This window comes from Giraffa tippelskirchi, chromosome 6, assembly GCF_054371585.1.
Source record: "Giraffa tippelskirchi isolate mGirTip1 chromosome 6, T2T-mGirTip1v1.2.pri, whole genome shotgun sequence".
Classification (NCBI taxonomy): Eukaryota; Metazoa; Chordata; class Mammalia; order Artiodactyla; family Giraffidae; genus Giraffa; species Giraffa tippelskirchi.
In genome coordinates, this window is record NC_137280.1 from 89992626 (window position 1) to 90064714 (window position 72089).

At 45.8% G+C, this 72089-nt stretch overlaps 1 protein-coding gene across 2 annotated transcripts; it reads right to left on the reverse strand.

Moving 5' to 3' along the window:
• Positions 1–8241: 8241 nt before the first annotated feature.
• LOC145511359 (mucin-16-like) lies at positions 8242–31133 on the reverse strand. 2 transcript variants are annotated; one of them, XM_081504410.1, is made up of 4 exons: positions 30944–31133; positions 13934–16549; positions 9110–9208; positions 8243–8322 (listed from the first exon to the last, which is right to left on the reverse strand). In XM_081504410.1, the coding sequence occupies exons 1-4, from the start codon at positions 31032–31034 to the stop codon at positions 8315–8317; spliced, it is 2814 nt and encodes a 937-aa protein (XP_081360536.1). In that variant the 5' UTR covers positions 31035–31133; the 3' UTR covers positions 8243–8314. The 2 variants fall into 2 exon arrangements, with proteins under 2 accessions (XP_081360535.1, XP_081360536.1); XM_081504409.1 differs by having other exon boundaries at positions 8242–9208; positions 30944–31132.
• Between the last annotated feature and the right edge of the window lie 40956 nt (positions 31134–72089).

Genomic DNA, 72089 nt, shown 5'->3' on the forward strand with positions numbered 1-72089 from the left:
CTGTCCAGGTGGAAACACTTGCCTCCACTGTAGAAGTCTTTATTTCATTCTCCAGGGGAGTTGGAGAAGGCGTTCTTACTGTATGTGGGATTAAATCCAAAGTTGTTGCTTCTGGTATAGACACATGTCCTGAATCGGCAGCAACTGTGGTGGAAAGCTGGGTAGAACTCTTTGCTTCTTTGCTAGCAAGATCTGGCCTCCCCGATAAAGTGACTTTAGGGCTACTTACTATTGTAGCAGAAGTGACCCTACTTGTAATGTCCCCTATGGAGGTTGCTGGCTGAGAAGTAGTTGTGCTGATCATGTTCTCCAAAGGGAGTTTGGGAGGAGTTGTGACCCCTTGATGAGCTGAGGTAGTGGTTATGGCTGATGACACAGAACTCCTGGTGACCCAGTCAAGGGTGGACAGAGAATCAGGCAGAGGAGTGGATGGGAGGAGCTTGGGGATAATCTTTGTATCCGAATGGTCCATAGAAGCCATTGAGACATGCATGGCTTCCATTTGTCTTCTACTGGGAGTCCAGCTGGTGCTTAAAATGTCAGCAAATGAGGTGCCCATCCTCTCAACAACAGAAGTTGAGATGGGCACAGATGCAGTTTCATCTAAAGGACTCGATGTTCTTACACTTGTCCTGGCCTCTGTCTTTTCAGCTGAAGCATTGGAGGATGGGATGGTTAGGCTGGTTCTGACAACAGTCACAAGGTCAGGGGGGGTAGACTCAGAGCCTGACTCAGTGCTTGATGCTAACGATGAAGTTGTACCCATTGCAGAAATTGCTGTAGGAGAACCTGTGGCTTCCAAGCTTGAAGTCATGTTTGTGATGGTCCAGGGACCAAATGCTGGGGCTGGTGAAGCTGTGGATGACCACGTGAGTGGGTGCTCAAGAGCAGATGTGCTGGTCTTTGTGGCCATGGTGCTATCCATGGTGCTCACACTCTCCTTTGGGTTAGGCATGGTAGTCAGGACTGAGCTGGTTGCCATGGTGGTGATGGTACTTGGAGTGGGGGCTGTGGTTACATCCATGGTGCTCACTGCTGCAGGAGATGAGGTCTGTGATAGTTGCCCAAGATTAGAGGCAACATCACTGGTCACTACACTTGTGATGGCCGCCAGCATCTTAGACCCCATTGAGGGGAATGTGACAGATGGTGAAGAGGTCGTTTTTCCTTCTGAGGCATTAGTGAGGCTGGTCATGGCTTGGCTTTCAGAGGTCAGAATTGCTAATATGGTTGGTTCTATGGAGGTTTTAGGCAATGTGTCTGTGGTCCCAGGAGATCCACCAAGAGTCAGGTCCCTCCCAGTCTGCTCTGACCTTGGGCTAGCAGATGTATAAGCTTCACTCATGGATATGCTCAACTGCTGTTCATCTGTTATTGTCTTTTTACTCAGGACAGTGGAAGGAATGACTGTGGGGCCGACCTTTGTCTTGGTTATAAATTCAGTTTTATCTGTCTCTGAGCTCATGGTTACTGTCTGGGTTGTCACAGAGTCTGGGATGGCTGCAAAGTCTTTAGGACTAGTGGAAGATGTGTTCAGAGAGACACGTGTGTCCACTGTGGTCCCTCTAGTGGAGCCAAGCCACGTAGAGAAACTCATTCCAGTTGTCCTTGGAATCTGAGTTGGGCTGCTTTGTGGGCTAGTCCCTGTAGTGACTTTAGGAACTGATCCTAGGGGGATAGAGGACACTGTGCTTGGTGACCTGTTGGTCCCTTCTGGAGTCCCAAGGTGGGTGTTGGTCCAGTCCTCAGATGGGGAGGGTGAAACCCATTGTGTAGTTGTTGTCCCTCTTGCTGGCAGCTTGGCTGCTGCTGTGGGTGAGTGAGGGAGGTTGATGCGGCCACTCCCTGTGGCCATGGACTGAAGGGTGCCTGGTTCCACAGTGGTCACCATAGGGACAGCTGCTGTTGAAATCTTCTGAGAATTTTCCAGAGTGTACCTGGTCTCTGGGCTGATGCTGGCCTCCTGGGAGCTTATGATTTTCAAGGCTGTAGCCATTTCTGGGCTTCTTGTGGACATACCTGTGATTAGAAAGTGAGTTGGTAGGAGATATGCAAACGGTACAGAAATGGTGTCCTCCTGGTTAACAGTATAATTTGTTCCTTCCTATGATTTTAATTCAAAATATTTCCTTCTTCGCCACAAAAGAAAATGTGAACCCTTCCTATCACACTTCCAGAGTCTGGACACCAGCGAACATACTGACCATCCCAAAGATGGATCAAAGTGGTTTGGGGTTAGGGTGAGTGGGGTGAGGGCTTTGACCCATGTTGTTTGCTCAGGAGAAACTGTTACCTGGAACCCAGTGTCCTGCCTACCCTACAAAGAAAGACTCTGTACAAGGAAGGGCGTGATGAATCTGGACTCTACTCATGCTAGAGACTTTCCCTACTCTGTTTTTACTTTTCTCCTTGGTGCCTGCTCTTGCTGAACCAGTTTCAACTTACAAGTTGCAGGCTCTTCTAGATGTCCTAAATCTTAGTTCACTGAAAGGCCACATAAGGATTTCTATTTGAGAAGCAAGAGACTAGAAGGGCGGCAGAATTCTTTTCCTTTACCTTCAACCTCTTTCAAATTCATCTGTCTCCCTGAATCCTTTTCCCATCCTTGAGGAGAAGGACATGTAACTGCCACAGGGGAGAGAAAAGCTCAACCTTCTAAGAGCACTCTTCCTGGGGACCACTTTTTCAGATTGTTCTCACTATGTTGGCGTGACCAAGGACCATGATCCCTTCTTCTACTGCAACAAAAGAAATATATATTTCCTTAAGTCTGTCTGTGTCCTTCCTGTCAACACAAGATTCCAGTAATGATCTCTGATTTAGAAACAGAAAGTGTGCAGAGAACTGGCCCTGTGACATTTTCTGCTGAATTGATTGGCTACTATTAAGAATAATACAAATAACTAGGGTGAAGCAATAAACGTATTCCATGAATACAATCTCTAGGAAAAAAAGCAATCAACATCCTCAGAGGGGCAAAAAGCCAAAGAAATTGATTTCAAACCTTGTTATTTTACTTCCTTAAACAATCCAACTTTTGACCCCAGAGATGAGGGGAAAGAACCCAAATGGGATAGCCTTGAAGGAAATAGAGATGATGGGCTTCCCTGGTAGCTCAGTGGATAAAAATCCATCTGCCAGTGCAAGAGACATGGGTTCGATCCCTGGTCTGGGAGGATCCCACGCTCCTTGGAGTAACTAAGCCTGTGAGCCACAACTACTGAAGCCCTCACTCTCCAGAGCCCATACTCTGCAACAAGAGAAGCCACCTCAGTGAGAATCCCGTGTATCGCAAGTAGAGAGTAGCTCCTGCTTGCCACAACTAGAGAAAAGCCTGTGTATCAACAAAGACCCAGCACATCCAAATGTAAATAAATAAAATTATAAAAAAAGAGATAGAGATGGTGCTCCTACTTACCCACACTGATAGTAGTCATAAGAGATTCAGGATTACTGGATGCCCGAGTGGTACCTCCATGTTCTCCTTGACTTGGCTTCCTGGTGATAGTGGTCACAGACTCATTTGGCCCTGAAGTAGAAGACAGTGGTGTTACCTTTGAATTTCCTAAGAATATGGATCTGTGAGGACCATTCTCACTAGACACTGGACTAGCAATGCCTTCATTTGTCTCTCAGAGGAGAAGGCAATGGCAACCCACTCCAGTATCTTGCCTGGAAAATCCCATGGATGCAGGAGCCTGGTAGGCTACAGTCCATGGGGTCGTGAAGAGTTGGACACAACTGAGCGACTTCACTTTCACTTTTCACTTTCATGCATTGGAGAAGGACATGGCAACTCACTCCAGTGTTCTTGCCTGGAGAATCCCAGGGAGTGCGGAGCCTGGTGGGCTGCTGTCTATGGAGTCGCACAGAATTGGACAAGACTGAAGTGACTTAGCAGAAGCAGCAGCAGCATTTATCTCTCAGAAGGGATTTAAAGAATAGCTGTCTCTTTTACATTAAGTTTTATATTAAATCAAACCCTCAAGATGGTCATAAGGGATGAAAAGCTTTTTGTTAATTGAGGGGACTTCTCATCTGACTGCTTTCAAAAAAATAATTTTCTGACCAAAAAAAGAACATAATTTTTTCCTTTTTTAAAAAAAACCATTGAAGTATGTTTGATTTACAATGTTGTATTAATTTCTGTTATACAGCAGTTATTCAGTTATGCATATTATATATTCCTTTTCATATTCTTTTCCATTATGCTTTATCACAGAGTATTGAATATAGTTTCCTGTGCTGTACAGTAGAACCTTGTTGTTTATCCATTCTATATATAGTAGTTTGTACATGCTAATCCCAAACTCTCAATCCTTCCCTCCCCACCCCTGGCCCACTGGCAACCACAGTCTGTTCTCTATGTCTGTAAGTCTGATTCTGTTTCATAGGTATGCTCATTTGTGTTGTATTTTAGATTCCACATATGAGTGATATTATATGGTATTTGATAGCAAGTCTGTGCGCTGAAATGAAAAATCCCGCATGACTCAATGAAGATCCCACACACTGCTACTAAGACCCAACACAGCTAAATACATAAATATTTTTTAAATAGATTCTGCCTATAGTAGTAGGCAGATTTAAATAGTAGATTCTGCCTAGGAGGTATTAAAGCAGATCACTGACAGCCATCTTCTCCCATTCAGTCACATCCACAAAAGCTTAGAATTCCAATGCAAAGGAATTCAAGGTTCTTACTTGTAAATGGGGTGGAATTGTCAGAGACTGGAGCAGATCTGATCTCTGCACCAGAGGAGCTCTCCTTGGTAAGTGTAGTCTCAGCTATGCCAGATATGGGGAACTTTCGTGGTTCATCCTCAGCCACTGAAGTGATGATGTCCACAGCAGTCATCCCAGGGGTCCTGTCCTCTCCTGTAGCAGTGCTCAGGGACCAGAAGGAATCTTCTGGGGATCCAGTGCCTGGGAAAGTGTTGGTTTTCTGAGATTGAATGTTTGTGGATAATGTGACTGGTGTCAGTTCTGAAGCAGGAGGAAGTGACGTGAGGACTGTGGGTTCCCGTGCTTCAGAGGAACTGGAGGAAGGTAAGATGAAGCTGGGGAAAGAGACCGGGGAAAAGAGAAACCTGGTTTCTTCTTTAGAGAAAAAGCTTCTCCATGATAGTGTCCCTGGACCTCTGCTCACAGGAGCAGTCATCTTAGTCATATCCAAGTGTATCCCTTCCCAGAAATCTGTGATTGTTTTGTCCAGAACAACTGCATCCCCAGGCTTCATCCTAGTGGGACCTGTTGGTGTTGTAAAGGTAATATGTAAAGATTCCATTGTAGAACTGTTGGAAGAGGAGGTAGAACTGTTGGCATTGGTTCCTTTGAAGATATTGGATATCCCCAAGGACTGAATAGGGCCTGGGCTACATATTCTGTCCAGAGATGTGAACTCAGTCCTGGTGACATCAGTAGTAGCAGCACCATACACTTGAGAAGGGATCGAGCTTCTCTCTATAGCTGAGCAGGTCTCCCTTGGCCCAGAGGTTTCAGTGGAAACAGGGTCCCCCTGAGTCCTGGTCGACACAGGATAAGTGGAAAATGTCTGAGACAGGTTGGTGGTCTCCACAGTGGATGTAGTAATCACTGAAGAAATGGTCCTGTGAGACACTGAGTGTGAAAGCGCAGAGGAACATGGCTCAGAACCAGAACTGATAGCCTGATGAGTGGTCACTGCTGCTTCTGTCAAACGATTCATCTCTGTGTCTGGGGTGGTCTTGGAAATGGCCAGTCTATCATGTGAACTACTGATCAAAATTGGAGATTTCTTGACCCCAGATTCCATGCTTGTGCCCACAAACTCTGTGGTCTTCAGCGGTCCAGGAAAGTGAGAGAACTCCTTGATTGTCTCCAGGGAGATGGAAGAGATTGATGCTATTTCTGTGGTCAGTTGTGTGGTCAAAGTTGTCTGTACTTCACTTCTAGAAATGGATGGATCTGTCATCTCCAATATAGAGGCCCCTAGGCTCTGTCCCTGGGCACTTGAATTGAGGGTTAGGGTTCTCATTGGAGATGTGATCTCTCCAGGAAGAGTCACTGAAACTGTGGACTTCTGTCTCGAAGATATAGAGGTCATGATAGGAGAGAGTACGGAGCTCTGCTCTGGCTCTCCACTGGTGAGCACAAGATCTCCGGTGATGGACACTTCAGTGCTACTGTCTGTCTGAGGCAATGTGACCACATCTGTCATGGTCCTTGGAGGGAATGGCAGCAATGAGATAGATGAGTTATCACTGGACCCTGAGGTGACTCCTTGAGATCTTGTGGTTCCAACATGAAGTGAACCTATTATAGACGCTGAAGACACAGATCTTCTAGGGGCCAAGTCCAAAGTGGAGACAACAGGCATAAAGGCTGGAAGGGAGCCATTATGTCAGTCTGTGTACTTGGCAGCTCAAGAGAAGTAAAGAAAACAGGGAGGGCTGTTATTTCAGATCCTTGGGGAGTTGAGTTTGTACCTGAAATCTCAGAGTGCTCACCTCCTGGTCATCAGGAAAAATTGCAGTGGGAGCAGATGTGCTTATGTTCCTTGGACTTAAGGCTTCTAGTCTTGTGCTGAGGCCAGTGATTTTATCCGAACAAGGGGACTATAGAGCATCCAGAATCATTCCAGCAAAAATTGAAGAATGATGTTGCCGTGGCCGTTGCTAAGGACGATGATGTTCTTCTTGTATTATTGACCTCAAGAAAATCATGTAGGTGGCCAGCTGTGTCTATGGAAGTCCATGGAGAAGTCCCTGGTGCTTGGGTGCTGTGTGTGGTTTTGAAGCCTACTCTGTGGGGTAGGCATTAAAGGTGAAACTGACCTCGCTCTCTTGGGGCTGGAGGTGATAACCTCCTGAGTGAGGTCCACACCCTCGATTGTTAGCTCTTCAGGAAATGATGTCACAGAAAGGGGCCCAGGTGGAGATGTAGTTTCAACGGTCTCCTGTCCTGTGACGGACTCAGACTTTGGCCCCATTGAAGAGAAGGTAGCCAGTAGTCTTTTTTGCAACACTGATAAGGCTGATAGTGGTTGAGTCTTCTGGTCTACCAGAAGTCCAAGGCTGAAATAATGTAGGCTCTGGAGGTGATAATAGCTATGTCTGTATTCATAGAGGAGACTCTCTGTGTCAGGTCACTTCCAGCTGTCTGCTCTGACGTTGGGCTAGTACAGGACTAAGCATCACCCACAGGTCTATGTATTATAGCTGCTATTTAGCTATCATTGTCTTTTTACTCAGGGCAATGGAAGGAATGACTATAGAGCTGACCCATATCATGGTTCTGAGTTCAGATTTATCTGTCACTGAACCTCTGGTTACTTTTTTTTTTTGGCCACACTGCTCAGCATGTGGGATCTTAATTCCCTGACCAGGGACCAAACCCATGACCCTTGCAGTGAAAGTGTGGAGTCTTAACCACTGGACTGCCAGGGAAGGCCCAACCTGGGGTTACTTTTGTGATCATAACAAAGCTAGTTGCAGAGTCTTGAAGGCTGGTGGGGCATGTGCTCAAAAGGGCATACATGTTCATTATGGTCCTTCCTATGCAGCCAAACCATGTGGATAAGTCCATTTTAATTGTCTTAAGAATCAGAATTGAGCTGACTCACTGAATATCCCCTATGGAACAAGGGAGGATATTGATCCTCTTTTTTAAAATTTTATTTCCCTCCTTATACTTTGAGTTTTTTCTGTTCTTTTTCTTTATTTATTTAAATATTTTTTGGCTACGGTGGGTCTTCATAGCTGAATGTAAGCATTCTCCAGTTGCAGCAAGCAGGGGCTACTCTCTAGTTATGGTGCCTGGGCTTCTCATTGCAGTGACTTCTTTTGTGGAGCATGAGCTGTAGGGTGTGTGGGCTTCAGCAGCTGTGGTGCATAGGCTTAATTGCCCCACGGTATGTGACATTTTCCTGGACCAGGGATTGAACTCGTGTCCCCTGCCTTAGCAGATTGATTCTTAAACACTGTGCCCCCAAGGAAGTCCCCTTCTTCCTATATATTTTTATATGCTTTCACTTCTCTCATCAAAAAAGAACAGAAACCTTTTATCTTCTAGCACAGAGGGACATGTCAAATTATTATCATATATTTATACTTTTATTGGAATTCTTCAGAACTGTAAACAATTGGACAACATACCAGGAAAAAAACATGGAACATCAACATCCTTCAAATTTGTACCACTTATATATTTACATACAAAGTTACTGTATATATAAAAAATATTTTCAAAGACTCATGGGCTTGTGGATATTTAAAAGACACTATTGCCACATTTGAATATTTACTAAAAAAATTCCACAAAATAATTTCAAACATTAAGCTACTGCAAAGAAACAGCAGATGTAAAAAAAATGATAAAAGTATAAACTTTCAAGGATGTCCCAGACAAATGCTCAGTGAAGTTTTGCATCATTCTAAGCATTTTAAGTGAGTACCTCCTCTCCTCTCAACTACAAGCCATGTATTGAAAGCTGTAATAGTGACAAGAATTCTTTCACCTTCTGTTATAAATCATCTTAGCAATGAATTGTCCTATAAAATAAACCTATGGCATCTCACTTTTATATTTCCTGTTCATGGCAACCCCTGATCTATCTTAATGATAGTGCCTATTTTAGGAAAGCCCTTCATACTTGTCCGCTGACTTGTAGAGTCATTCCTAAGTGGAAGCAATTGGCTCTTGCGGATATAAATTATCGAACAGAAGCAATTCATGTTAGAAGTCAGATTAGAAATCTCCCTAAAAATGAGTATCAATAGCCTCTGAGTACAAAAGTAGAAAGTTGTGATTATCTACCAGAATCTGGAACATAAAAAATCAATTATCTTATTTCAAAGTGAAAGTGTTAGTCACTCAGTCATGTCTGACTCTTTGCGACCTCATGGACTGTAGACCACCAGGCTCCTCTCTCCACGGAATTCTCCAGGCAAGAATACTGGAGTGGGTTGCCATTTCCTCCTCCAGAGGATCTTCCTGACTTAGGGATCAAACCTGCATCTCCTACATTGGCAGGCAGATTCTTTACTGCTCAGCCACCAGGGAAGCCTCTTACTCCAAAGACCAGGAGAAAAGACTCAAGCTTTATGTACCAAAATATGATCATACATACCCAGACTGATGGTCTCCAGAGATGTGAAGCTACCCATTGGCTGTGTGGTGCCTCCAGGTTCCTTGTCACTCGGATCCATGGTGGTGGTTGCCACTGACCCTGAGGGAGAAGGGGACAGAAGTGTCAGTCTCCCATTCCCTTAAGACGCACATTCACAAGAAATGCTCTTACTAGATCCTGGCTCAGTATCTGAGCCTCATCTGCCTCTGAGAAGGCACTCTGGAAGGAATAATTCTCTTATTGGCATGAAATCAAACCCACAATATGACCTGGGTCTTAATTGCGGAAAATCATGGGACTGCTGAATGTATTGGCCTCAAGCAAAAACATTTGGTATATTTCCATCACTTAAAAAAATATGTTGAGGGCTTCCCTGGTGGTGCAGTGGTTAAGAGTCTGCAATGCAATGCAGGGGACACAAGTTTGATCCCTGGTCTGGGAATTTCCCACATGCCATGGAGCAGCTAAGTCCATGCATCACAACTACTGAGCCTGTGCTCTAAAGCCTGGGAGCTGCAACTACTGAAGGCTGCATGCCTAGAGCCTGTGCTTCACAACAAGAGAAGCCACATGAGAAGCCCATATACTGCAACTAGAGACTTGCAACTTGCTGCAACTAGAGAAAGCCAGCACACAGCATTGAAGACCCAGAGCAGCCAAAAATAAATAACTGAATAAGTAAAATTAAAAAACACCTGATTATCCTTTATTTATTTATTTATGGCCACACTGTGGCATGTGGGATCCTAGTATCCCAACCAGAGATTGAACCTGCACCCTTGGCTCAACTACTGGACAATCAGGGAAGTCCCTCCATCACTTATAATGTGTGAATTCACCATTGTTTAATTTTTCACTCCTATGGTTTGGACTCCACATGAGTAAAATCAGAATAATATCTGGAGTTATTATATCTGGTTAGTTAACATATAAAAATATTTCTTGATTACTCATTTTGTCATTTTCTTTTATCATTCTTTTATAATTATTATCACACACACTCTACCGCTGGGGAGGGAAAAGCTAGGCTCTGGCTGGAAGGACCTGAATCTGGGCTCAAGGATGCTAAAAGTGTCACTAGTTGCATATAGATAGTAGAATGACCCTATGAGATAAGTAGAAACTGAAAGGGGAGGTGAAGGATACTGCAGAGACTTTGTAAGTGACAGCAGAAGGAGTTGAGGACAAACATGGAGCTGGCTGCTTCTAGCAGAGCCGGGTGCAGGAGATGAGGTTGGTGGTTCTGGCATTCTCAGAACTGTGAGAGGCTGAAGGTGGTATGTGAAGGTATGTGAAGGCTGAAGCTGGATTTGTTAGTTGATTAAAGGTGAGGTTCTAGGGGTGGGGATCTCTCTGGTGGCCCAGTGGCTAAGACTCAGAGCTCCCAATGCACGGGTGCATGGGTTCGATCCCTGCTCAGGGAACTAGATCCCACATGCTGCAACTAAGAGTTTGCATGCTGTAACCAGGAGTTTGCATGCTGCAACTAAGACACAGCTCAGCCAAATAAATAAATAAAATAAAAATAAGGTAGATGCTAGGGACAGAGACTCTCCCTTCTGACAACTCCATTGAGGGAATGAGGTGAAATACCCAGGGGGACCAGAGGTGTGCTTTCATATATCAACACTTGTGGGGATATGCCTTGGTGATAAGGAAGTCATAGAAGGTAACGTGAGCTGTTTCCATTTACTAGTTTCAGTTTTATCCCTTAACATGCTTGTGGTGGCTCTCCTACTGAAAAATGTGGTCACTGTGACTTTGTAAATGAGAACAGAAGGAGATGAGGATAAAATACAGAGCCAGTTGCTTCTGGCAGAGCCAGGCGCAGGAGATGAGTGAATTGCAATTGTTTGTGGAGTCAGAGATGGGCTGGTTCCATCCTCAGAAAGTGTAATCCCACCAGGGGTCAAATGATAGAGAAAATGTGCATCAGAAAATGTACCAACTGGAAATTCGCTGGTGGTCCAGTGGTTAGGATTTTTGCTTTCACTGACAGGGGTGCAGGCTGGATCCTTGGTTGGGGAACTAAGATCCTACAAGCCAGACCCGTGGCAAAAAAAGGAAAGAAAGAAAAGAAAGAAAAAGGTGCTACATATATAAAATGGAATATTACTCAGTCATTAAAAAGAATTAAATAATGCCATTTGAAATATCATATGGCATCCCTTATATGTGGAATCTAAAAAGAAATTATTCAAATGAACTTACAAAACAGAAAGAGACTCACAGACTTAGAAAATGAACTTATGGTTGCCAGGGGGAAGGGATAGTTAGGAACGTTGGGAAGGTCATGTACACACTGCTATATTTAAAATTGATAACCAACAAAGAGCTATTGTATAGCATATGGAACTCTGTTCAATGTTATGTGGCAGCCTGGATGGGAGGGGAGTTTGGGGGAGAATGGACACATGTATATGTGTGGCTGAGTCCCTTTGCTGTTCACCTGAAACTATCACAACATTGTTAATCCAGCTATATCCCAATACAAAATGTTTTTGGTGTTAAAAAAATAAAAATTAAAAGTAAGTTAACAAAATGGATAGCTAACAAGGACCTACGGCATAGCACAGGAAACTCTGCCCATTGTTACATGGCAGCCTGGAGGGGAGGATAGTTTAGGAGAGAATGGACACAAGTATATGTATGGCTGAGTCCCTTCACTGTTTACCTGAAACTATCACAACATTTTAGTTGGCTATATACCGATACAAAATGGGCTTCCCTGGTAACTCAGCTGGTAAAGAATCTGCCTGCAATGCAGAAGGCCGTGGTATGATTCCTGGGTCGGGAAGATCCTCTGGAAAAGGGATAGGCTACCCACTCCAGTATTCTTGGGTTTCCCTGGTGGCTCAGCTGGTAAAGAATCCACCTGCAATGCGGGAGACCTGGGTTCGATCTCTGGGTTGGGAAGATCCCCTGGAGAAAGGAATGGCTACTCACTCCAGTATTCTGGCGTGGAGAATTCCATGGATTATTCCTTAGGGTCACAAAGAGTCGGACATGACTGAGTGACTTTCACTTTCAATACAAAATAAAAAGTTCAAAAAACAAAAAAAAAAAAAAAAGAAAGAAAATGTGCCAACCAATTGGCTTGAGGGCTGGAGCTAGAAGCACCCACTGACTGAAATGGAGACAATGAGTTTAGGACAGTGCTCTTGGCCAAGAAAAATCTGTAGATGTCTCAGAGGGAGATGTGGTTCCAATGGACAAGTGGCTTGTTCCCATCTTTCTTTCACACTCAGAGCCCCTTGTGGATTTTACATTGGTGGGAGCTAGAGAATGAACAATTGGGATCTTGTGTCTCTGCTGTGAGTGTGGCTATGGGTGCTTCCCTAAGAGAAGTCCTTTCCATGGAGGTCATTGTTGGAGAAGCAAGTCTAGGGACCACTACAGAAGCAAGGAGAGAAAAGGCAGAGGCTGAAATAGTCGTTGGTGTGAAACGTCATCTTGAAAGTGTTGAAATGAAATTGTTAGTCGCTCAGTCATGCCTGACTCTTTGCGACACCATGGACTGTAGCCTGCTAGGCTCCTCCACGGAATTCTCCAGGCAAGAATACTGGAGTGGGTTGCCATTCCCTTCTCCAGGGGATCATCCCAACTCAGGGATTAAATCTGGGTCTCCCACATTGCAGATGGAGTCTTTACCATCTGAATCAGCAGGGAAGCCCAAACGTTATCTTGTCTGAAGTTTAAAACTTGGTCTCTGGGGCTTCCCTGGTGGCATAGTGATTAAGAATCTGCCTGACAATGCAGGCAACACAGGTTTGATCTCTGATCCAGGAAGATCCCACGTGCGGAGCAACTAAGCCCTTGCAACACAATGGTTGAGCCTGTGCTCCAGAGCCCAGGAACTGCAAATACTGAGCCAGATACTGCAACTCGCACACACTAGAGTCTGTGCTCCGCAAAGAGAGAAGCCACAGCAACAAGAAGCCCAAGCACTGCTACTAGAGAGTAGTGTCTGCTCTTGCAGCAACAAAGACTTGGCACAGTCAAAAATAAATAAGTAAATTATTAAATAAAAAATTAAACTGGTCTCTGGCCAGATTCTGTTTAGACATACAGTGAAATAAATAAAAGTGCCATGGTTGGATATCACTGCTGCAGAAGCAAAGCAGAAGTCCTAGATGGGTGAGAAGGGCTGTCCTGGTGGAGTCTGTAACTGAGGCGCTGCTTGTGTCTCTGAGCTAACTCCCTAGGTGGGATGAAGAAACCTGAGTTGAATGTGTGCTGTGTTTTTCCATGGTGAGGAAGCTGTGGGTAGGCAGCAAAGGTGATGACCTAGGTGGTCATTAAACTGAAAGTAGAGGTGTCAGGTTGACACATGGATAGATTCAAAATTTTCCTTGGTTTCCTTTCCAGGAGGTGGGGCTTCCCAGGTGGCTCAGTGGTAAAGAATCCGCCTGCCAATGCAGGAGACACAGGTTCAATCCCTGGGTCAGAAAGATCATCTGAAGAAGGAACTGGCAACCCATTCCAGTGCTCTTGCCTGGAGAATCCCATGGACAGAGGAGCCTGGTGGATACAGTCCATGGGATCACAAAAGAGTCAGACACGACTTGGCGACTAAACAGTGTTAATAATAAATAGGTGGCTGTTGGTCTCTGCTGAGGAGGAACGCGTGAAGAGAGAAAAGTGGATTTCATTTGAGAAATATTGACAAGGTTGAGGGGACAAGGATCAGCTGACCCCTCTGAAGCCAAGGGGGTGAGTGTGGGGAGGGTGGGTGAACCTGTGATATCAAGAGAGATGCCAAGCCTGAGGACACATTTGTCCCTTTGCCTGATAGAGATGAGAGAAACAGAGTGGAAGTCATACCTCTGATTCTTTCAGTACTTGTTTCTGCATTACTGAGTGTACTGGAGAGAGGGGAGGCCGAGCTGGGCTCTGTCTTTGCTGTGGTCTCAGGGGTCTCGGTGTGCACAGAGGAGGTGAACTTCAGATCTGAGGATGTGCCGAACCCTGATGCTGTATCATCAGGAATTGAAGTGGACATCAACAGAGGAGGGCTGGTGCTTTTCATGATATCTTCTGCAGGGCTGGTTTCAAGAGAGGAAAAATGATGTCTGGAGGTTGATGGAGTCAGACCCCAGCTGCTTGGCTCCCCAGAATCAGGATACCCCATAGATAAGACTTCTGGAATTGTTGAAGAAACCTTGCTTGATGTTGGTGTTGTCCCTGTTGGAGCACTTGAGCCAGGAGCCACTGTGATCACTGTCGTAGCCACGGACACTGGGGCACTGCTGACGGCCGAGGTCAAACGTGTAGTTGTTTCAGAGGAAGCCGTGTCTCTGCTAGTTAGGTAGGTTGTATCCTGGCTGGTCCTTGTGTCACTGTCACCTGTCCATGAGATCTCAGTGGGAGACGTAAACTCCTTAGTGGTTTGTCTGGTTGTGGCTTCTGGGATGGGAGTGTCTGAAGATGTTTCTCTGGGTGATGCTGTTTCAGTGGAGCTTGACCTTGGGGTGGTGGAGCCAACAACCCCCCAGGTAACAGGGGAAATGGTGACAGGATCAGTTTCACTGGTCAATATCTTTATTCCAGGACTTGTCTCTGTCCACCTGGTGAGCTGGGATCCAGGTAAGTGTTGACCTGTACCTGCACTGCTCCATGATGCTTCTGTTGAGGTGCTGGAAACAGGAGTCCTGGAGAAGTCAGAGCTCTTAGGGGGAGCTGCACTGGGGATATATCTTTCAGAAATGGTGTGGGGGCTTCTGAGCTCCCTCCCTAGGTGTGATGGAGAGACCTGAGTTGTACTTGTCTCTCTGCTGTCAGTGGTGCTCAAATTTGGGGAAGGGGCAGAGGTGGTCATCCAATTACTCTCCCTTCCAGGAACAGAGACCTCAGGTGGAGCTGTAGATCCACTGACGGTTTCCTTGGTCTCATTTCCAATTAATGATGGATGGATACTGGTCTCCTCTGAGACAGAGGTGGTGGAAGGGAATGTGGTTTTCACTCTTGGAACCTGGGTGATGTTGAAGGTGCCTGGTCCAGATGACCCTTCCCAAGCCAAGGTGCTGGCTGTGGAGATGCTGGGTGAGTCTGTGGCATCAGGGGATGTGCTAAGTGTGAAGACACTCCTTGTTGTCCCTTCCCCTGAGGGCAATGGGTGGCCCAGAGGGGAAGTAGTACCTCTGACTCTTTCAGCACTGGTTTCTGTATGACTTGATGTTCTGGAAAGAGGAAAAGCTGGGTTTGGCTCTGTCTTTTCTGTGCTCCCAGGGGTCTCAGTGTCCTTGGAGGAGGTGACCATGTGGTCTGAAGATGGGCTGGACCATGATCCTGTAGGATCAGTAATGGAGGTGGACAAGAACAGAGGAACGCTGGTGGGGGTCATGAGGTCTCCTGGTGGGCTGGTGTCAGGAGAGGAGAAGTGATGCTCAGTGTTGGATACAGTCAGAACCACGCTGGTTCCCTCCTTAGAATCTGGCTTCCCAGGCATTTTGGAAGAAGTCTTGCTTGATATTGGGGTTGTCCCTCCTGGAGCACTTGAGCCAGGATCCAGCATGATCACTGCTGTCAACATGGACACAGGGGCAGAACTGAAGGCTGAAGTCAAACCTGTAGCTGTTTCAGATGGAGCTGTGGCTCCTGTTGGTAGGGGTGTTGTATCCTGCCTGATACTTGTGTCACTGTCACCTGTCTGTGTGATCTCAGTGGAAGGCGTAATCTCCTCAGGGGCTGGGCCAGCTGTGGCTTCTAGGGTGGGTGTGTCTGAAGGTGTTTCTCCAGGTGATGCTGTTTCAGTGAAGCCTGTGCTTGGCTCAGTGGACTCAGAATCCATCCAGTTATTAAGGGAGGTGTGAATAGGGTCTGTCTCAGTGGTCAATGTTCCCTCTGTAGCACTTGTCTCTGTCCCCCAGGTGGACTGGAGCTCACTCGAGGGTTCACTTGTACCTGCGCTGGTCCACATTTCTTCTGATGAGGTGCTGGAATCTAGTGTCCTGGAGACATCAGAGTTCCCAGGGGCAGTTGTGCTGGGGCTATACCCATCTGCAGTGGTGTCAGGACTTCTGAGCTCCCCTGCTGTGTGTGATGGAGAGACCTGAATAGAACTTTCTTGCTGGCTGTCAACAGTGCTCAAATCTGAGGTGTTAGAGGTGGTACCCCAACTGTTTCTTCTTTCAGTAACAGAGGTCTCTGGTGGAGCTATAGAGGCACTCAAAGTTCCCTTGGTCTCATTTTTGGCCATTGTTGGATGGCTGATGGTGCTCTCTGGGACAAAGATGGTAGAAGGAGATGTGGTTGTCACTCCTGAAACACTGGTAAGGTTGATGTTCTCAGGACTCCTTTGTTCTCCAGAAGTTAAAGTACTGGTTGTGCTGATGCTGGTTGAATCTGTGGTTCCTGTGGGTCTAGAATTCTCCAGCATGCTGTGGGTGTTGCTGCCTGATCCTGTCAAGGACTGGGTAGATGTCGTTGATGCAGTGGGGCCTGTGGGTTCAATTAGGGATGAGTCATTGTTATCTCTTGGTGTTCAAGTTTAAGACTAGTCCTCTGGAACTTCCCTGGTGGCTCAGTGGTAAAGAATCCACCTGCCAATGCAGGGGGGTTCGATCCTCGGTTCTGGGAGGATCACACATGCCGAGGGGCACCTAAGCCCGTGTGCTACAACTACTGAGCCTGTGCTCTGGAACCCATGTTCCACAATGAGAAGCCTGAGCCCAGCAAAGAAGAGTAGCCCTACTCCCTGCAACTAGAGAAAGCCCTCGGACAGCAACAAAGATCCAGCGCAGCCAAAAATAAATAAATAAAATTTTAAAAGAAAAAAAAATAGTCCTCTGAGTGGAGTTGGCTGCTACAGACCTACTTTGCTTTGCTTTGCATGTGTGCTCCGTCATATGCGACTCTTTGTGACCCCATGGACTGTAGCCCTCCAGGCTCCTCTATCCATGGGATCTTCCAGGCAAGAATACTGGAATGAGTTGCCATTTCCTCCTCCAAGGAATTTTCCTGACCCAGGGATGGAACCGAGGTCTCCCACACTGCAGGTGGATTCTTTACCACTGTACCATCTGGGAAGCCCACTACTGAGCTCGTGCAGTTTTATTTTGTGGTGTGAGATTTAGGTAGAATCTCTGGGCTCTGTTAGACAAAGCTGGGTCTGTATGAACTGTAATATATTGGAGCTTGGAGGAAACATGGGCAACTCTTCTGATCAAGAATACATAAATTTGGGGGGAATGAACTGGGAGGTTGGGATTGACATATATACACTGCTGCTGCTGCTGCTGCTGCTAAGTTGCGTCAGTCGTGTCTGACTCTGTGCGACCCCATAGATGGCAGCCCACCAGGCTCCTCCGTCCTTGGGATTCTCCAGGCAAGAATACTGGAGTGGGTTGCCATTTCCTCCTCCAGTGCATGAAAGGGAAAAGTGAAAGTGAAGTCGCTCAGTCGTGTCCGACTCTTCGCGACCCCATGGGCTGCAGCATACAGGCTCCTCCGTCCATGGGGTTTCCCAGGCAAGTTTCCACCCCACTGGAGTGGGGTGCCATTGCTTTCTCCATATATACACTACTATGTATAAAACAGATGATTAGCGAGAACCTACATATAGGTAGGAACCTATAGGTAGGGAACCCTACTCAGTGCTCTGTGGTGACCTAAATGGGAAGGAAATTCAAAAAAGAGGGGCTATATACATGATTTGTAGCCTCCGATCTGTCCTGGACTATCTTTGATTGGTTTGTTTGCTGTTATGTGAAAAATATCTGATGATATGGTTAGATCTGGACTTCCCTGGTGGCACAGTGGTAAAGAACCCACATACCAATGCAGGAGACACAGGTTTGATCCCTAGATCGGGAAGATCCCCTGGAGGAGGAAATGGCAACCCATTCCAGGATTCTTGGCTGGGAGAATCCCCATGGACAGAGGAGCCTGGTGGGCTACGTAGTCCATGGGGGTCTTGAAAAGGTCGGACATGACTGAGCGACAACATGACAAATGTATGTATGTATTTGCACAGCCGATTCACTTTGCTATAGAGAAGAAACTAACATAAATTGTAAAGCAGATATACTGCAATAAAAATTTTTTAAAGAAAAGATAAATTTGGGCAAGAGAAACAGGAGGGTGTTGCAACCACAGAAAGTTCTTGAAGATGAAAAGCTAACCATTTTTCAGTTCCCTTTCTGAAATCTTTCAATGAATCCTCATTGCCTACAGGATAGAGTTCTTTAGTGTGTCATGGTCCTTAATGATCCATCCCCTTGTGTCTCTAACATGGTGCTTCTCAACCCGGTGTGATTGTTCTTCCAGAGAATAGGTATTATCTATGCACTTTTAGTTGTCACAGCTAGTGATCTCCTACTTCCATCTAGTGATCAGAAGCTAGGGATGCTCCTAACAACTGTAATGCATAGCATAGTCCCCACTGTAAAGAATTACCTGGCCTCAATCTCAACAGTGGGGTCCCTGTTGGCTTAGAGGTAAAGAATCTGCCTGCCAATGCAGGAGATGTAGGAGACATGGATTCAACCCCTGGATCGTTAAGATACTCTGGACAAGGGCATGGCAATCCATTCCAGTATTCGTGCCTGGAAAATTTCATGGGCAGAGGAGCCTGGTGGGCTACAGTCCATGGGGTCACAAAGAGTTGGACACAACTGAGCGACTAAATGACAACAACATCAATAGTGCTGAGGGTGAGACTTTCTGCTGTCCTTATATCCCACAAAATCCATCCTCTCATCTGCTTTAAGCCATGGCTACGTTCTCACAGTTCCCCAGCCCAACAGCATAATTCTTCACTCATCTTTCCAATGATCACCATGCCCTTTACACAAATGAACACCTATTCATTATTTAAGATACATCTTCTGTTATTGTATTCACTCTTCTCTCTTTACTGAATTGTCTTTTTTCTTTCTTTTTTTTTTATTGACCTCACCTGCAGCTTGTGAGATCTCAGTTCCCCAACTAGGAACGAAACCCGTGGCCCCTGCATGGAGGGGAGTTGGAAGTGTGGAGTCTTAACCACTATTGTTATTGCTGTGTTTTGACTCTTTTGTGACCCTATGGACTGTAGCTCACGAGGCTCCTCTGTCCATGGGATTTCCCAGACAAGAATACTATAACTGATTTAACTTATACGCAGAGTACATCATGCGAAATGCTGGGCTGTTTGACTTACAAGGTAGAATCAAGATTCCTGGGAGAAATATCAACAACCTCAGATATGCAGATGATACCACTCTAATGGAAGAAAACTAAGAGGAACTAAAGAGCCTCTTGATGAGGGTGAAAGAGGAGAGTGAAAAAGCTGGCTTAAAACTCAACATTCAAAAAACTAAGATCATGGCATCTGGTCCCTCACTTCATGGCAAATAGATGGGGAAAAAATGGAAACAGTGACAGACTTTATTTTCTTGGGCTCCAAAATCACTGTGGATGGTGACTGCAGCCAAGAAATTAAAATATGCTTGTTTCTTGGAAGAAAAGCTATGACAAACGTAGATAACATATTAAAAAGCAGAGACATCACTTTGCTAACAGAGGTCCATATAGTCAAAGCTATGGTTTTTCCCATAGACATGTATGGGTTTGAGAGTTGGATCATAAAGAAGGCTGAGTTGGATCATAAAGAAATGATGCTTTTGAACCATGGTGCTGGAGAAGTCTTGAGAGTTCCTCAGACAGCAAAGAGATCAAACCAGTCAATCCTAAAGGAAAACCAGCCCTGAATATTCACTGAAAGGACTGATGCTGAAGCTGAAGCTCCAATACTTTGGCCACCTGATGTGAAGAGTGGACTCATCGGAAAAGACCTTGATGCTGAGAAAGATAGAGGGCAAGAGGAGAAGGGGGTAACAGAGGATGAGACGTTTGGATGGTATCACCGACTCAACAGACATGAGTTTGAGTAAACTTGGGGAGATGGTGACGGACAGGGAAGCCTGGTGTGCTTCCCAGTTCATGGGTTTGCAAAGAGTTGGACACGACTTTGCGACTGAACAACAGATAACTGATTCACTTTGCTGTACACCTGAAACTAACACAACATTGTACAGGGTTGGCCAAAAAGTTCATCTGGTTTTTCGGTAATATCTCATGGAAAAATCTTTACAAACTTTTAGGGCAACCCAATAAATCAACTATGTGAGTGCTTAGTCACTCGGTTGTGTCTGATTCTTTTTGACCCCATGGACTGGAGCCCACCAGGTTCCTCTGTCCATGGGTTTTTCCAGGCAAGAATACTGGAGTGGGTTGCCATGCATCAACTATACTACAATAAAAGAAAAATTTTTTTTTTAAAGAAACAGTTCTTTGTCTCTGAAGCATCCTCCAAAGTTCATGTCCCAGATGAGACATGCTTTCAGAGACACAACTGTGAAGAAAACAGGGACTCAAAAAAATAGGTTGAACATTGTCCCCAAGAATGTCCCCAAAGCAGGACTCATGACAGGACTGGGGACCGAACCCTGGCTGAAGAAGAGGTATCTGTGGTTACCACTTGACACAAACCCAGAGGCTTCTTCAGAAGGCCCTGCGGCAATAGAGAAAGGGGTGCAGAGGGAGAGGTGGCAAGCTGGAGGCTTCTGTAAGAGCCTGGGGAGAGCTCAGCACTGAACTCATCCTGGGGCTCTCAGAGGGGCTGCAACTTTCGGAAAAGATGCTTTGCTTGTCTTCCTGTCAGTGCTGCAGCACCTGAGCTTGGGTTCTGCTTTGAACAGGGAAGATGAACTAGCATCCCCTCAGGCTATCAGAGCAGCTGTCATGACTGGGGAATGAGGCTGCAGAACAGTAAGTCTCATCAAGTGAGATTATTTTGCCTTTTTTATTCATGCAACAAATATTTCCTGCATACCTACTATTTCCAGGTACTATGACAGGCTACATTTGGCAATGTCTGGAGACACTTTGGGGATTCCCAGGTGGCTTCCCAGAGCAACTCAGTGGTACAGAATCTGCCTGCCAGTACAGGAGATGCAGGAGACTTGGCTTCCATCCCTGGGTCAGGAAGATCCCTGGGAGAAGGTAATGGCAGCCCACTTCAGTATTCTTGCCTGGGAAATCCCATGGACAGAGGAGCCTGGCGGGCTACAGTCCATGGGGTCGCAAAGCATCAGACATGACTGAGAATGTACTGGTGGAGACATTTTTGGTTGTCATAACTTGAGGGTTGGTTGCTATTGGTATCTTGTGGGTAGAGACCAGGGATGATGCTTAATACCTTCCAACACACAGGACAGTGCTCCCACGACAAAGAATGATCCAGACCCAGATATACTGACCTCTGTGCCCAATTGAGAGACTGTTCTAGTGCACTTGGCCCAAGCTTATAGCTGTTCCACAGAAAAAGCAGATAGGAACCCAATTTAGTGGGTTGTCAACAGCACCAAAAATGTAAGAGGATAACAGAATAAGGCATCAGGGCACATTGGGTTCAGCAGGGGTAAATGATTTTACAAAAGTATTTTTAGATATACACACACCTAAGCACATAGCTGGTCACAGTGTACAATGTATTTCTTTTTTATTCCCTCATAGCTCAGTTGGTAAAGAATCTGCCTGCAATGCAGGCGTGAAAGTGTCACTCAGTCATGTCTGACTCTTTGTGATCCTGTGGATTATACAGTCCATGGAATTCTCCAGGCCAGAATACTGCAGTGGGTAGCTGGGATCTTCCCAACCCAGGGATCGAACCCAGGTCTCCCGCATTGCAGGTGGATTCTTTACCAGCTGAACCACAAGGAAAGCAATGCAGGAGACCCTGGTTTGATTCCTGGGTTGGGAAGATCCGCTGGAGAAGGGATTAGGCTACCCACTCCAGTATTCTTGGGCTTCCCTTGTGGCTCAGCTGGTAAAGAATCCGCCTGCAATGCAAGAGACCTGGGTTTGATCCCTGGGTTGGGAAGATCCCCTGGAGAAGGGAAAGGCTACCCACTCCTGTATTCTGGCCTGGAGAATTTCATGGGCTGTATAGTCCACAGGGTTGCAAAGAGTTGGATAGGACTGAGCGACTGTCACCTTCATAATAGTTTTACACTATTGTTTTAGTTTCTGCTATAGAACAAGTGAATCTGCCATGTGTATACATATATCCTCTCTCTCTTACATATATCCTCTCCCTCTTGGGCTTCCCTGGTGGTTCAGATGGTAAAGCATCTGCCTGCAATGCAGGAGATCCGGGTTCAATCCCTGGGTGGGGAAGACCCCTTGGAGAAGGGAATGGCAACCCACTCCAGTATTCTTGCCTGGAGGATTCCATGGGCAGAGGAGCCTGGTGGGCTATAGTCCATATACTTGCAAAGAGTCAGACACAACAGAGCAACACACACACACACACGCACACACATACTCTCCCTCTTAGACTTCCCTCCCACCCCACCTCCCATCCACCTTTCTAGGTCATCCCAGAGCACCGAGCTGAACCTCCTATGCTATACAGCAGCTTCCTACTAGCTATCTATTTACATATGGTAGTATATATGTGGGTGCAGGTGTGCATGCTAAGTCGCTTCAGTATTGTCCGACTCTTTGAGACCCCATGGACTGTAGCCTGCCAAGCTCCTCTGTCCATGGGGATTCTCCAGGCAAAACTACTGGAGTGGGTTGCCATGCCCTTCTCCAGAAGATCTTCCTGATCCAGGGATCAAACCCAGGTCTCATGTCTTCTGCATTGGCAGGCAGGTTCTTTACCACTAGTGCTACCTGGGAAGCCCTAGTGTATATATGTCAGTTCTAATCTCTCAATTCATCCCCCTTCCCCCCCCCAATGTCCATATGTCTGATCTCTATGTCCGCGTCTCTATTCCTGTCCTGCAAATAGGGTCCTCATTTTTTTTTTTTTTAGATTCCACATATACACATTAATATACAATATTTGTTTTTCTCTCTGACAGTTCACTCTGTCCTGCAGACTCTAGGTCCATCCACATCTCTACAGACGTATTTCTTATTGTGGATCCCAGTCAAAAAATCTGCCAGATGTTCCTGCATCAGCTCATCCTCTGCTATCTAGCTCCGCCTGGCTTCCTTCTCCATCCCATCTCTTCTCTCACACTGGTGTCCCTGTGAAGGGAGCTGGTGTCAGCATCACTGGGCATTTACAGAGCCAGGCTGTCTGGAACAGAGGCCCAGCTCTCCCACGGACCAGTGGCATGACCTTGGGCAAGTCATATAAACTAACAGTGCCTCCATTTCAGTTTCCTTATCTGCAATGTGGAGGTGACAAGGGTATGTACTTCATCAGGCCACTAAGAGGATTAAATGAATTAATCTATGTAAAGGGCTTAAAATAGTGTCTGGGACTTCCCTGGTGGTCCAGTGGTTAAGAGTCTGCCTGCCAATGCCAGGGACACGGGTTCGATCCCTGGTCAGGGAAGATTCCATATGCCGTTGGTCAACTAAATCCCTGTGCCAGGCTACTGAGCCCAAACATCCTAGAGCTCGTGCTCCACGACAAGAGAAGCCACTGCAATGAGAAGCCCATGCACCACAACTAGAGCGTTGCTTGCCGCAACTAGAGAAAGCTTGTGCCCAGCTTTAAATAAATACATTTATTAAATACATAAAATAAAAAATCCCATTGTCTGACATATATTGCTTTTGATTGTTGTATGAGTATAATTTGTCAAAATTCACCAAAGACAGTGGACTGGATGTGAATTAAAATTTAAAAACATAAAATAAAATAGAATAATAAAAATAATCAAAAAATATTATTATTACCATGACTCATTTTAGCATAGCTCTTATCAGAATGTTGTTATTATTATTATTGTTGTTAGAAGGAGGATGTAAATGGGGTCAGAGTACCATCAGGGAGTGGGTCAGAACCAGAGAAAGTGGGAATCAGAATAAGAATCAGTGATGGGGGGCTTCCCTGGTTGTCTGGTGATTAGGAATCCACCTGCCAATGCAGGGGACACAGGCAAGGAAGTTCCCACATGCCTCAGAGCAACTAAGCCCATGTGTCACAACTACTGAAGCCTGCACATTTAGAGCCCACACTCTGCAACAAGAGAAGACACTGCGATGAGAAGCCTGAGCACCCCAACTAGAGAAAGCCCTTGAGCAGCAACAAAGACCCAGTGCAGCCAAAAATAAATAAATAAAATTTAAAAAAAGAATCAGTGATGGGGAGCAGGTGTCAGATTCACTGTATCTTGTTGCTTAGTTGCTAAGTCACGTCTGACTCTGGGACCCCATGGACTGCAGCTCGCCAGGCTTCCCTGTTCTTCAACATCTCCTGGAGCTTGCTCAAACTTATGTCCATTGAGCTGGAGATGCCATCTCATCTCCTCTGTCACCCTCTTTTCCTCCTGCCCTCAATCCTTCCCAGCATCAAGGTCTTTTCCAATGAAATGGCTCTTTGCATCAGATGGCCAAAGCATTGGAACTTCAGCTTCAGCACCAGTCTTTCCAATGAATATTCAGGACTGATTTCCTTTAGGATGGACTGGTTTGATCTCCTTGCTGTCGAAGGGACTCTCAAGGGTCTTTTCTGGCACCACATTTCAAAAGCATCCATTCTTTGGCGCTCAGCCTTTTTTATGGCCCAGCTCTCTTGGGAAGTCCCCAAACTGGGTGCCCAAAGGACAGCTGTCCCAGAACAGATGTTGCAAGCAGTTGGCTGGTCCAATGGAGGTGAACGAGACAGGTCAGGATGGGTAGGGGACAGCCAGGCAGAATGTCCTTCTCAACTTCAGTGTCTGTTCCCTTGACTGTTGTGAGGTCTGGCTCCACGCATGTATGGGGCCACAACAGCCAGGGAAGCTCCTGGGATGTCTCCTCCCAGGCAAGGACCCAAGGTGGGGGCACAAGGAGGTGAAGCCCAGCCCGGACAGCAGAGGAAATGCCAAGCCCAGCTCTACCCTCAGGAGGGGCCTCAGGTAGTGGACGGAGTCCCTTGGTCCTACCCTGCCTTGCTGGTCTACCTTGCACCCCCAAGGGACTGATGGTTGGGTAGGAGTCCTTTGGGGGTTTCAGCACCAACTGAAGTCCTACCTTCCCTGGGAGGAGAGATCTAAGGGCTCCTCTCCCTCCCTGAGAAAAGTGAGCACATGCTGTCAGAAGAGAAAGAAGAGGACCCATCAGGGCTCTCACAGCGGTTCAGTGGTAAAGAATCCACCTGTCAATGCCAGGGACACAGGTTCAATCCCTGGTCTGGGAAGATCCCCAGGCTGGGGAGCAACTAAGCCCGGGGGCCACAACTCCTGATCCTGTGCTCTAGAGCCTGGGAGCCATAACTACTACAGCCCATGCTCCCTACAGCCTGTGCTCCACAACAAGAGAAGCCACCGCAATGAGAAGTCTGCACACCACAACTAGAGAAAAGCTCTCGCAGCAACGAAGACCCAGCATAGGCAAAAATAAATAAATAATTTGCTTTTTTTTAAAAAAAGGAGAGGACCCCTCAAAAGAAAAAAGAGCTTGTTTTGCTCTCTCCCTGTCTCACACACCGTGCCTCACATACTTATGCACACATACACAAGTGCACACACACAGCCAGAACTCAAGTCCTGGTGTCCTGGGTTTCATGCTGGTCCTGCCCTGTTCACTCCACAGAGCCTCAGTTTCCCCCTTTTTAAAACACAAATAACATCAGAGCCCACGTGCCTCTGGGTTGCACAGAGTTTTACTGGGATCCATTAGTTCATTGACCCACAGGAGGCTTCCCCTCACCCTGCCCTACTGACAAGAGCAACCCACCCCAACACACTCCAGCACCCCAGATTCTCTGTCCAAAACCTCTTTTCCTTATCACCATTTTAATACTTGTGTGTGCCTAGTCGCTCAGTCATGTCCAACTCTTTGCCACCCTTTGGACAGTAGGCTTCCAGGCTCCTCAGTCCATGGGAGTCTCCAGGCAAGAATACTGGAGTGGGTTGCCATTTCCTTCTCCAGAGGATCTTCCTGACCAAGGAATCAAATCCTTATCTCCCGTGTGTCCTGCATTGCAGGCGGATTGTTTACTCACTGAGCCATCAGGGAAGTCCCTCTTAATACTTAAATGCATAATTTATTTACTGTTGATATGGATTTTGATCTGTCTCCCCTGCCAGAATGCCAGCTCAGCAGGGATCTTTGTGTTGCTCACAGCTGTATCCCCATGGCCAGAACAGTGCCTGGCACACAGTAGGTGCTCAATAATTTGTCACTGAACAAATGAATGAATGAATGAATCACTGTGTAATAGTGTTGAGTAAAGAGGTGAGGACCTCCCCAAAAGAGTGAAGACGCACAGGGACCCTTAATGTGAGGGAAAGGGGGACCCCTCCGACTGAGGAGAATGAAGACCTCCTCTCCTGGGGAGAGTGAGGATACCCCTAGAAACCAGATATGAAAGAAAAGAGTGAAAACTCCATCCAGGTGGGCTGGTGGGATGTAAAGTTGTTGTTGTTTTTTAGTCACTATGTTGTGTCCGACTCTTTGTGACCCTGTGGACTGTAGCCCACCAGGCTCCTCTGTCCATGGGATTTCTCAAGCAAAAATACTGGAATGGGTTTCCATGCCCTCCTCCAGGGGATCTTCCTGACCTAGGTATTGGACCCACATCTGTTGCATCTCGTGCATTGGCAGGTGGATTCTCTACCATCGTGCCACCTGGGAAGCCAGGATATCGGCCCCTAGACAGCTGAGGTGCATATGAAAGGAACGATTTCAGTGAATCCAGACTCTTGCATCTTCCCATATTTAGAAAGGCACTAAATTCCTTAACTTGGGCTATCTGGTTTTCCTCCTGTATTTCTTTCTCTTTTTTTCGGCTGTCCCTTGCAGCACGTGGGATCCTACTTCCCTGACCAGGAATGGGACTCATACCCCCTACACTGGGAGTGTGGAGTCTCAACCACTGGATCATCAGAGACCCTGGTTTTCTTTAATTAACAATCATCTTTTGATGTTCAGACTACCTGCCTTTTGTTGCAAAACTTTTATGTAACCTGGCTCCTCCCCTCGCCTCCTCGGAGCAGTTCTCTCAGGGTTACTTGAGATGCTGCCTCCTGGGCTTGAAGTCCTAAAAATTTCCACCAAATAAAACATGACTCTCAACCTTTAAGTTGTGAGTATTTTTTATGTTGACAGAGGGATGATGAAGGGCAGTTGCTGTCTACCCTGGGGGATGGGGGTACCCAAGGGCCAGGAAATAGCCAGGAGAGGAGAAACACTCCTCAACCCTCAGTCTTTTCCAGGCAGAGAGTGAAGTACAAGGCTTAGGAATCATCCAGAAATGGGAGTTTGGATCCCTTCCCTCACTTGTTAAAAAAATTTTTTTAATCTGATGCAAAGAGCCAACTCATTGGAAAGACCCTGATGCTGGAAAATATTGAGGGCAATAGGAGAAAGGAGTGACAGGGAACAGATGGTTAGATAGCATCATCGACTCATTGGACATGAAATTGAGCAAACTCTGGAAGACTGTGAAGAACAGGGAAGCCTGGTGTGTTGCAGTCCATGGGGTCACAAAGAGTTGGACAGGACTTAGTGACTGAACAACAACAAAATAGTTGCTTTACCATGCCATGCTAGTTACCACTGTACAGCAAAATTAATCAGCTGTACATATACATATGTGTGCGTGCATGCTAAGTCACTTCAGTTGTGTCTGACTCTTTGCAACCCCATGGACTGTATGTAGCCCGCCAGGCTCCTTTGTCCAGGGGATTCTCCAGGCAGGAATACTGGAGTGGGTTGCCATTCCTTTCTCCAGATCTTCCCGACCCAGGGATCAAACCCAGGTCTCCTGGGTTTCCTGCATTGGCAGGCAGGTTCTTTACCACCAGCACCACCTGGGAAGCCCATACATATACATATATCCCCTCTCTTTTGTATTTCTTTCCCATTTAGGTCACCACAGAGCACTGAATGCTTGCTGTGTGACTTTAAACAAAGGACCCAATCTCTCTGAGCCTGTTTTCTCTTCTGTAAAATGGGAGGCAATGTGCCCCTACTCTCACCCAAGCAAGCTCAATCCAGAGAATGTGGGTGAAAGCCCTGGCACACAGTAGGTCCACAATAGAAAATGATGATTACTGTGGTCCTCTGGGATCTTGTCAGGTTTCAGCCACATGGTCAAGGAGGGGAAAAGTACAGGATGCAGATGTAGAAGACAATTCACTGGATGGGGTCTAGGGTGGAGGGAGAGGTGAGAGGGGAATGGATCTCCAACAGCTCTGGAATTTTTAAAATTACCCTTTAGGGAGATAGATGCTCAGAGAGGTTAGGCGTCAGGCCCAAGCACACATGGCCTGTCAGCACCAGATTTACATTTCTTTTCGTCTCTGCCCAGGAATCAAGGGAGTCTTTTCCAGAAATTAAAGTGAAGAGTCCTGAGAGGTGTCTGAAATGACCTGCCAGGGGAACCCCTCCCCGACAGGCTTCCTGTTTTCTGTGGAATTGATGGGCAACTGGGGAGGGATGTCAATCCTTAGTCCAGGCAACCAGCCCTCCTTGGGGCGAGAGCAAGAGCCCGCTCAGTTCACACAGCCCTTGGCATCTGACTCTGAGGGAGCCTCAGGGTCAAAAGCAGTTAAACAGCCTCTGTTTGTGGTGACGTGCTTTGGGGACAGTTCAGGGGGACACGCCCCATCAGAGGTGGTGGAATTGTCTGGTACAAACCCGCCCACCATTCAGGCCATTGTGTGGGTGCCTTTCAATGGCGTCCAACCGCAAAGCTTTTCCTTGGCCCAGAGCTGTCCTGGGTGACTCAGGGCTGGGGGCTGGGGCGCCCTCTCCACCTGTTCCAGGAACTGCAGAGAGTGAGGCTTGAGTTGGGGAGGGACTAGGTGGCTTATTCATGCTGGGTGGCTTCCAGGCAGCCACTGTCTGGCGACTGAGGCCCTGAGAATGGGGGAAAAAGGATGCCCCACACTCACTCTCCTTCAGGCTCTAGAAGCTTCTGTTTTGCAGCCAAGCATTAAGGACAGTCCTTTCTCCTGGGAGGAGTAAATTAACAGATATTTAAGCACCCGGCACAGTGCAGGAGACGTGGTTCGATTCCTGGGTTGGGAAGATCCCCTGAAGAAGGAAATGGCAAACCACTCCGGTATTCTTGCCTGGTAAATCCCATGGACAGTGGGGCCTGGTGGGCTATAGTCTGTGGGGTTACAAAAGAATCAGACATGACTTAGTGACTAACAAACAACAACAGTGTAGATGGCGGTTTTCGGGCTCTTTTGCACACCAGAGGGCTTCCCTGGTGGCTCAGACAATAAAGAATCTGCCTACAATGCAGGGGACCTGGGTTCAATCCCTGAGTTGGGAAGATCCCCTGGAGAAGGGAATGGCTACCCACTCCAGTATCCTTGCCCGGAGAATTTGGTGACCAGAGTGGTTTGGCTGGAGAGCCCTAATTTCCTGCCCAAGGAGGCAGCCAGGGTAAAGCAGGGCAGGGGTCTAGAAGCCCTGGAGCCACACATGGAGAGTCTTGGACCTTCTTTTGGTAGAGAAGAGAGCCTGGTTCCTCTCCCCAACACTGGAGTCCCACCTCTTCCTGAGGCCAGTGGGCTTTCTCTGGTTAGCCAGGCCCTAGCTGACCCCCAAATGACTAACAGGCCTGTGAGGTCCCCCTTGGGGTCCAAGAACACACCTTCCTTAACCCTCACAAGCTGCCCTTCTGCTTCCACCCATCCCCTCAGCATCCCCTAATTGTGCAGCCCAAATTTGCTCACATCACATCAAAGGACCCAAATACACCTTGCAGCTTATTGTCTCCTGGCCTTTGCCCCCTCGGTTCTCCCTGCCAGGGGTGTCCTTTTCCTTCTTCCACTGATCTCGTCTGTAGAAATTCCAGCCAACCCAACACTGCCCTGCAGTTTTGGGGAAACTTCCCCCTCTCTGCACCCTTAAGGTTTCAAAGCTCTTGCTCAACTTTGTACCAAGAGAGACTGGGCATCCCTCTGTCTTGCCCACCAGCCTGGAGTTCCTGCAAGCCTGGGGCTGTGACTTGCTCATTTCCTATCTCAGAGCTGAGCACAGGTACTGAAATCAGAGGTGTCAATAAAACAACAAAAAAACAAAAAAATTGGAACTTCCCTGGCTGCCCAGTGCCTAAGACTCCAGGTTCCCAATGTAGGGGGCACGGGTTCGATCCCTGATTGGGGAACTAAGATCCCTGAACACTATGTGGCTTTGTCAGAAAATATAAAATAAAATAAAACTCATCATAAAAAAAGAAACAAAAACCCAGATGGATAACCAATAAGGACCTATTGTATAGCACACGGAACTCTACTGTATATTCTGTGATAACCTGTATGAGAAAATCTAAAACAAGAAGGAATATATGTATATATATTACTGAATCAGTTTGCTATACACCTGACACTAACACAACACTGCAGATCAACTATCTGCTTAGTCGTTCACTAGAGTCTGACTTTTTGGGACCCCATGGACTGCAGCCAACCAGGCTCCTCTGTCCATGGGGATTCTCCAGGCAAGAATACTGAAGTGGGTTGCCATGCCCTCCTCCAGGGGATCTTCCCAACCCAGGGACTGAACCCAGGTCTCCCACATTGCAGGCAGATTCTTCACCGTCCGAGCCACCAGGGAAGCCTGTAAATCAACTACACCCCAATTAAAAAGAAATACCCTAGGAAATGAATATGTCAGTGAGCCGGTGAAAGGAGGAATGCCTGGCCATCTCTGATCCTGCAATATTTAATTCCCACTGTAGCCATTCTGTGACGTCTCCTCCAGTCAGTGTGGAAAACCAGCCCCACCTGGCTGACTGTGATGCAGGCCTTTGCTAAAAAAGCAGAAGCCCTCCGGACTGCCCCCGAGGGGCTTGGGAAGCTTGAGGCAGCTGTCACCTCTGTCCCTCTCTCCTCCAGGTATGTAGCTACCTCCTCTGCTGACCCCCAACCCAGCCTGGCTTACCTGGCCAGCAGGTGAGGAAGAGGCTCACGGTCAGAGCCACCAGGTGCCCTCGCCGATGGCGCCCCGGGCATGCAGGGTCTTCCCTGCCCATGCTCCTGCCCACTCTCCTGCCCACCCGCCTGGGCAGTGCTCCTCACACCCTGAACGAGCCCCAGTGACTGAACCCAGCCCAGCCCAGCCGGACTCCTGGGAGGGTGGTGAGGACACGCCTTGCTGAACTTCCCAAGAGGGGCAGGGCTCGCCCTAGGGGGAAGCAGTGGTTCTGTGGCTGGCAAAGGTCAGCTGGCTTTATTCAGCGCTCTGGTGATGACTAATGCCTGCAGAGTGATACTGATGCTGTGCAGGGCCCTGTGGGGCTCCTAGGCACACGCCCCTTTTGTGTCCCACACCTCCATTTCTTTGATTATAGGAAACAAACCTTCATTCAGTCTCTAAGACCTTCCAAGGGGGCAGATTCAAGCAGTTGTTAATTAGGGAAGGGGTGGAGTGTAATACCTGGGAGAAACTAACAGTCAAGAGCAGCCTTGGGGCAAGGTCCTGATTCCCCATCGATGGATACACACAGCAATATCTTTGAGCTATTTTGCAGAAACTGAAACCCCCGCCTGGTGGGAGAAGTTAATGATTAATAATTGTATGCTGCCCACAAGCATGTAGACCCCAGATCTGTTGAACTTGAAGGTTGATGATGCTGACTCCTACTTGCCTCACCACCGACCCCTCAGAAGAATATCCACAAGCTGATCATACCCTCTTTGAACAATTACTATGAAACCTCTCACTCCTGGTGGCTCAGCGATAAAGAATCCACCAGCCAGTGCTGGAGATGCAGGCTCCATCTCTGGGTCATGAAGATTCCCTCAAGAAGGGAATGGCAACCCACTCCAGTATTCTTGCCTGGAGAATTCCATGGACAGAGGAGCCTGGCTGGCTACAGTCCATGGGGTTGCAAAATGTTGGACACAACTGACTAACACACAGCACAATCTTCCCCAAGAGAGAACACGTGGTTTTGAGGGCGTGTGCCCACTGTGTCCCCCTTTGCTTGGCAAAGCAGTAAAGCTCTCCTTTTCTACTTCACCTGGAACTCGCCTCTGATATTTGATTCAGCACTGGTGTACAGAGAAGCTGAGGTTTTGGCATCAATACCCTCTGTGAAGAAGGGCACATGGGACCTCCACACACCAGACAAAACCTGGCTCCTGAAAAGCCTGCTGCCAAACCAAGAGATGCCCTGAAGTGTCCGTCTGGCTGAGCTTAAAGGCAAGCAGAGATCTGGGCATAGATCTGTCCTAATCTTTCAAGCCCCCTGGGTTTTACCTGGCTGACAACTTCCTGCTCAGGAGCTGGCACTACCAGACTGAGCCGGGTGGACCCTCCCCGGGGGAGGCACGGCTGGCTCAAACGGTTTTGGAATGTGCGGGAGTAGACGGGAGATTGCATTCCCGTGTGAGAACTCTCTGGCTGCTGGGGGAATGGAGGGATGGACTTGGTGTACCCTTGGGGAGCCCTGTAGAATCGCCCTGTGCCACCCCTGGACCCCTCTAGGACCCACATAGCCAGCATGGAGGATGTAGCTAAGCCATTCAGCAGCCCCCAGGGGCAGAGAAGGCCACCAGGGGCTGGCCTGGGATTATTCTGCCTCTTCCTTGAAAACCATGCAGGCTTGAAGGTTGCTTATCACCCCAAGCCTGGACTGTTACAACAGCTGCCCCTAAAAACTGCCTCTCCCCCACTATCTGCCAAACACAGACTGTGCCAGGGTGATCCTCCTTAGGTACGTGATCCTTCGTGGCTCCCATGCTCCTGCCTCATCCAGGGGCTCAGGAGATCCCCTTCCTCCCTCCTGGCCCACCCCTCAAGCCTCTCACAGCCAGACAGGTGGGTTTATCTTCTCATCCAGGGGATGACACAGGAAGGCACCTAGTGTGAAGGTGACAGGCAGGGGCTACCCCACAAAACCTCACATCTCTCCTGCATCTGGTTGTTGTTGTTTAGATGCCCTAGTACCCAGAGCCAAACTTCATGGATCTGTAGCCAAGGTGAGCTTATCAGAACACTCCCACACCCAGGTCCTTCATGCTCAATGCAACTTCCTGCTAACCTGTTTTCCTCCCTTCTTGCCCTGATGATCTCAGTTCACTCGTTCTCAGCTCAGACACTCTGAGCCCTGAATACCCTTCAGGCATGCAGCCTGGCCAAGATGCACAAGTGATAAAGCTGGGCTGACGGAAGCACTGTAGTGGCCCAGTGGCTAAGATTCCAACCTCCCAATGCAGGGGGCCCAAGTTAGAGATCCCTGATCAGGGAATTAGATCCCACATGCCTCAACTAAGACCTGACACAGTCAAATAAATAAATAAATAAGAAGTCAGTTGGAGATATCAGTCCCAGACTGGGAAGTGGCAGGGGATCAAGGAAGCCTTCCTGGAGGAGGTGCCACGTACACCAAGTCCTGAAGCTGGAGCCAGCTGGGCCAGGGGAGTTGGGGAGTGGAGAAAGGAGTGTTCTGGGGAGAAGACACAGAGATAACAAAGACTGGAGGCAGCAGGAAGTGGAGTCTGGCTTTTGTCCAAAATCTCTCCCTTGGTTGTCTGCCTGGGCACCCCCTCCCTTCCTTAAAAAAACAATCACAGAGAAGCAGAGGCCAAGCCAGAGGGTCCAGTGGGAGATTACAGGGTTCAGCTCCCCCTACTTCACAGAGGGGAAAATTGGGTACTGGAAAAGCACCAGGACCAACAAGATCTGTGACAGAGGGGAACCAGACCCCAGACCCCTAGATTCTTCAAACTCTTCCTGTTTAAGCAATTTATTTATTTATTTTTGGCTGTGCTGGGTCTTTATTGCTTTGTGTCAGCTTTCTCTAGTTGCGGCAAGTGGGGTCTACTTTTCGTTGCAGTGTGTGAGCTTCTCATTGCTGTGGCTTTTCTTGTTGTGGAGCACTGGCTCTAGACACTCGGGTTTCAGTATTTGCGGCGCATGGGCTTTGTTGCTCTGAGGCATGTGGAATCTTCCCAGACCAGGGATCAAACCCATGTCCTGTGCATTAGCAGGTGGATTCTTATCCACTGCACCAGCAGGGAAGTCTTGTTTAAATGATTTAAATCCTCTGTCTCTCCAGGACACGACAACAAGCACTCCCGAGCACCATCTGGGAGGTCTTAGGGTCCAGGAGCTGCCCTGCTCTTCAAGGGGTACACAGGGGTTTATGGGTTTAGGTTCACGATGGGTAATCACAACTTTACTGTTTATTGAACACTTACTACATGCTGGGCATGGCTTCCAGTCGTCACCAAGACCCTGAAGCTAGGTGTCACTCCCACAGCAGTTCCCTAAGGTGGTTGCTACTCACTGGCCCCATTGCAGAGATGAGAATGCTGAGCCTTAGGGATTTGCCCCAAATCACGCATCTAACACATAACAAAGCTAGGGCTTGAACTCTGTTTTGATGAAGAACAGTGCTTCTCACCTAAGAGCTATTCCCCTCCCCCCACCCCCCACTCCCTCCACCCCCTACCCCCCTCACCCCACCCCACCCCCCACCGAGGACATTTGGCAATGCCTAGAGTCATTTTGTGGGACTTTCATGATAGCTCAGTGGTAAAGAAACTGCCTGCCAATGCAGGAGATGCGGATTTGATCCTTGGGTCAGGAAGATCCCCTGGAGAAGAAAATGACAACCCACTCCAGTATTTTGCTTGGGAAATCCTATGGACAGAGGAGCCTTCGGGCTACAGTCAAAGGGGTTGCAAAGAGACCATCACGACTGAGTGACTGAACAACAACAATAAATAGTCATTTTTGGTTGTCATGAGGAAAAGAGGAGCTGCTATTGGCATCTAGTGGATGGAAAACACTAATGTCGGTGAATAGCCTACAGTGCACTGGGCAATAAATTATCCAGCCCCAAATGTCAATAGTGACACTGATTAAAAAACAACAACAAAACCAAAACAAAAAGCAAAAAAGCCTGATCTAAGGTCACACTGTTGTCCAGTGGAACTTTCTGGATAATGTTTGTTTTCCATTTGTTGGACAACAGGGTCATTCACCACGAGCCACACGTGGCCACTGAGCACTTGAAATGTGGCTAATGTGATGAGGAACTGAATTTTTAATTTTGTTCAATCTGAATTAAAAACGATAATCCTCAGTTCAGTTATCAGAAAATTTACGAGTAGGTTGGAACAGAACAGACGTGTGCATTTTTCTTTTTTTAAATTTATTTTATTGAAATATAGTCGATTTACAATGTCTTGTTAATGTGTACTGTACAGCAAAGTGATTCAGATATATAGATAGTTAGATATACATATGTATCTATATCTATCTGTATCTATATCTATGAATATCTATCTATAGGTATGTGTATCTATCTATATAGAATAGTGATTCTAAAGTGATTCATATATATATATAGACATATGTGTGGAGAAGGCAATGGCACCCCACTCCAGTACTCTTGCCTGGAAAATCCCATGGACAGAGGAGCCTGGTAGGCTACAGTCCATGGGGTCGCTAAGAGTCGGACATGACTGAGCAACTTCACTTTCACTTTTCCCTTTCATGCACTGGAGAAGGAAATGGCAACCCACTCCAGTATTCTTGCCTGGAGAATCCCAGGGACGGGGGAGCCTGGTGGGCTGCCGTCTATGGGGTCGCACAGAGTCGGACACGACTGAAGCGACTTAGCAGCAGCATACATATGTATAGAGGGGTATACATGGACTATACGGGTATAGTCCATGGAATTCTCCAGGCCAGAATACTGGAGTGGGTAGCCATTCCCTTCTCCAGGGGATCTTCCCAACCCATGGATCGGACCAAAGTCTCCCACATTGCAGGCGGATTCTTTACCAGCTGAGCCACAAGGGAAGCCCAGGTATACATATACATATATATACATATATATATATGTATATATATGTATATGTATATACACACACATACCTATATACTTTCTTTTCCATTATGGTTTATCCCAAGATACTGAATTTAGTTCCCTATGCCATACAGCAAGAATTTGTTGTTTATCCCTTCTATATACAATATAACAGTTTGCATCTGCTAATCACAATCTCCCAATCCACCCCTCCCCCACCCCATCTCCTTGACAACTATAAGTCTGTTTTCTATGTCTGTGTGTCTGTTTCCGTTTTGTAGATAAATTCATTTGTGTCATATTTTAGATTCCACATATAAGTGATACATAGTATTTGTCTTTCTTTTTGATTTACTTCACTTAGTATGGTAATCTCTAGGTCTATCCATGTTGCTGCAAATTGCATTATTTCACCATTTTTATGGGTGAGTAGTATTCCATTGTATATATGTACCACACCTTTATCCATTCAGCTGTTGATGGATCACTAAACTGTCTCCCCTAAGTTAGTGGTTCCTGCACCCATGACAAGGATGGAGTGGGGTCCATATTCCCCTCTCTGCCCCGATGATGTTTAACTGTCAGCAGGGCCACTTGGGAACTGGGAAAGATGAGGGCAGGTCTCTGGATGCTCTTCTCCCAGAGGAGAAGGTCTGCCTGCCCCTCTGTGGGCACGCTCTGCAACTGTGGAGCCCAGGTGGTCTGGAGTCCATGTGCCACAACTAGAGCCGGTGCACCACAACGAAAGAGCTCACATGATGCAACAAAGATCCTGTGTGCTGCAACTAAGATTCAACACAGCCAGATAAATAATTTTTTTAAAGTTCTATAACTCACACAGACTGTGCAATGACACAGTTTGCGTTTCCATTCATAATATGTTAAAGAACACGCAAGACTAACAGATGGGGATGGAAGTCAATGACGTTCTGAGGATGGAGACATTGTTTGGAAAAGGAGCATGAAGGAAACTTCTAGAGCAGCCGTTCTCAATCGGGGCAATTATGCCCGCCCCCCAGGGGACATTTGGCACTGTCTGGGGGACATTCTGCACTGTCCAAACCAAGATGCATTCTCAAAGAAGACATACAGATGGTCAACAGGTACACGAAAAGGTGCTGAACGTCACTAATCATCAGGAAAATGCAAATCAAAACCATAAGGAGATGTCACCTCAACCTCTTACAATGGCTGTTATTGAAAAGACAAGAGATAGTTCATCGAAGCACTGTTCACAATAGCCAAGGCATGGAAGCAAACTAAACATCCATCAACAGAGGAATGGATAGAGAAGATATGGTTCATGTATACAGTGGAATACTACTGAGCCATAAAAAAGAATGAAATAATGTCATTTGCAACAACATGGATAGACCTAGAGATTATCATACGAAGTGAAGTAAGCTAGACAAAGACAAATATTATATGACATCCTTTTTATGTGGAATCAAAAAAAAATTACAAATGAACTTACAGACAAAACAGAAAGAGACTCACAGAAAACAAACTTATGGCTACCAAAATGGAAAGGAAGAGGGGCAGAGATAAATTAGGAGGTTGGTATTAACATATACACGCTACTATATATAACACAGATAACTAACAAAGATCTACTGTTTAGCACTGGGAACTATACTGAGCATTTTGTAATAACCTATAAGGGAAATAACCTACAAGAGAAAAATAGCTTCCCTGATAGCTCAGACTGTAAAGAATCTGCCTCTGAGGCAGGAAACCTGGGTTCGATCCCTGGATGGGGAAGATTCCCTGGAGAAGGAAATGGTAACCCATTCCAGTATTCTTGCCTGGAAAATCCCATGGACAGAGGAGCCTGGTGGGCTATAGTCCATGGGGTCACAAAGAGTCAGACATGACTGAGGGACTTTCATAAGGGAAAATAATCTGAAAAAGAATATAAATATATATATATATACATATATATATATGAATCACTGTTCTGTATAACTGAAACTAACATGATACTGTAAAATGACTATACTTTGATAAAAAATAAAGAAAAGAGTTTAGCACCTTAAGATAATCTATATATAATATATATATATATACATGCATACACACACATATATATGTATATATAAATTGCTATAAAAAAGAAAAGAAGAGATAAAAAATGCTAGTGTGAATGTGGAGAAAAGGAAATCCTCATGCATTATTGGTGAGAATGTAAATTGGTGCAACCACTTAATTTAAAATATTTAAAATAGAACTACCATAGAATCCAGCAATCTCACTAATGTGTCTTTATCCAAAGGAAACAAAATCACTATCTCAGAGAAATATCTACACCTCCACTTTCATTGCACCATTATCCACAATAGCCAAGACATGGAAACAACTTAAGTGTCCATCAGTGGATGAATGGATTAAGAAAAGCATCACACACACACAGTGGAGTATCATTCAGTCATAAACAGGAGAAATCTTGTCATTTGTGGTACCATGGATGCACCTGAAGGGTATCATGTTAAATGAAATAAGTCAGGCAGAGAAAGACAAGCACTGTATGATCTCACATGAAATCTAAGCAAACCATAGTCAATAATACAGAGACCAGGACTTCCCTTGTTGTCCAGTGGTTAAGACTCTGCCCTTCCACTGCAGGGGACACGGGTTCAATCCCTGGTCAGGGAAGTTCCACATGCTGTGTGGTGTGGTCAAAAACAACAACAAAAACAACAATAAAAAACAACAAAAACAAAGTAAAGAAAACAGAGAATAGATTGGTACCTGCCAGAGATGGGGAATGTGGTATAAAGGAAATGGGTGAACATAGTCAAAAAGTGCAAACATCCAGGAAACAAAGAACAAGTGAGAGGCAATGTGTGAGTGCTACTGACATCCAGTAGGTGGTGGCTGGGGTCAAGGCTAACACCCTGCAATGCACAAGAGAGCCCCTCCCGACAAAGAAACGTCCCACTCCCAATGTCAGTGCAGTAGAGACTGAGAAACCATGTCCTTGCAGAAAGGAATCTCCTATACCTTGTGCAGGACGAAGGTTATACGTAAGTAAAAATTCATTGAGTCATGCGCTTATGACCAGGGCATTGTGCACTTTACAGGGTAGCTGTTATACCTCAACAAAAAGTTTTTTTAGGGACTTCCCTAGTGGTTCAGTGGTTGACACTTAGCTTTTCTATTCAGGGGGTGTGGGTTCGATACCTGGTAGGGGAGCTAAGATCCCACATACTTCGAGGCCAAAAAACCAAAATATTAAGAGAAAAACAAATAATGTTGTAACAAATTCAATCAAGACTTTTAAAAAGGTTTTTATAACTTTAAAATTTAATTTAATTTTTATTTTCTATTGGAGTACAGTTGATCTGGGGTTCCCAGGTGGCACTAGTGGTAAAGAACCCACCTGCCAATGCAGGAGATGTAAGAGACCTGGGTTCGATCCCTAGGTTGGGAAGATCCCCTGGAGGAGGGCATGGCAATCCACTCCAGTATTCTTGCCTGGAAAATCCCATGGTCAGAGGAGCCTGGTGGGCTACAGTCCATAGGGTCGCAAAGATTTGGACAGGACTGAAGGAATTTAGCACACACGCACAACTGATTTACAATTGTGTTAGTTTCAAGTGTACAGCAAAGTGATTCAGCTATACATATACATATACCTATTCTTTTTCAGATTATTTTCCCTTATATAGTTATTATAGAATATAGTGGAGTTCCCTGTTTTATGAAGTAGGGTCTTGTTGATTATCTATTTTATGTATACATTATACATTAATCCCAAATTTCTAATTTATCCCTCCCCACTTTTCCCCTCTGGTAAGTTTGTTTTTGAAATCTGAGTCTGTTTCCGCTTAGCAAATAAGTTCATTTGTATCATTATTTTTTAGATTCCCCATATAAGTGATATCATATAATATTTAAAATATTTTATATGCAATTGGCAGAGGGCAATGTTGAACCAAAGCCTGTCTGAATAATATTGGGTTGACCAAAAAGCTAGTTTTGGTTTTTCCAGTATATGGAAATGCCTCAACGAACTTTTTGGCCAACCCACAGTTTTTCACCTGAACAATGACCCGTTGCTCATTGACTCCCTGCTTGCCTTCCTGCTCTACTCCAAATCATTCTCTATGGCACCTCTGTTCAAATCCTCCAATGTCCTCCATGTACCACATTTGGAGCAGTCTCAATTCCTCATCAAGACCTCTACAGCCCTCAGGTCTGACTTCAGCCATCTCTTAGTATTTTTCCATCCCCTCTTCTCTCCACCCTCTCTCTCTCTCTCTACCACACTAGTTTCCTTGCCGGAAGTTGCACATGTGAAAGCTGTGCAACCTCAGGGCCTTTGCACATGCTCTTTCATCTGCCTGACTCTACATAACTGGCACCTGCCCATCCCTTTAGCCTCCACTGAGATATCACCTCCCCAGAGAGGTCTGCTAATCACCCCCCTACTCCCAACTGTCCTGCCTTGTCCACCACTTGCCACCTCATCCTCCTCTTTTATCTCCCCACCCCATTCCAGGGATTCCCTGATGACTCAGACAGTAAAGAATCTGCCTGCAATGCAGGAGATCTGGGTTTGATTCCTGGGTTGGGAAGATCCCCGGAGGAGGAAATGGCTACTCATTCTGGTATTCTTGCCTGGAGTATCCCATGGACAGAGGAGCTTGGCAGGCTACAGTCCATGGGGTTGCAAAGAGTGGGACAGGCTGAAGAACTATCACATTGCCCCCAGTCCAGTTTTCTAAATTATATTACCCATTTGTTTGCTTGTCTATTGTCTCCATTTGCTCCTGGTGGGCAGGGCTGAGTTTACCTTAGATATGGCTGTGGATACAGCCTAAGCCCCTCGTGGGATAAAATAAGCCCTCAAATATTTGTTGAATAAAAAAATAAAGTCCTAGGATTTCCTCAGTGGACTTGAGAAGGAAACCCTGTTCTATTTACTGTACGAGCGCCTAGTAGGCTAGAAATCAGCCTTCTAGGGATGCCCCACTTGAAACCCAGTTCTGGACCACCCTTCTCTTCCATCCTCAGACTATTCTATGTTACTCTTTTTTTACTATTATTATTTTTTAATTTTTTTGGCCGTGCTGCCGCAGCATGCAAGGGCTCTTAGTTCAGTTCCCCAGCGAGGGATCAAACCTGCACTCTTCGCAGTGGAAGCACACAGTCTTAATCACTGGACCGCCAGGGAATCACCCGCCCCTTCTACCTCATTCTTGCCTCTCTGCCCCCAGCCCCACCTGAGTTCAAGCCTTCGTCATCTCTGACTTTTTGAAATTTGGCCTCTTTACTCATGCTCTTCCTCCAGCTCCACTCACCCTGTTTCCCTTCCACCCAGCAGACAGAATGACTTTCCAAAAATGCAAGATGGTCCATGCCCCACCCCTGGTCTGAATTCTTCAGTGCCTTTTCATTGCCCTCAAGTCCAAACTCTCCAGCCTGGCTCTTAAGGCTACTCCTGATCTGGAGCCAGTCCCCCACACCCACCACCCCATTCCCCTCCCTTCGCCCCCCTGCATCCGCTTGAGCACTGTTTCCCCGTGAACCAGTGCTTTATCACGCTCAGAGCACCCACCCACCCACTCCCCCAACATTCGGCCAGATCTCTCCCCTTCAAGCCTCTGCCCTGGCTGTTCCCTCTGCCAGGACTCCCTTCCCCGCTTTCACCTGATACATTCCTTCAAAGGCTTTGTTTATAGGTCCTGTGATTCATGAAGGGTTCCTCCCACCTCTCCCCCACCTCCGCCTCCCCTCAATGTTTAGCTCCTCTCCTGGTTATCAGAGATTCCTCCCTGAAAGTGCTTGACCCCACGAGCATACATCTATGTTTGCATCTCTGACAGTCCTAAGACCAGTGAATACCACAGAGGGCACCTGACACACAGAAGGTGTGCAAAATAAATAAATAAATAAATAAAATAAAGGAATTTGCTGACTGATTCATTCATTTACTTACCCATCACCGGGCACCAAGCGCTGGACATAAACAAAGAGATGAATGAAACAGACCCACTGCACCTCCTCTGTGTTTTCTGTACCTCTCTGGTGCTTCATTCCCCTCCCCCTCTTTTAAAGACCTTTATTATTATTATTTTATTTTTTGGCCTAAGGGATCTTAGTTCCCCAACCAGGGATTGAATAGGTGCCCCCTGCAGTGGAAGGGAGGAATCAACCCCTGGGCCACCCACGTGCCTGCTTAATTGCTTAGTTGTGTCCCACTCTCTGTGACCCCATGGACTGTAGCCCACCAGGCTCCTCTGTACAAGGGATTCTCCAGGCAAGAATACTGGAGTGGGTTTCCCTCCTCCAGGGGATCCTCCCAACCCAGGGATGGAACCCAAGTCTCTTATGTCTCCTGCATTGGCAGGCAGTTTCTTTACCACTAGGTCCACCTGGGAAGCCCACTGATGTTTAGAATCAGATAATCCTTTGCTGTGGCAGGCAGGCTGTCCTGTGCATTGTAGGGTGTCTAGCAGCATCCTTGACACTTACCTACAAAATGCCAGCAGCCCCTCCCCAGTAGTGACAATCAAAATGGCTCCAGATATCACCAACTGTCCTCTAGGGGCAAAGTGAAAGTGAAAATTGCTCAGTCGTGTCCGACTCTTTGTGACCCCATGGACTATAGAGTCCATGGAATTCTCCAGGCCAGAATACTGGAGTGGGTAGCCTTTCCCTTCTCCAGGGGATCTTCCCAACCCAAGGATCGAACCCAGGTCTCCCATATTGCAGGCGGATTCTTTACCAGTTGAGCCACCAGGGAAGCCCTGGGGGGTAAAATCACTCCTAATGGAGAACCCAATTGATTTATAGTAATATCAAAGAATCTGGCCTGAAGACAAAATCCAGTTATGAAGAAGAAAAGTAACTCCAAGTCCAGCCCAGTGGTTAAAAGCTTTGAGTTCACATAAAAATTCACTGAGTGATACACTTAGGATTTGTGCATTTTACTGAGCATAAATTATACTTCCATAAGAAGAATAAAAGGGAGGATAATGTGCTGTATCTCTGGGATGAGGCTGGTGATATTTTATAGCTCAATAGAAATTTGGGTTATACCAATGTATGCGTTTGTTCAAAGTTAGCAAATTACACCTGAGATCTATGCATTTCACTAAATGTAAATTAGATCTCAAAAGATAAAAATCTACACACAAATACTGAGCTCTAGTTAATACTCCACATGATGAACTACTTGGAGGGGGTAGTGGCACTGATAATTCAACTTCTTTGGAATGTATCAAATTAAGATGGTTAGATAAGATGGATAGAGGGATGAAGGAATGAATGGATGGATGGATGATGGATAGATAGATGGATGGATAGATGGACAGATAGACAGATATGTGATAAAGCAAATATGGGAAAATGTGAAAGTAGAATCCAGGTGGTAGGTATATGAGAGTTCAAAGCAACATTCTTTCAACTCTGCTGTATGTTCGAAGTTTTTCAAAATAAGGTGTTGGAAAACAGTGCCTTGGGCTATGTATGCTTTTGTGCATAAGTTTTCATTCCTTAAATAAGGAAAATATAATAGTCTCTATGGATGTAAGTTCAGATCCACCTCTGACCAACCTGTGCCCTTTCTTCCTCTGAACCTGCTTTCTCTCTCATCAACTGCTAAGTCGCTTCAGTCGTGTCCGACTCTGTGTGACCCCATAGAGGGCAGCCCACCAGGCTCCGCCGTCCCTGGGATTCTCCAGGCAAGAATACTGGAGTGGGTTGCCATTTCCTTCTCCAGTGCATGAAAGGGAAAAGCGAAAGTGAAGTCGCTCAGTCGTGTCCGACTCTTAGTGACCCCATGGACTGTAGCCTACCAGGCTCCTTCGTCCATGGGATTTTCCAGGCAAGAGTACTGGAGTGGGGTGCCATTGTCTTCTCCGCTCATCAACTAGGGGTCGTGATTTATTGAGGCAGGGTTACGGGCACAAGCCCTGGAGTCAGCCATACTGGGTTCACATCAGGACTTTACCACATCAAAAGTTAGTAGCCTTGGACAACGACCTCACACTCTGTGCATCTCAAGCTGGACAATGCCGTTTGCAGCAACATGAATGGACTTAGAGATTGTCATACTAAGTGAAGTAAGCCAGAGAAAGACAAATAAATGATCTCTCTTATATGTGGAATCTAAAAAGAAGGATACACATTAGCTTATTTACAAAACAGGAAGAGACTCACAGACATAGAAAACAAACTTATGGAGAGTAGCACTGACAATACACTGCCGTGTGTAAAGTAGATAGTCAGCAGGAAGATGCTGTAGAGCACAGCAAGCTCAGCTCAGTGCTCTGTGATGACCTAAAGGGGTGGGATGGGAAGGGTGGGAGGGAGGCTCCAGAAGGAGGGGATATATGTAGATGTACGGCTGTTTCACAATGTTCTACAACAGAAACTAACACAACCTTGTAAAGCAACTATACTCCAATAATAAAATAAAATTACAAAAAAGAAAACAAGCTATAGTTATCAAAGAGGAAAGAGGGGAGGGGTAAAGCAGGAGGTTGGGATTAACATATACACGTTACTATATATAAAAAGGGCTGTCTAGGTGGCACAGTGGTAAAGAATCTGCCTGCAAATGCAAGAGATGTAAGAGACTTGAGTTCGATTCCTGGCTCAGGCAGATCCCTGGAAGGAGTAAATGGCAACCCACTCCAGTATTCTTGCCTGGAGAATCCCCATGGACAGAGGAGCCTGGCGGGCTACAGTCCATGGGGTTGCAAAGAGTCAGACATGACTAAGCGACTGAGCATGCACACACATATAAAATAGATAACCAACAACGACCTACTGTATAGCATAGAGAACTACAGTCAATACAGCAACCGATATTATATTTGTAATCATCTATAAGGGGAAAAATGTAAAAAAGAATTGTATAACTGAATCACTGTGATGTACATCTGAAACCAACACAACATTATAAATCAACTATAAGTCAATAAAAAAAATGAATCAAAGGGTTAGGGAAAACACTGGGCAATGGCAGTACCTACCTATTTTACAACACTGCCAGCGGGGCTGATATGAGAAAACTTGTATTTGTGTAGCAAAACTAGTGGTGACAAGAGGTGGCAGTGAGCACACTAATCTGGGAGTGTGGCTGAGACACCTCACTGCCATCCTCCTGGAGGAGACCTTAAGAGACTTCAGAAAACTAGAAGAGGATGATAGGGAAGGGCAAAGCCGAGGGGATATTTTCTCGTAATTATTTGCAATAAATAAATAATAAAATCTATTCATTCTCCTTCCCGCTGGTGATGCAGCCTGAGAAATAGAAATTGCAAAGGCACATTTGCTCTTCTTCACTTGCAGATCTTGAAAGCAGGATTAAGATGCCTTCCAGGGACTTCCCTGGTGGTCCAGTGGTTAAGATTCCATGCTTCCACTGCAGGGGGCACGAGTTCCATCCCTGGTCAGGGAACTAAGATCCCGAATGTCATGCTGCTGCTGCTGCTGCTGCTGCTAAGTCGCTTCAGTCGTGTCCGACTCTGTGCGACCCCATAGACGGCAGCCCACCAGGCTCCGCCGTCCCTGGGATTCTCCAGGCAAGAATACTGGAGTGGGTTGCCATTTCCTTCTCCAATGCATGGAAGTGAAAAGTGAAAGTGAAGTCACTCAGTCATGTCCGACTCTTAGCGACCCCATGGACTGTATCCTACCAGGCTCCTCCATCCATGGGATTTTCCAGGCAAGAGTACTGGAGTGGGGTGCCATTGTCTTCTCCGCGAATGTCATGGGATGAGGTTAAAAAAAAAAAAAAATAAGACAACATCTAAGACTTGCCTTGGAGTCTCCAGCACTCAGCTTAAGGGTTTATTTTACTAAGTCCCTCTACCCATAAAAAAAAAAAAAAGACACCTTCTAAGACTTGCCTTGGAGTCTCCAATACTCAGCTTAAGGGTTTATTTTACTAAGTCCCTCTACCCATATTTCCTGAATTATGTGAAAGTGGAGGCAAAGATGATTGAGGTTTCAAGTGTGGGTGACTCTGAGGTCAGAAGCCTCATGTTTATGGGTTAAATTGTCTCCTCCCCCTAAAAACAATATTCAAGTCCTCACCCCCCCAGTGCCTGTGCATGGAACCTTATTTGGAATACGATCTTTCCAGATGATCAAGTTAAAATGAGGTCATAAGAGTGGTCTCTAATCCAATATGACTGTGTCCTTACAAAAGGGGGAAACTTGGACACAGATAGACATGCACAGGGAGAAGGCGAGTGAAGATGAAGGCAGAGATCAGGGTGATGTATCTGTAAGACAAACAATGCCAGAAATTACCAGCAGGGACTTCCCTGGTGGTCAAGGGGTTAAGAATCCACCTGTTAATGCAGGAGACCCAGGCTCCATCCCTGATCCGGGAATATCCCACGTGCTGTGGGGCAACTAAGCCCGTGTGCCACAACTACTGAGCCCACGTGCTGCAACTACTGAAGCCTGCAAGTAGAGCCCGTGCTCTGCAACAAGAGAAGCCACCACAATGAGGAGAAGCCCGTGCACCACAACTAGAGAGTAAGCCCCGCTCGCCACAGCTAGAGAAAAGCCCAGGCAGCAGTGAAGACCCAGCGTAGCCAAAAATAAATAAATAGATAAATAAATTTAGAAACAAGATTTCCAGCAAACCACCATGATCTAGGAGAGAGGAATGGATCAAACTCTGCTCTAAAGCCATCAAATGAAGCCAACCCTGACAACACGTTGATCATGGACTTTTATCCTCCAGAACTCTGAGTCCATTTCTATCGTTGAAGCCACTCAACTTGCGATATTCTGTTACAGCAGCCCTAGGAAACAGATACACCTGTATCCAGTAACAAGGAAGCCAGCCCTGGGGCGGGAGGAGAAAGGGCAATGAGTCAGATCAAGCTGACCAGGTGTTTCCAGGGGCTGCTGCATGACAAGTGCTGTGTCAGGTATGAGGATGGAGCCGTGTGCAAGGGTCACAGCTCCTGCCTGGAGGGAGCTTTAGAGTGACCCAAGGGTTGGGAAGATATTCTGCAGGAGGAAACGCCAACCCACACCAGTATTCTTGTCTGGGAAATTCCATGGACAGCGGAGCCTGGTGGGCTACAGTCCATGGGGTTGCAAAAGAGTTGGACACGACTGAGTGAACACACACACACACACACACACACAAAGGAGCCAAGCAGTAAGGAATAGCTGATAAGCCACTGTGACTGCAGGTGATTTACAAGGTGGGGATTTAATCCAATCTGGGAAGTTGGGGAAACCGGGTGGGGGAGGGTGGTATGGAGACATGAAGTGTGAGTAATACCAGAGGAGCATTTAGACAGATGGGACAGCATGCCCCAAATCCAGGGACTAGAGTGAGCTGGGGCAGAAATTTGGGGAATGATATCCAGAGAGAACCTAGAGAGACAGGTGGTGGGACCAGAAGACAGTGGACACAGATGCGGCTGGCAAAATCATGCCCTCCCAAAGATGTCCATGGTCTCATCCCCAGCATGTGCAAATGGGACTTTCCATGGTAAAAGGAGGGGACCCTGATGCTGGGAAATATTGAGGGCAGGAGGAGAAGGGGGCAGCAGAGGATGAGATGGTTGGAGGGCATCACCGACTCAATGGATATGAATTTGAGCAAACTCTGGGAGATAGTGAAGGACAGGAAAGCCTGGTGTGCTGCAGTCCATGGGATTGCAGAGTTAGACATGACTTAGCGACTAAACAACAATGGCAAAAGGGGCTTTGCAAACGTGTTTAAGGATCTCCAGATGGAGAGATGATCTTGGATTACCCAGGTGGCTCAAAGTCATCCCAAGGGTCCTTATAAAAGGGAGGCAGAGGATTCCCTGGTGGCTCAGTGGCAAAGAATCCACCTACCAACGCAGGAGACAAGGGTTTAATTCCTGGTCTGGAAAGATCTCACATGCTGTGGAGCAATTAAGCCTGCGTGCCACAACTACTGAGCCTGTGTTCTAGAGCCTGGGACCTACAACTACTGAAGCCTGCATGCCCTAGAGCCTGTGCTCCGCAACAAGAGAAGCCACCAAAATGAGAAGCCTGCACACCACAACTAGAGAGTAGTCTGGCTTCCACAACTAGAGAAAAGTGCTTGCAGCAACAAAAACCCAGCACAGCCAAAAATAAATAAGTGAAATAAACCTTCTTTAAAAAAAAAAGAGAGAGAGAGTCAGGAGGATCAAAGTCAGAGAAGGAGATGTGAGAAGGAAAGCAGAGGTTGGAGAGTCAGAGAGAGATTTGAAGATGCTACACTGCTGGGTTTTTTTTTTTCTTTTTTTTTTGCTGCTCTAGCGAGGCATGTGGGACCTTAGTTCCTCCAACCAGGGATCAAACTCTTGCCCCCTGCAGTGGATTCTCGGAGTCTTAACCACTGGACCTCCGGAGAAGCCCCACACTGCTGGTTTTGAAGACAGAGGTAGGAGCCATTAGCCAAGGAATGTGGACAATGTTCTCGAAGCTGGAAAAAGCAAGGAAGAGATTCTCACTGAGAGCATCCAAAAGAAATGCTACCCTGCTATCTTTTTAAAAATTTTTATTTATTTATTTAATTGGAGGATGATTACTTTACAATATTATGATGTTTTTGCCATACATTGGTATGAATCAACTATAGGTATACATGTGTCCCCCACATCCTGAACCCCCCTCCTACCTCCCTTCCCACCCCATCTCTCCAGGTAGCCTGCGTCACACATCAAACTCCCACTGGCTGTTTTACATATGGTGATGTATATGTTTCAATGCTATTCTCTCAAATCATCCCACCCTCTCCTTCTCCCACTGAGTCCAAAAGTCTGTTCTTTGCGTCTATGTCTCCTTTGCTGACTTGCATGTAGGATCATCAGTACCATCTCTCTAGATTCCATATATATGTGTTTAATATACGATATTTGTCTTTCTCTATTTGACTTACTTCACTCTGTTATAATAGGCTCCAAGTTCATCCACCTCATTAGAACTGACTCAAATGCATTCCTTTTTACAGATGAGTAATATTCCATCATATACGTGTACCACAACTTCCTTATCCATTCATCTGCTGATGGACATCTAGGTCGCTTCCATGTTCTAGCTATCATAAACAGTGCCACAATGAACACTGGGGTACATGTGTCCTTTTCAATTCTGGTTTTCTCAGGGTATATGCCCAGTATAGGCTGTATATATGCCCAGTTTATACAGTTTTATTCCTGTTTTTAAAGGAATCTCCATACTGTTCCCCATAGTGGCCATGTCAGTTTCCATTCCCACCAACAGTGTAAGAGGGTTCCCTTTACTCCACACTCTCTCCAGCATTTATTGTTTGCAAACATTTTGATGATGGTCATTCTGACCAGTGGGAGATAATACCTCATTGTGGTTTTGATTTGCATTTCTCTAATTATGAGTGATGCTCTGCTGATATTTTGATGTTAACACAATGAGACCCATTTTCAGACCTTTGACCTCAGAACTCTAAGACAGTAAACTGGTTTTGTTTGAAGGCGTTACTGTTTGTGGTGTTGGGACAGCAGTCTTTGGAAACTAATACACCAAGGGACCAATCAGGAGGGACTTCACTGGGGAGGTTCAGAGAAGTAAGGCTGATTCCCCACAGGCACCACGGAGGGATGTCAATACCCAGGCTCCAAGAAATGTTTACCAAATGACCATGTGAATAGATGAATCAACAAACAATTTGGCAATCCTCATCACTACCGTCAAAACTTACTCTTTTTCTTGAGCACTTACAGTATATGTAGGCGCTCCCCAGCAGGATCTTGTTTTATTTCTTTAAACCCCACAACAAACTTAACAGTTATGTAATATTTCCCCCTTTGTACAGATGTGGAAACTATGGCTCTGCGGAATCACCTCACTTGATCAATCTTCAATGGAGGAGAGACAAAAGCAGAGTTTGAACTCAGGCAGGTTGGAGTCCACAGCCTGCACGTGTGTACTTCAGTGTGCATTTTTTCCAAGTTATTTTATTTTAACTTTTTATTGGAGTATAGCGGATAAACAATGCTGTGATAGTTTCAGGTGAACAGTGAAGGGACTCAACCATATATATACACGTGTCCATTATCCCCCCAAACTCCCTTTCCATCTAGGCTGCCACATAACATTGAGCAGAGTTCCCTGTGCTGTACAGTAGGTCCTTGTTGCTGATCTATTTTAAATAGAGCAATGTGTATGTGATAGATGAATATACTCACAAAAGCATTCACAGCCCTGCAGCTGAGATGTCCTTCCCTTGGGACCCTCCTCAAGGAGGTGATGGCACTGACATCTCTGGGAAGAAATCTTTGAGGAGTTCTTGGGCCCGGCAGGCAGGAATGGGGAGGCAAAGGATCCACTTTGGAGAGGCTGGGACCTCTTGAAAGATCACTGAGGGATTCAGGAAAATTCACTTTTAAAACAACTTCCCAAGAGTGGTCTTTACAATGGTGCCACAGTCACAGATTTTTAATTACATGCTCGGGTCTTGTCCAACCTATAAGGACCTGATGTAACATTCCCCAGGCAGAGTCTTTCAGCCTTCACTTGCATGCCTCTAGTGATGGGGAGCTCACTACCTTACTCAACTCTTATGATTAATCATATTAACATATCAAAACTCTCATGATTAATCATGATGGCATGCCTCTATTGGTCCAAATTCTGACCTCTAGAGCTCCCATATATTCTTCTTTCTTCCAATGTGAGATCCCTTGGGTTCTTGTCAGAGGCAGATTGGCAAAATAATGTATGTAAATCCCTACTTAGCTCTCTGCATTCATAATAAGGCCCAACGTCACACGATGGCTGAGCTAGCTGTGGTAGGCAACTTTCAAAGATGGTCCTCCATAGAGAACAGACTGATGGTTGTCAAGGAGGAGGGTGTTGGGAGAGGAATGGAGTGGGAGGTTGGGGTTAGCAGATGTAAGCTTTTATATATAAAATGGATAAATGACAAGGTCCTAGTGTACAACACAGGGAACTACATGCAATATCCTGTGATAATGGAAAAGAATATAAAAAAGAATGGGACTTCCCAGATGGCGCTAGTGGTAAAGAACCTGTCTGTCAATGCAAGAGATGAAAGAGACATGGGTTCGATCCCTGTGGCAGAAGATCCCCTGGAGGAGGGTATGGCAACCCACTCCATTATTCTTGCCTGGAGAATCCCATGAACCGAGGAGCCTGGTGGGCTATAGTCCATGGGGTCTCAAAGAGTCAGACATGACTGAAGTGACTTAGCACACGTGCATGCATGCATATATATGTAGAACTGAACCACTCTGCTGAACAGCAGAAATTAACACAACATTGTAAATCAATTATGCTTCAATAAAAAAAATAAAAAGCACAGGTGGTCCTCAATGTTCCCCACTCTCCAACAACCACACCCTTGTGGAATCCCCTCAGGTGTGGGCTGGACTTAATGAATCAGTTCAAATGAATAGAATATGGCAAAAGTGATGGTATGTCACCTTCATGAGAGGTTACAAAAGACTGATGCTTTCATCTTGTCAGAGCTCTGTTGCCTTCGGGGCCTGCATGCATTGATGAAGCAAGTAGCCACGTGGGAGAGGATCATGTGGCAAAGAACTGAGGGTGGTCTCTGGTCAAGAGCCAGCAAGAGGGATTTCCCTGGCAGTCCAGTGGTTAACACTTAGTCTCCAATGCAGGGGTTATGGGTTTGATCCCTGATGGAGGAGCTAAGATTCCACATGCTTCTTGGCCAAAAAAAAAACCACATAAGACGGAAAGAATATCATTAAAATTCAATAAAGACTTTACAAATGGTCCACATCAAAAAAAGAAAAGAAAAGAAACTCAGAATAAAGGGGGGGTCCTTAATCCAACAGCCTCTGGGAAATGAATCCTGCCGATAGTGAACTTGGAAGGCAAGTTCTTCCCCAGTGGAGCTTTGAGATGACTGAAGCCACAAATGTCACCTTGACTGCAGCTTGTGAGAGAACTTGAGGCAAATGACCCAGTTAAGCCCACCCAGATGCCTCACCCACAGAAACTGTGACATAGCAAATGTTGTTTTAAATTTTTACATTTTGGGGGGCAATTTGTTACACAGCAATAGATGACTAATACAAATGCCCCACCTAAGCTGGTGCCTGCCCACCCTCTTGACTTCATCTCACAGAACTCTCTTCTTACTCACAACACCCCAGGCACTCCAGCCCTCTTAAAGCCCCCCAGAGCCTTGAGACACATTCTCTCCTTAGAGCATTCACAGAGGCTATTCCATCTGCCTGAAATGCCTTTCTCTTTGCAGGATCTCTCCTACCATCGAAACTTGGCTCAAATATCACCTTTTCAGAGAGGCTTTCCCTGATCACCTTGTCTGAGGTTGCCGCCAGTGACTTGTTCACCCAGTTCTATGTTCACTTCTTCTTTTTTTTTTTACACACTTCTCGATTTTCTGCCTCCATGAGAACAGGGGCCTTAATTGCTTTGCTTGCTGTGCATAGCTTGTGCTTGGCACCAGTGTAACCACAAGGCTGGTGTGCTGTGCTATGTTCAGTCACGTCTGACTCTTTGTGACTCCATGGACTGTAGGTCACCACACTCCTCTGTCCATGGGATTTCCAGGCAGGAATACCAGAGTGAGTTGCCATTTCCTCCTCCAGGGATCTTCCCAACCCAGGGATCGAACCCATGTCTCCTGTGTCTCCTGCATTGGCAGGCAGATTCTTTACCACTGAGCCACCTGGGAAGCCCATGAGAGCAGAGGCCTTGAGCATTTTGCTTTCTGTGCATCACTTGTGCTCAGCACCAGCGTGGCCACAAAGCAGGTGCTCGATAAATATTTGCCAAACCAGTGAGTGAATGAAGCATGCCAATGAGACACGTTGGCTTGATGCTCTGAGCTGGAAAACAAAGCAGGGGTAGGAACTGGTGCCACACTCACCCCCAGATGTCGTCCAGCACTACCCTGTGCCCAGCTCTTGCTGGCTGGTCATGCAGGGGTCAGCCTGCACTTCCTCCATCATTAGCAGAGGCTATGTGGCATTTCCCAGCTGCCAGGAAGACTGGCTTTGGTTGCAAAATTGGTCTAGTGACCGTCACGCCCTACGGACCTCTGTGGTCTCCTGGCCACACCTGTGGGTGTCAGCCAGCTCAGGTAGAACCATAACGGGCTGCTAATCCCAAGTGTCCACAAAAGCAGCTGGGCAGAGCTGTAAGGAAGGGTTTAGGTGGGGCCAGACCAGGAAACCCCTGGCTAAAGTGCGCTGGCTGTCCTGAAATATACAAAGAACACGTTCAGTACCAGGGAGGTGGTGACTTAGAGGGTCCCTGGCCAATGGATTTAAGGAGCTCTCCTCCTGCAGTTGATTTCTATGAGCCAGACACTGTGGTAAGCCTTTGTCATATGTCATTACGTGTTCTTAGACACCCAGAGGAGAGGCATTGCTCTTACACCCACATTAATAGATGAAGATGCTGAGGGTCAGTGGGTTAAGAAATGTGTCTGGGGCTTCCCTGGTGGCTCAGTGGTAACAAAATCCACCTGCCAATGCAGGAGACTCGGGTTTGATCCCTGGTCCTGTAAGATCCCACATGCCGCGGGGCAGTTAAGACCATGCGCCACAACTACTGATCCTGTGCGCTAGAGCCTGGAAGCTGTAGCTACTGAGTCCGCATCCTAGAGCCCATCTCCATAACAAGAGAAGCCACTGCACTGAGAAGCCTTCCCACCGCAACTAGAGATTAGCCCTGCTGCTGCTGCTGCTGCTGCTGCTAAGTCGCTTCAGTCGTGTCCGACTCTGTGCGACCCCATAGACGGCAGCCCACCAGGCTCCGCCGTCCCTGGGATTCTCCAGGCAAGAATACTGGAGTGGGTTGCCATTTCCTTCTCCAATGCACGAAAGTGAAAAGTGAAAGTGAAGTCACTCAGTCGTGTCTGACTCTTTGCAACCCCAGGGACTGCAGCCTACCAGGCTCCTCCGTCCATGGGAATTTCCAGGCAAGAGTACTGGAGTGGGGTGCCATTGCCTTCTCCGGAGATTAGCCCTGGATCCCCCCAAATAGAGAAAGTTCGAGCACAGCGACGAAGACTCAACACAAATAAATAAATAATGAAATATTAAAAAAAAAAAAAGAAACAGGTGGAAATAAAATGAATAATATATTCCGGAGCTTGGCAAACTTTGTAAAGGGATCGAGTAAGTATTTCAGCTTTCATAAGCTGTGCTCTTGTGTGCTCTGCTGCATATTCCTATTTGTTCTGAATTCTGGCGGTGAGAGGAGGGAGCAGGTTAGGATTGTTTTGTTTGTTTTGTCCCAGCCCTTTAAACACGCAAAAACCATTCTGAGCTTGAGGGCTGCACAAAGGAAGAGCCACAGGGCCTTCGTCCATGACCTGAAGGACTCAAGAAGTGAAAGGTCATCAGTTTTGAAGTAATCAAAGAGGAGGAAGAGGGGGAAATAGGAGAAGGCAACTGAGGTGAGCAGAGAAGGAGAAGGTGGAAAGGGGAAGAAAGAAAGAGACTGGGGCTTTCCTGGTAGCTCAGAGGTTAGGAATCTGCCTGCCAATGCAGGGGACATGGGTTCTATTCCTGGTCTGGGAAGATCACACATGCCGCAGAGCAATTAAACCCATGCTCCACAGCTGCTGATCCCGTGCTTTAGAGCCTGCAAGCTGTAGCTGCTGAAGCCCACGTACCCTAAAGCCCATGCTCTGCTACAAGAGAAGCCATAGAAATGAGAAGTCCTTGTACTGCAACTAGAGAGTAGCTCCTGCTCACCACAACTAGAGAAAAGCCTGAGCAGCAGCAAAGACCAAGCACAGCCAAAAATAAATAAACAAATAAGAAGAAAGGAAGAGACTGTTAGGGGAAACACACTGACTGAAACCGCCCACCCTGCCCAGGCTCCATAGTAACCACTTGCATGAGTTGTTTTAAGGCATGAGGTCCCGGTAAGGAATATGGAACTGATAAGCCACCACCAACCGGAAGAGCTCGGGAAAGGTCAAAAGGAGACACCACATGTCCTACCATCTCCCAGGATCCTCCTCGCTGGCATCCATCTTGGCTGAGCAAGGCACACCAGGAAGGACTCTGAGTCAGGATGATGGGCCAAAGACAACCCAGAAACTAATCCCATCACCACAAAACCTGAGACCGCGAGCAGTTCTCCTGGGCTCCCTTACCCTACTGCTCTCCACCTGGGCGCCCCTTGCTAATAAAGTCTCTTGCTTTGTCAACACATGTGTCTCCTCAGACAATTCATTTCTGAGTGTTAGACAAGAACCTACTTTCGGGCCCTGGAAGGGGTCCCACTTCCTGCAATAAGACTAGGAGGAAGGAGAAGAGACATCGGTTAGATCCTTTTGTCTTTCCCTCTCCTTCCCATCTCTCACCTTGCAGGTGAACCCCTTCTCCTCCAGGTTTAATTTCAGTGCCTGATGAAAGGAATCCAGATTCTCTAACCCAGGTTAGACCTCCTTGCCAGGATCCCAGGTCCTTCTCCTGGCCTCCAGCACATCACACTCTCTTCAGTTCAGTTGCTCAGTCGTGTCCGACTCTTTGCAATCCCATGGACTACAGCATGCCAGGCTTCCCTGTCCTGCACCAACTCCCGGAGCTCATTACACTCTACTGGAACAACTTATCTGAAGTCAACCTTCACTGCTTGCCTCTAAGCTGTGTGATGCCTGGAAGGATCTGGCTGCAGTGACCTTGACCCTTGGCATTAGGCACAACCTCAACATCTGTCAAACCAATGAATACAGGGACTTCCCTGGGGGTCCAGTGGCTAAGACTCCTAGCTCCCAATGCAGGGGTCCCAGGTTCGATCCCTGGTCAGAGAACTAGATCCCACATGCCACAACTAAAAAAATGATCCTGCCTGCCACAATGAAGATTGATGATCCTGAGTGCTACAACTAAGACCTGGCACAGCCAAATAAATATTTTTTTTAAAAAAGAAAACAGTGAATACAGAACCAAAGATGGTAAAACATTTGAATGACCAGTGTCAACTTGGAAGATTAAAACAGCAAAAGGACTTACCATCTCTGATCCATGAGTGGGAGGCTGGTGGGTGCCTCTGCTTTGAGTGAGGAGGGTGTGGATGTTCAGGGGACCCTGGATTCACTGGGACCTTGGAGCCTCCTGGGTCCCATCCTTGGTTTCTGGTGCCTGGCCTCTGGGAACTCAGAGAACCCGAGGAGTGTGGACTGGATGCTTCCCTTCTGATCAGCTTTCTCTTGTTCGTTTGTCTCTTGGCATCAGCGGAAGAATCACTCATGTTCATGACTCTGGACAGTGAACGTGTCCCTGGAGGTCTCCCAGGGGAGATAGGCACATCTGGGCACTGCCCCTCTTCAGAAGGCTGAGATGTGGGCACATGGTGATCATCCAGAAGCCCTGTGGTTGTCTCTGGGCTAGGCAGCGCTCTGGTGCCCAGGTGAGTAATTCCTCCTGGAGAGAAGAGAGAGAGGAGAGAGGACAAGTGTTATCTCTTGGGCAGTTTAGAAAATCTTGAACCACAAATGCACTTTAAAAGAGGCATTTCTTGAGGGTATAGAGAAAAGAGAACCTTCTTATGCCATTGGTGGAAATGTAACTTGGTGCATCCACTATGGAGAAAAGTATGGAGGGTCATTAGAAAACTAAAATAGAGTTGCCATGTGGTTCAGTAATCCCACTCCTGGACATATACCTGCACAAAATTATAATTCAAAAAGATGCATGCACCTTTATGCTCATACCAAGAGTATTCACAACAGTCAAGACATAGAAACAACTTAGATGTTCATTGACAGAAAGATGAATAAAGAAGCTGTATGTAAATACATAAATACAATGGAATACTACTCAGCCATTAAAAAAGCCCAGAATAATGCCATTTGCAGCAACATGGATGGACCTAGAGATTATCATACTGAGTGAAATAAGTCAGAAACAGAAAGACGATTACTATATGATACCACTTACATGTGGCATCTAAAATATGACACGAATCTATCTACAAAACAGAAACAGACTCACAGACAAAGAGAACAGACTTGTGGTTGCTAAGAGGGAGGACAGTTGGGGTGGGAAGGACTGGGAGTTTGAGACTAGTAGATGCAAACTATTATATGTAAAATGAATCAACAGCAAGATCCTACTGTACAGCACAGGGAACTGTATCCAATCTCCTGGGATAAACCATAATGGAAAAGAGTACAAAAAAAAGAGTGTGTATATGTGAATAACTGAGTCCTTTGCTGTACAGAAGAAATTAGCACAACACTGTAAATCAACTATACCTCAATTAAAAAACAATTTTTTTAAAAGAGGCATTCTGGGCTTCCTTGGTGACTCAGTGGAAAAGAATCTGCCTGCCAATGCAGGAGACACGGGTTTGATCCCTGGTCCGGGAAGATCCCACATGCCAAGAAGCAATTAGTCCTGTGCTCCGTAACTACTGAGACGTGCTCTAGAGCCTGAGAGCCACAACTACTGAGCGCATGTGCCCTAAAGGCCATGCTCTGCAACAAGAGATGCCACCGCAATGAGAAGCCTGTGCACTACAATTAGAGTAGCCCCCGCTCACCACAACTATAGAAAAGCCTGTGCAGCAACAAAGACCCAGCACAGCCAGAAATGGACAAATATAATTATTTTAAGAGAGAAATGCATTTTTTTAAAAGAGGCATTCCTCTATAAACATGCCCCAAATACCAAATACCCATCATTACCAACGAATTTTGCAAATAGCTACCCTAGAAACAGCCAGAATTGCAGCCCAATTCTGGAAGCTGTAATAATACAAATTTTAAAAATGGCAGCACTTTCTAAGTCACCCCTTTGAAATTTAATCCACTTAGAAATCACATGTTTAGATGCGGATTCTGATACAGTATGTCCTGCTGAGATTCTTCATGTCTAACAAGCCTCCAGATGCTGCTGTTGCTCCACAGTCCTTACAGAGATTTAAAACATGAGTATTTGGGCAAAAGTGATATTCAGTGACTTTGCTGGATGAATGAATGGATGAATGCTAAGGCAATCATTAGCTCTAAACAACTGCCAAGTCTCCTTTTTCTCTGTATCTGCTTTACCCTCTACAACACATCCTCCTTACAAGTATTTCTTAAATGTCTCCAGGAATAGATTAAAACCTTGCCATTGTCAGCCAGGCTATATGATCTGGCTGCCTTCTATCTTCTTAGCTTTTTATACTACTTACCTCCTCACTCTCAAGGCTCCCACAACTCTGGCAGCCAATGAGTCTTTCAAATTGCAGTGTTCCTTCTTACCGCAGGACCTTTGCACAGATCATTCTCTCTGTGCCCAAGTAACTCTTTCTCTCTTGTAGCCAGTAATTATACATTATGTAGCTCATTTAGTGTCTGTCTTCCCACTGGAGTGAAAGCTTCAAGATGGAGACTATATCCATTTTGCTTACTGTTTGTCCCCAGAGCCCAAACAGTGGCTGGCAATGGACAAGCAAGCAGTAAACACTTGTTGAATGAAAAAATACCCTGTATCTAGAAATTACAGTCATACTTCTGTAATAGGGAAAAACAAAACTCCACATTAGACCTGTTTCTTATACTTTAACCTTTGTATTCCATCGCTTTTGCTCTTAGTTAAGAATGCTGCCTATAGCCTGAAATAGGATATACCATTCTCAAGGCTGTGACCATCAAGGGTAAAACACTTTTCCATTCATATAGAGATAAAAAGTTTCAGAACAGAGAATAACATTTGTCTGGTAGGTTTACCGGAACATCGTGACCTGATCTACGAGGACAGCTGCAAAAACAAAGGATTCCTACGCCAAGAAGTTTGCAGCAACCAATCCCGCCTCTCCCTCACCTTGCCTTTAAAAATGCTTTGCTGAAACCCTTCCGGGAGTCTGGGAGGTTTTCAGAACATGAGCTCCCTGCCCAGCCCCACACCCCCACCCCGTTCTCGTTGCTCAGCCCTGCAATATGCCTTTCTCTGTTCCAAACTCAGACCTTCCACGTTTGAGAGCCCAAGCTTAGGCTGATGCTGATTTTGAAAGAAATTTCTCAGATGGATCATTGCAGTTGGGTCAAATGGGGTGCTGAGTGATGCTCAATGGATCGTTGCCCGCAAAGACATTGGTGCTATAAAAGCAATGTTGACTTTCAAACTATTAATTCCTGTAACACCCCTGGCTACAAGCCAGGACTGAGGTTTCAACAGACGAAGTCATTCAAGCTGGGTTTCTCAACCTTGCACCATGGATATTTTGAATTTACCAGATAATTCTTTGTTGTGAGTGGTTGTCCTGTGCATTGTAAGATGCTCAGCAGCATCTCTGGCCTCTCCTTAAGAGATGCCATGGCATCCGCCCCTCTCCCCAGGTGTGTCAAGCAGAGATGTCTCCAGCCGTTACCCAGTTTTCCCTAACAGTCAGAATCACCCCAGCTTGGCTCCAGTGGATTCCATCTTGCTGATGGTGGGCCTCTCCAATGAGAGATACAAGTTCCTTTCTCGTGGTCTGGCTTGATCCAGGGATTACATTTATACTACCTACAACAGAGGGCTTCCCTGGTGGCTCAGTGGTAAAGAAACCGCCTGCCAAGAGACTCGGGTTTGACTCCTGGGTCAGGAAAATCCTCTAGAGAAGGAAATGGCAACCCACTCCAGTATTCTTGCCTGGGGAATCCCATGGACAGAGGAGCCTGGTGGGCTATAGTCCTTGGGGCTGTAGAGTTGGACTCACCTTAGCTACTAAGCACTCACACACAACAGAGGTGTATAATATTTGAGGGGTCATGAATCCATTTGAGAATCTGATGAAATCTATTAATTAATTCTCTGAGAAGGGATGCACAGGTGCTCAAGCTCACTTCCTAAATATTCAGGAAGATTACTGAACATCTGAAGTCTACTAATGCCCTACTCAGGAGTTTATGGATTTCAGTCTAAAAAACCCTCATTAAAAAAAAATTGGATAGTCAATATATCTTTCAGGTATTTTTTCATTAATATAGTATTTATGCATGGAGGGGCCTTCTCTGGTGGCTCAGTCGGTTAAGAAATCGCCTGCAATGTGAGAGACCCGGGTTCAATCCCAGAGTCGGGAAGATCCCCTGGAGGAGAGCATGTCAACCCACTCCAGGATTCTTGCCTGGAGAATCCCAAGAACCGAGAAGCCTGGCAGGCTATAGTCCATAGCGTCACAAAGAGTCGGACAGGACTGAAGTGACTGAGCATTCACTATGCACTAGACTCCTCCACATTCCATGAAGAAAGAAATATAAAACTACACACAGCAAGTTAAGTTTTAAATGAGGAGATCAGAGAGAAAGAAAAATGAAGAAATGTCTAAAAACTTTGGTGCCTGTTTTTTAAGTTAATAAGGTGATCTAATGTAATATTAAGTCAACATTGGGTATATAACTGGCTCTGATTGGGTGTAAAGGGAAAAATGTAACCAGCTCATATGTTCCATTGTCGTAAGGGAATGCCCCAAGATAGGGTCAATATTTTCCCTCTATTTTTTTTTCCTTTCTCCCTTTCTCTTTTTTTCTTCAGCAATTTCCTCAGAATACAAATAGGCTCACTAAGGACCCTGTGATTGAGCCCATAGAGAATTTGTTGAAATGGTTTTGTTACTGACCAGGGTTCTTGGACTCTCTAATCAATAGAAACTGATGAGGCCAGTCAAGAAATTCAGGCAAGACTTCTCTTGTGATCCAGTGGCTAAGACTGTGAGCTCCCAACACAGGGGAACCACATTCAATCCCTGGTCAGGAAACAAGATCCCGCTAAGAGTTCAAATGACGAAACTAAAGGCCCCGCATGCCACAACGAAGACAGAAGAACTTTCGAGCTGTAACTAAGACCCAGTGAAGCCAAATAAATAAATAAAAATTAAAATTAAATATTAAAAAGCAGAGACATTACTTTGCCGACAAAAGTCCGTCTAGTCAAAGCTGTGGTTTTTCCAGTGGTCAAGTATGGATGTGAGAGTTGGACTACAAGGAAAGCTGAGTGCCAAAGAATTGATGCTTTTGAACTGTGGTGTTGGAGAAGACCCTTGAGAGTCCCTTGGACTGCAAGGAGATCCAACCAGTCCATCCTAAAGGAAATCAGTCCTGAATATTTGTTGGAAGGACTGATGCTGAAGCTGAAACTCCAACCCCATCCAGTATCCTTGCCTGGAGAATCCTAAGAACTGAGGAGCCTGGCAAGCTATGGTCCATAGGTCAAAGTCAAGAAATTCTTGACTGGTAAAATATCCACCTGGTAAAGAATTTCTTGACTGGCTCAGTTGGTGAAGGATCCGTCTGAATACTGGGCTGCCCTTGTGGCTCAGCTGGTAAAGAATTCGCCTGCAATTCGGGAAACCTAGGTTTGATCCCTGGGTTGGGAAGGTCCCGTGAAGAAAGGAAAGACTACCCACTCCAGTATTCTGGCCTGGAGAATTCCATGGACTGTATAGTCCATGGATTCACAAACAGTCGGACACCACTGAGTGACTTTCACTTTCCAGGAAGATTCCACATGCAGAAGGATAACTAAGCCCTCAGGCCCTAGAGTCCATGCTGTGCAACAAGCCACTACAGTGAGAAGCCTGCTCACACCACAACTAAAGAGTGGCCCCCACTTGCTGCAACTAGAGAAAGACTGCACACAGCTAGAGAAAGCCCACACAAAGCAACAAAGACCCACTGCAATAAAAAATATAAAGAAATGAAAATTAAAATATCTGTTTTAAAACAAATAAAAAATTAAAAAAAGAAATTCAAGCAAGGCTTTACTGGGTCTTGTGCTACAGGTTGAGGGACAGGTTTCCTTGCTCAATCCTTGATGGAGGAGAGAGCTGGTCCCTTATATGGGGTGAGGGTAGAGGGCCAGAGGTTGGGCCAGAAGGGTGGCTTGGGTGGTCTGCCCACCTCGCTGATGGTGTGGAACGCAGGGGGCATGCACAGGACTCTGCTTTTGCCCCCAACTCCTCAGGAATGGCAGTTAGATGTTTTGGTCTTTTTGTATTGTATTCATAAGGTCTTTTTGTATTGTATTCATAATTTGCCTCAGGGAAGTTTGGGCTTCCCTGGTGGCTCAGTGGTAAAGAATGCCTGCAATGCAGGAGACTCCCTGCATTTGATCCCTGGGTCAAGAAGATCCCCTGGAGAAGGAAATGGCAACCCTCTCCAGTATTCTTGCCTGGGAAATCCCATGGACAGAGAAACCTGGCAGCCTCAGTCCATGGGGTCACAGAAGAGTTGGTCATGACTTAGTGACTAAATCACCACCACCAGTTTCTTTGTATTCCATTGCTGGAGGACACCTTTGTCCAGACGCAAGCACTGCAGCAAAGCGTTCCAAGTTCCAAGTTTCAGGTCCCGCCCTGTCTCAGTTTCAGCCTAGTCAAAAAAGTTTTTTTAATACAGGAATCTCAAAATGCCAGTTTGTAAATGCCACCGTGGATTTGAAAAGCTTTTTTGCCTGTTGCCTGCTACCTAGCAGGATCTGTCTAAAGATCATTCTTATTATTTTATTATTATAATTGTCCCAGCCATTCAGTAAGGTGGGTGTTACCCTGAGACACCTTGTCATTGTTTAGTTGCTCAGTAGTGTCTGACTCTTTTCGACTCCATGGACTGTAGCCCACCAGGCTCCTCTGTCCATGGAATTCTCCAGGCAAGAATACTAGAGTGGGTTGCCATTTCCTTCTCCAGGGGATCTTCCTAACCCAGGGATTGAATTCGCATCTCCTGCATTGGCAGGAGCCGTCTTTACTGCTGAGGCATCAAGGAAGCCCCTTACAGGTAGGAAAACTGAGGCTGAAGGAGAAGTTGTGCTGGGGGGCAGTGTTCACAGAGCTGGCAAGTGTCAGGATGCTGTTTGTAACATAGTAATAGGCTCAGGCCACCTGATGTGAAGAACTGACTCATTTGAAAACACCCTGATTCCCTTAGAAGAAATGAAGTAGCTATCATAGTCAACAAAAGAGTCCGAAATGCAGTACTTGGATGCAATCTCAAAAATGACAGAATGATCTCTGTTTGTTTCCAAGGGAAACCATTCAATATCACGGTAATTCAAGTCTATGCCCTGACCAGTAACGCCAAAGAAGCTGAAGTTGAATAGCTCTGTGAAGGCCTACAAGACCTTCTAGAACTAACACCCAAAAAAGATGTCCTTTTCATTATAGGGGACTGGAATGCAAAAGTAGGAAGTCAAGAAACACCTGGCGTAACAGGCAAATTTGGCCTTGGAGTACAGAATGAAGCAGGGCAAAGGCTAATAGAGTTCTGCCAAGAGAATGCACTGGTCATAGCAAACACCCTCTTTCAACAACACAAGAGAAGTCTCTACACCAGGACATCACCAGATGGTTGACACCAAAATCAGATTGATTATATTCTTTGCAGCCAAAGATGGATAAGCTCTATACAGTCAGCAAAAACAAGACCGGGAGCTAACTGTGGCTCAGATCATGAACTCCTTATTGTCAAATTCAGACCGAAATTGAAGAAAGTGGAGAAAACCACTAGACCATTCAGGTATGACCTAAATCAAATCCCTTATGACTATACAGTGGAAGTGAGAAATAGATTTAAGGGACTAGATCTGGTAGACAGAGTGCCTGATCAACTATGGATGGAGGCTTGTGACATTGTAGAGGAGACAAGAACAAGACCATCCCCAAGAAAAAGAAATGCAGAAAAGCAAAATGGCTGTCTGAGGAGGCCTTACAAATAGCTGTGAAAAGATGGGAAGCGAAAAGCAAAGAAGAAAAGGAAAGATATTCCCATTTGAATGCAGAGTTCCAAAGAATAGCAAGGAGAGATAAGAAAGCCTTCCTCAGTGATCAGTGTAAAGAAATAGAGGAAAACAACAGATTGGGAAAGACTAGAGATCTCTTCAAGAAAATTAGAGATACCAAGGGAACATTTCATGCAAAGATGGGCTCAATAAAGGACAGAAATAGTAGGGACATAGCAGAAGCAAAAGATATTAAGAAGAGGTGGCAAGAATACATAGAAGAACTGTACAAAAAAGATCTTCATGAACCAGATAATCACGATGGTGTGATCACTCACCTAGAGCCAGACATCCTGGAGTGTGAAGTCAAGTGGGCCTTAGGAAGTATCACTACGAACAAAGCTAGTGGAGGTGATGGAATTCCAGTTGAGCTATTTCAAATCCTGAAAGATGACACTGTGAAAGTGCTCCACTCAATATGCCAGCAAATCTGGAAAACTCAGCAGTGGCCACAGGACTGGAAAAGGTCAGTTTTCATTCCAATCCCAAAGAAAGGCAATGCCAAAGAACGCTTGAACTACTGCACAACTTCACTCATCTCACACGCTAGTAAATTAGTGCTTAAAATTCTCCAAGCCAGGCTTCAGCAATATGTGAACCGTGAACGTCCAGATGTTCAAGCTGGTTTTAGAAAAGGCAGAGGAACCAGATCAAATTGCCAACATCCACTGGATCATCGAAAAAGCAAGACAGTTCCAGAAAGACATCTCTATCTGCTTTATTGACTATGCCAAAGCCTTTGACTGTGTGGATCACAATAAACTGTGGAAAATTCTGAAAGAGATGGGAATACCAGACCACCTGACCTGCCTCTTGAGAAACCTGTATGCAGGTCAGGAAGCAACAGTTAGAACTGGACATGGAACAACAGACTGGTTTCAAATAGGAAAAGGAGTACATCAAGGCTGTATATTGTCACCCTGCTTATTTAACTTATATGCAGAGTACATCATGAGAAATGCTGGACTGGAAGAAGCACAAGCTGGAATCAAGATTACCAGGAGAAATATCAATAACCTCAGATATGCAGATGACACCACCTTTATGGCAGAAAGTGAAGAAGAACTAAAGAGCCTCTTGATGAAAGTGGAAGAGGAGAGTGAAAAAGTTGGCTTAAAGCTCAACATTCAGAAAACTAAGATCATGGCATCTGGTCCCATCACTTCATGGGAAATAGATGGGGAAACAGTGGAAACAGTGGCTGACGTTATTTTTCTGGGCTCCAAACTCACTGCTGATGGTGATTGCAGCAATGAAATTAAAAGACGCTTACTCCTTGGAAGGAAAGTTATGACCAACCTAGACAGCATATTAAAAAGCAGAGACATGATTTTGCCAACAAAGGTCCGTCTAGTCAAGGCTATGGTTTTTCCATTAGTTGTGTATGGATGTGAGAGTTGGACTATAAAGAAAGCTGAGTGCCGAAGAATTGATGCTTTTGAACTGTGGTGTTGGAGAAGACTCTTGAGAGTCCCTTGGACTGCAAGAAGATCCAACAAGTCCATCCTAAAGGAGATCAGTCCTGGGTGTTCATTGGAAGGACTAATGTTGAAGCTGAAACTCCAATACTTTGGCCACCTGATGCAAAGACCTGACTCATTTGAAAAGACCCTGATGCTGGGAAGATTGAGGGCAGGAGGAGAAGTGGACAACAGAGGATGAGATGGTTGGATGGTATCATTGACTCGATGGACATGGGTTTAGGTGGACTCCAGGAGTTAGTGATGGACAGGGAAGCCTGGCATGCTGCAGTCCATGGGGGTCGCAAAGAGTCAGACAACTGGTCGACTGAACTGAACTGAACTGAATATTCTCAGGAAAGTATGGACATTGCAGATCAGTGTGGTACATTCCAGGAAACAAGACAGACTCCAAACTGATGACATGTGAATATATGAAGAATAGATACAGTGTCCATCTCTCAGAGTTAGCTAGACTCATTTCTCTGTCACCAGAGGAAAGGTGTTTCTTAGACAGGTAGTCATAGACCTCACAAATTTCTGGCATGACACCCAAGAGGGAGGAAACAACAGGTGTGAGAGCCTAGAATAAAAGAACTTATTCTAGGACAAAGCATCTCGAGAGGGCTTGGCCCCTCTTGAAGTGGGGCTGACTCACCACTTTTCTCTTCAGATGAGTGACCAGGGTCACGCACACATACCTGGGGAGGGGGAGGGTAATGGGCTCAGCAGACAGAGAAGCCTGATGTGAAGTGGAAAGCTTTGAAAAAGTTAAAAATTGGAAGTACATTTCCAGGAAGTCCTTGCCTCCCCCTACCCTGCCCCTGGTCTTTGAGAAAGTCACAGGGATGGGCCAGCTAATGTTCCCTGAAGGATAAGATCTCAAGCGAGCATCCTTGCCAACACTTGTGATCTCTGAGATCAGCCATTGTAAAGTGTGAAAGAGGAGGACTTTCCTGATGGTCCAGTGGTTAAGACTCTGTGCTTCCATTGCAGGGGGTGCAGGTTTGATTTGTGGTCAGGGAACTAAGGTCCCGAATGCTGTGAAGCCATAAATAAATAAAAATAAAAGAAAGTTTTTTAAAGAAATAACGAAGTGTGAAGGGATATCTCACTGTGGTTGGTTTTTGTTTTTGTTTTTAATTTGGTTGTTCCGGGTCTTAGTTGCAGCATATGGGATCTACTTGGGATCTAGTTCCCTGACCAGGGATGGATCCTAGGCTCCCTGCACTGAGAGCACGGAGTCCTAGCCACTAGACCACCAGGGAAATCCCTCACTTTGGCTTTGATTTGCATTTTCCCAATGATTAATGATGTCCAGCACCTGTCAGTAATTCATTTGTCTTCTTTGGGAAATGTCTGTTCAGTTCCTCTGTTTTTTGGGGGGGGGGGCTAGAGTAGAAACATTTTGGCTAAATGTTTTCAACACACACACACAAAGAAATGGTAATTATAGGACGTGATGGAGGTGTTAGCTAAACTCTGAGGGTGATAATTTTGCAATGTATTAGCGTATCAAATCACTACATTGTACACCTTATATGTATGCAGTGTTACATGTCCACTGTAACTCAAGAAGCTAGAAGGAAAAAAGGAAAGAAAAAGAAAAGAAAAGATCTCAGGTGTGCAATTGAGAAATGGGAAACTCCTAGGCGGGTATTTTTCTCTCGAGCAAACTGAGACTCACAACACTCTCAGCAGTGACTAGCCTAGTGTTGACCAAGTCTTTCTCCAGGGGCAGCTTGCAAGGCCCAGGCTGGGGTTACACGTGACAGTGAAACCCATCGAGTTATACAGGAGGCCCTCAGGATGGTCCTGCCTGTGGAAGAAAATCTGCCTTTTTCTTTCTAGAAGCTGTGGGCAGATAGGCCATGGAGACAGGCAAATCTGGGCTTTAAAATCAGTCAAATATGAGCTGAAACCCTGGTCTCTCTCCTCGCTGAAATTCTGCAGAGTTTACCAGGTCACCTAAAATCTAAGAATCAGTTTCCTTATCTTTATTTTTTTATTTTAATTTTTTTTAACTCCTTTCTCTTCATTGAAAGAAACGGCCTGCCCCAGATACTGACACAGAGAAGGCAATGGCAACCCACTCCAGTACTCTTGCCTGGAAAATCCAGTGGACGGAGGAGCCTGGTGGGCTGCAGTCCATGGGGTCGCTAGGAATCAGACATGACTGAATGACTTCACTTTCACTTTTCACTTTCATGTATTGGAGAAGGAAATGGCAACCCACTCCAGTGTTCTTGCCTGGAGAATCCCAGGGCCGGGGGAGCCTGGTGGGCTGCCATCTATGGGGTCGCACAGAGTCAGACACGACTGAAGCGACTTAGCAGCAGCAGCAGCAGCAGATACTGACAAACACTTTGGTTCAGGCCTCACTTTCTATCTTCTACTCTTTTTCTTTCCTTATCTTTAAAAAGAGGGGGACTTCCCTAACAGTCCAGGGGTTAAGACTCTGCACTTCCAATGTAAGGGGCACAAGTTCCACCCCTAGTCAGGGAACTAAGATCCCACATGCTGTGGGTCATGGCCAAAAATAAATAAATAAATAAAATTACCTATTCCCAAGCTCTCTTAAAAATATAAAAAGAATTAAAAATAGATAAAATGAGGACAGTAAAAAGTGGAAACATTAAATTGCCATTCTTGTGGTTGAAAACCAATATCGACATTTTCCTGTGATTTGAGGTGTCTGTGGGGATTGACAGAGATCATTCACAAGGTGTCTAGTCACTGCTCAATACAGCAAAATATTAAAATATTTTGTTAATTATGTTTCAATGTTTTATTTATTGTATTTATTTAAAAAATACATGTAATTAAAAATATACATAGTGAATATGCTATCTTAACCTTTTTTAAGTGTACATTTATTGGTATTAACATATTCATATTATTGCACAACCATACCCACCATCCATCTCCAGAGCTCTTCATTTTGCAAAACTGAAACTGCCCCATTAAACACTAACTCCCTATGCCCCCATGCTAACCCCTATGCTACTTAAAAAAAATATCTTTTCCCTATCCCCAGCTTCTGGTAACCACCTGTCTGTTCTCTATTGCTATGAGTTCAGCTTTTGTTTTGTTTTTTTAAGATTACACAACTCAAGGAATTTCCTGGTGGCCCGTGGTCAGGACCTCACACTTTCCCAAAAGCTGCAGGTCAAGTGGCACAGCCAAAAAAAAAAAAATCCGCAACTCAGTGGTAAGAAAATCAAACATTTCAATTGAAAAAATGGGCAGAGGAACTGAATAGACATTTTTACAAAGAAGATATACAAATGGCCAACAGTTATATGTAAAGGTGCTCAAGATCACTAATCACCAGGGAAGTGCCAATCAAAACCAAAGGTGAGTTATGACCTCAAGCCTGGTAGATGGCTATTCTCAAACAGGCAAGCGATAACAAGTGTTAACGAAAATGTGGAGAAAATGGAACCCTCTTGCACTGTTGGTGGGAATGTCAATGGATGCAGCCACTATGGAAAACAATATGGCAGTTCCTCAAAAAATTAAGAAATAGAACTACCATGAGATCCAGCAATCCCATATTTTGGATACATAGCTAGAGGAAATAAAATCAGTATTTTATCAATTATTCCAGCTCATGATAGATTGAATTTGCCTTCATCCAGGAGGAACCGGATGATCAGCAATCAGAGTAGTTGAAAGCTCACTGTCATGTATTTGGGAGGAGCAAGGAAAAAGGTCAAAGCTGCTAATTAATTTTTTTTGCTAATTAATATTTTAATTGAAGTAGCTGGTTTACAATATTGCATTAATTTTTACTGTACAGCAGAGAGATTCAGTTGTACATATATATATAGTTTTTTATTATTCTTTTCCATTATGGTTTGTCATAGATATTGACTATAGTTTCCTGTGCTATACAGTAAGACCTTGATTTTTATTCTATGTCTAATAATTTGCATCTGCTAACTTCAAATTCCCGCTCCATCCTCCCCTCACCTTCCCTCCCTGTTGGCAACCATGGCTGTTCAATTTTTAGTTGGAAAGAGCTAAAATTTACCTTACATCTCTGATGAGAAATTTGAAAAGTTGTGTCATGTAAATGGAAAATGAAAATGGAAGTGTCAATGTAAACAGAAAAAACGCAAAATGCTTTCTATAATAGGATCACAAGTACGTAGATGTTTTTGTAAAAAAAAATTATAAAGATAAGACACTCTCAAATACCCAAAAGATATAAATACCCACAAAAGAACAATATCAATAGGCAAGAACAGTCAATTGCATTTGTATGATGTGGTTATGATTTTTTTCCTCTCTTTTAACTTTTAGATTTTCAGTTCCATAAGCTCCTTGAAGGTGAGGATATCCTAGGTATAGTTCAGCGTCTGGTGCTGTTTGCTAAATGAACAAATGAATCAGTTCACTCATGGAACTAAGATCTCTCTTCAAGACTGCTCACTGCTGTGTCTCTGAGACCATGATCATGTCACACCAAACACTCTCCCAGGGTTCATGGGATGCCTTCAATTACCACTCATACACTCAGCATCCTCACATTCTAATGCTAGTCCCGCTACTGCTGTTTAGTTGCTGAGCCTTGTCTGACTCTTTTGTGACCCCATAGACTGTAGCCCACTCAGCTCCTATGTCCATGGGATTTTCCAGGCAAGAACCTATCGGAGTAGGTTGCCATTTCCCCCTCAAGCGGATCTTCCCAACCCAGACATTGGATCTGGGTCTCCTGCATTGGCGGGTGGATTCTTTACCACTGTGCCACCAGGGTGGATATATGTATATGTATAACTGATTCACTTTGCTGCACAGTAGCAACTAACACAACATTACAAATGAACTATACTCAGGTGACGCTAGTGGTAAAGCACTGGCCTGCCAATGCAAGAGACATAAGAGATGCGGGTTCGATCCCTGGGTGGGGAAGATCCCCTGGAGGAGGGCACAGCAATCCACTCTAGTATTCTCGCTGGGAGAATTCCATGGACAGAGGAGCCTGGTGGGCTACAGTCCACATGGTCGCAAAGAGTTGGACAGAACTGAAGGGACTTAGCGCACACATCCAATAAGAATTTTTTAAAAAAGGAAAGAACGATTGGTTCCAAAGCCAGTGCACTTAGACACTCTCATGGCCCCCAAATTCCTCATACATCAGTAGGGGGAAGTCTATGGGAAAGGGGATCTCTGAGGCTCAGAGACCCCTACCCCCACCCACCCTAGGAGGGAGGTCTTGCACTAAGACTGTCTGAACTGGAGAAAGCCAAGAGTTAAACAACATGTTTGAACTTGTCTTTTCTCCCCGACAGATTGATGGCCAGGGCAGATTTTCTGCTTCCTCGTGTGGAGTCCTGTCACATAGCAAGAGGGAAATATTTGCGAACAAGTGGAAGAAAAAGTGAAGTGTGGAAAAAAGCACAGTTGTGTTTCTGGATGACTGTAAATGAAACTCTCTCTCCCTCTGAGTGTAGTTGGCCCCAGAGACAGAGCTGAGATCACCACCCAGCTTCCAGGGACACCTGTATCAGTTGAAGTGTCCTCAGCTGATCAGGGTGAAGAGACCTTCCCTGGGACTTCAGGGCTCAGCCTCTCAGGAAAACGAGAGAAGAGGAATGTCAACTCTTTTCTTGGGGAGTCTCCCTATTTAAAGTCACTCTCACCTTTCACTAAACCCAAACTGACCTGCGGTCAGAGATATTCACACCCAGATTCACTCACCCCAAATCTGCATTACATGCCCAGATACAGCTGCTCACAGGTCCTCACCCCCGAGTGGCATGCTCCCTCAGGGACATGTAGACACAGAAACAGCCTTCCATGAGCTTTTCACTTAGCGGATGGGTTTTCATCCTCTTAGAAACCTACTAAATTGTTATTTGTCTCTACTACTGCCTCTTTTCAAAGAAGCACATAACCAGAAAGGCTTCCCAGGTGGCTCAGTGGTAAAGAATCCACCTGCCAAGGCAGGAGATATGGGTTAGATCCCCGGGTCAGGGAGATCTCTGGAGAAGGGAATGGCAACCCACTCCAGTATTCTTGCCTGGGAAATCCCATGGACAGAGGAGCCATGACTACAGTCCGTGGGGTCGCAAAAGAGTCAGACACGACTTAGCAAATAACCAACAATAACACAACCAGAAACAGACCAGCAGGGGTCCTCTGCAATTTTTAAATCTACCCTGCCAGACCACAAGATATCTGCACCCCATGTTAATCATAGCATTATTTACAATAGCTAAAATGTGGAAGAAACCTAAGTGTCCGTTGATGGATGATGGATTGAGAAAAAAAAATATGTACACAATGGAATATTATGTGTGTTAGTTGCTCAGTCGTGTCCAACTCTTTGCAACCCCATAGACTGTAGCCCACCAGGTTTCTCTGTCCATGGAATTCTCCAGGCAAGAATACTGGAGTGGGTAGCCATTCTCTTCTCCAGGGGATCTTTCTGACCCAGGGATCAAACCCGGGTCTCCCACATTGCTGGAAGACTTTACTGTCTCAGCCACCAGGGAAGAAATGGAATATTATTCAGCTATAAGAAGAATAAAATCTTGCCATTTGCAACAACATGGATGGATTTTGAGGGCATTAGGCTAAGTGCAATAACTCGGAGAAAGACAAATATCATTATGATCTCACTTATACTTGGAACCTAAAAACGAAAACAATAACTCAGAGATATAGAGAACAAACTGATAACTGCCAGAGGCAGGGGGTAGGAGATGGGCAAAATGGGTGAAAGGGATCAAAAGGTACAATCTTCCAGTTACAAAAAGTCCTGTGAATGTAATGTACAGCACAGCGACTGTAGTTAATAACACTAGATTGTATTTTGAAAGTTGCTAAGAGACTAGATCCTAGAACTTCTCATCACAAGAAAAAAATTGTAATTATGTGTAGTTATGGGTGTTAACTGGGCTTCTCTAGTGGCTCAGACCATAAAGAATCTGCCTGCAATGCAGGAGATCCGGGTTGGGAAGATTCCCTGGAGGAGGACATGGCAACCCACTCCAGTATTCTTGCCTGGAGAACCCCATGGACACAGGAGACTGGTGGGCTACAGTTCATAGGGTTGCAAAGAGTCGGACACGACTGAGTGACTGAGCACAGCA

Coding starts and splice junctions, on each gene's coding strand:
- LOC145511359 (XM_081504409.1), bottom strand. CDS start 31,034: ATGGGCAGGGAAGACCCTGCATGCCCGGGGCGCCATCGGCGAGGGCAC. Junction 16,550..30,943: donor CTTCCTCACCTGCTGGCCAG/GTAAGCCAGGCT, acceptor TTGAACCCACAG/GCCCCACTGCATCAACGACA. Junction 9,209..13,933: donor AAGTACTGAAAGAATCAGAG/GTATGACTTCCA, acceptor CTTCTCCCTCAG/GGTCAGTGGCAACCACCACC.